General features: G+C 39.7%; 5 protein-coding genes and 1 long non-coding RNA gene across 10 annotated transcripts; 3 read left to right on the top strand and 3 right to left on the bottom strand.

Moving 5' to 3' along the window:
* The first annotated feature begins 2,745 nt into the window (after nucleotides 1-2,745).
* LOC115670812 (uncharacterized) lies at nucleotides 2,746-5,019 on the top strand. The gene is made up of 3 exons (XM_030592172.2): nucleotides 2,746-3,195; nucleotides 3,581-3,919; nucleotides 4,275-5,019. The coding sequence occupies exons 1-3, from the start codon at nucleotides 2,785-2,787 to the stop codon at nucleotides 4,779-4,781; spliced, it is 1,257 nt and encodes a 418-aa protein (XP_030448032.1). The 5' UTR covers nucleotides 2,746-2,784; the 3' UTR covers nucleotides 4,782-5,019.
* Nucleotides 5,020-5,166: 147 nt separating this feature from the next.
* Nucleotides 5,167-16,066, bottom strand: LOC115670588 (protein ESSENTIAL FOR POTEXVIRUS ACCUMULATION 1). Of its 2 annotated transcripts, none has more exons than XM_030591882.2 (10): nucleotides 15,889-16,066; nucleotides 14,208-14,296; nucleotides 13,123-14,013; nucleotides 12,923-13,043; nucleotides 12,653-12,835; nucleotides 11,426-12,187; nucleotides 7,368-10,092; nucleotides 6,262-6,455; nucleotides 6,120-6,179; nucleotides 5,167-5,833 (listed from the first exon to the last, which is right to left on the bottom strand). In XM_030591882.2, exons 1-10 carry the CDS (start codon nucleotides 15,956-15,958, stop codon nucleotides 5,457-5,459), a joined length of 5,472 nt encoding a protein of 1,823 aa, XP_030447742.1. In that variant the 5' UTR covers nucleotides 15,959-16,066; the 3' UTR covers nucleotides 5,167-5,456. The 2 variants fall into 2 exon arrangements, with proteins under 2 accessions (XP_030447742.1, XP_030447743.1); XM_030591883.2 differs by having other exon boundaries at nucleotides 12,653-12,832.
* A 28,647-nt stretch (nucleotides 16,067-44,713) lies between these two features.
* On the top strand, nucleotides 44,714-49,839 carry LOC115670679 (uncharacterized). 4 transcript variants are annotated; one of them, XR_004004530.2, is made up of 6 exons: nucleotides 44,714-45,116; nucleotides 45,209-46,556; nucleotides 46,689-48,127; nucleotides 48,235-48,816; nucleotides 48,870-49,170; nucleotides 49,527-49,839. It is a non-coding gene; the product is annotated as an uncharacterized LOC115670679 (long non-coding RNA). The 4 variants fall into 4 exon arrangements; XR_008816524.1 differs by lacking the exon at nucleotides 49,527-49,839 and having other exon boundaries at nucleotides 48,235-48,613; nucleotides 48,874-49,214; XR_008816523.1 differs by lacking the exon at nucleotides 49,527-49,839 and having other exon boundaries at nucleotides 48,235-48,613; nucleotides 48,870-49,214.
* A 3,283-nt stretch (nucleotides 49,840-53,122) lies between these two features.
* Nucleotides 53,123-54,391, top strand: LOC115670901 (uncharacterized). Its single transcript, XM_056312023.1, has one exon. It carries the CDS (start codon nucleotides 53,651-53,653, stop codon nucleotides 54,017-54,019), a length of 369 nt encoding a protein of 122 aa, XP_056167998.1. The 5' UTR covers nucleotides 53,123-53,650; the 3' UTR covers nucleotides 54,020-54,391.
* Nucleotides 54,392-59,549: 5,158 nt separating this feature from the next.
* LOC115670795 (S-adenosyl-L-methionine-dependent tRNA 4-demethylwyosine synthase) lies at nucleotides 59,550-63,871 on the bottom strand. The gene is made up of 8 exons (XM_030592157.2): nucleotides 62,850-63,871; nucleotides 62,405-62,520; nucleotides 61,514-61,689; nucleotides 61,181-61,371; nucleotides 61,004-61,090; nucleotides 60,315-60,472; nucleotides 60,026-60,236; nucleotides 59,550-59,935 (listed from the first exon to the last, which is right to left on the bottom strand). Exons 1-8 carry the CDS (start codon nucleotides 63,732-63,734, stop codon nucleotides 59,795-59,797), a joined length of 1,965 nt encoding a protein of 654 aa, XP_030448017.1. The 5' UTR covers nucleotides 63,735-63,871; the 3' UTR covers nucleotides 59,550-59,794.
* Nucleotides 63,872-65,258: 1,387 nt separating this feature from the next.
* LOC115670753 (DUF21 domain-containing protein At1g47330) lies at nucleotides 65,259-70,168 on the bottom strand. Its single transcript, XM_030592109.2, has 12 exons — nucleotides 69,895-70,168; nucleotides 69,359-69,435; nucleotides 69,143-69,226; nucleotides 68,944-69,057; nucleotides 68,702-68,788; nucleotides 68,358-68,497; nucleotides 68,190-68,277; nucleotides 67,072-67,145; nucleotides 66,712-66,902; nucleotides 66,147-66,412; nucleotides 65,927-65,973; nucleotides 65,259-65,702 (listed from the first exon to the last, which is right to left on the bottom strand). Exons 1-12 carry the CDS (start codon nucleotides 70,067-70,069, stop codon nucleotides 65,513-65,515), a joined length of 1,533 nt encoding a protein of 510 aa, XP_030447969.1. The 5' UTR covers nucleotides 70,070-70,168; the 3' UTR covers nucleotides 65,259-65,512.
* Nucleotides 70,169-70,777: the final 609 nt, after the last annotated feature.

Here is a 70,777-nt window from a genome sequence, read left to right as displayed (position 1 = left end):
GGCTGTCGGCCGTGCGGGGGTTCCCTGGGTTATCAAAAAAAAAAAAAAAAAAAACAGTTTTGCACCGGATGTTCCAGAGCTCATTCATTTAGAAGTTCTGGATCACATGATTGAGTGGCCGAGATTAAGTGGTTATGAACACCGCATGCGGACAACACTAACTTGGTAACTAACGTTTGTGCAGTCCGAGTTTGTGACTCGATTCTTGAATGACACCGTCAGATCACGCCGCAGCACATCTTCTGCTGGTCCCGCACCATTGTGGCCATTCAGTTGGCCTAATCTTCATCATCGCTGCCTTGCCAGAGATACTCGTGCCACCTTTCAAGCAGCGTGTAGGTCACAAACGACCCGTTCCTTTTCTGTTCACCATTGAACCAATTCGGGATCCAGGAATTTTGCGTCTTCCTTCTAGGCTTTATAACCTTTCTAGATGACAGGAGTGCTGTTGTCACGGAAGCCTGTAGGAATGTCCTTCCTTGTGAACCTAGCACTAGGAATGAACGCGAAGTTAATCTTGGGAGTTGATGAGAGTTGGCACAAGCGTGACGTAGATGAGTTACTTAGACAATAGAGTCCTCAAGGCAGGAATCTGAGGCGTTTAGAATTCAATGGACATAGGGGTAGGAGAGGAGCACGAGCAGTCGGTCAGGGAGAGACCAAGGTACGAGCCAGATCTTGATGGGAATATCACGAAAATGGTTAAGATTGAAGTAGGCAGTTTTGACAGTAGAGCCGAACCTCAATACATTCCTGACTGGATAAGCTGATCTAGATGATTTCTTTGAGCGGTATGATATGTCTAACAGTCGAGCTCTTCGTTTTGCAAAGTTGAAACTTGTTGGCTTCGCTAAGCATTATTGGCAGTCTATTCGAATAAACCTTAAGTGTATAGGTGAGGAACCCATAACTTTTCGGGCTGCAATCAAACAAAAGTTGAATGAGAGGTACATTCCTCCCTATTAGAAGAGACAGTAAATGGATCGAGCTCGGAATCTTAAACAGTTTTCTCTTGGTGTTGCTGATTGCATGAGCAGGTTCAATGGATTGATGATGCATTGTAATTTGCAAGAGGAACCTATAGCTACTTTGACTAGGTTTATTAATGGATTCAACGCTGACATTAAGCGTGAAGCTAAGCTGCATTCACCCAAGGCTTTGAAGGAAGCTTGCTTAAGAGATGGCCTTAGAGTATGAGTACAGGACTGCATCCAATAGGCATCAAACTTCCCTAAGCAGCAATTCACGACAGTCCAGGTCTGTTTCCTTCAACAGACCACAGGGAATACTCAATCTAGTGCTCCTAAGGATAGTCACTGGGTGTCCTCTAATGTTCATCCTAATGGTTCTAATTCAAATGCTTCGACTGTCACAGTAAAGGGCGTATTGCATTTAGATGTCCTCATAAGACTTTGCACATGGAAAATAGGCAAGAGGACATGGAAGGCAAAGAGGAAGAACACGAGGCAACTTCTGCTGATGCAGAAGTTGAAGATACGGATGCCATGAAGGTCTTGATTATGCCGAGGGAGGAGAGAATCAATGTAGTATGGTTAGGTGTATTTTGCCTGGGGCGCAACTAGACCATACCATGTGACTCATGGGATTGGTACTGATGCTTATGAGCTTGAATTGCCAAGAGATACCTAGTCCTGTTCTCAAAGTGGTTGAGGATTCTATTTATTTATATCCTATCTTTGTTAGAGACCTCTCTTATCTCTGATTTATTTAGAAATCTGTTACTTATTAGAATTAGTGTTTCTTTGCTGGTAACTCGATAAATACGAACCCAGCCACTGTTTCTATTTGGTTGTTGATATTTGAATACATTGATGTTGAGTCTTAATCTCATTGAGTTCTTTGCATCTCTCTGCATTCTTCTGTCTAAACTTCCTTCCTTTTCTTGTTCTCTGCTCCCTTTTTACGGTTCTGGATACCACTCTCTGTCTTGTATCACTTTTAGTGGCAAGGTTGCGGTCAGTTGGGCGGCGAGGGTCGGCAGCTCTTCCCAACCAATCGTGAGGCCACCCTCTTTCTCTCTCTCTCCCCGTGTGAGCAGGATCACCCATCCCCTCCCTCCCTCCTTTTCCAGTTTTGTCTTCGGACTTTGTTTCAGTCACAACCTGTCAAATTATTTTCTACTAATCGACATGCGACATTAGTTTCGACTAGTCATTGAAGAATTTGATTGACCAATCGGGAGACATACCAGACAGGCTAATAGCTGTGTACGACGTATAGAGGGTGGATGCTGCATATGTCCCTATCTCGTTCTATGCATATGACCAACCAAGATGTTCATCTGCTCTTCGTTGCTCGTCTTACCAAGAGTATAATAATAGGGTCAGCTGCATTGATCTGGCCCCAATCATTAGGAGATAATCTGGTACAGAAATTGAAATGGAATTTGAAATCCACGCTGTTTGTCTTCTTTAATGACCAGGGCTTAAATCGGTTGAGTTGTAGATAAACTCTTGACCACGACCAACTCGTTGACTACCCAAAAATAAAACTGACCAAACTTAGCCCTGAATTCGTGCCTGCACGTCAACTTCAAAGAATGCAATGCAATGCAACTCTCTCTCTCTCTCTTTCTCTCTTGCTCTCCCTCCTCCCTTACCAAACCAAAACCAAAACCAAAACAATCCCAAAAAAACTTGCACATTTCATTTCAGAGAGGGGAAAGAAACTTTCCTCTCTTCTTCTTCTTCTTCTTCTCTCTCATTGGAGGGTAAAAAAGAAGAAATCCTTCGAGTGAAAAGTATATATATAAACAGATAGTAAATGTACGCGACGACGACGTCGTCTTGGTCATCGCTGTCGATGAGGAAGCTGTGCCCCAACTTCGACCGGGAGGACGGGCTCGACACCGTCCTGGAGGTGCCTATCCCAGAGGAGATGTTCACCAGCATGGGTAGCAACGCCGTGCTGAGGTGGCAGAACCTCCGCTCTCTGATGAAGGCCCAGTCCTCGTCCTCCTCCGCCGTCAATTATTACAACAAGTCCTCCTCCTCCTCCTCCTCTGGTTCGTACGCTTCGTCTTCTTCGTCGTCAGAATCACCACCGCAGCAGCATCTGTCGTCCGGGTCGAGGAACGAGTTCATGGCCCTGCTCAAGCTCGTCGGGTCACCTCTCATTCCTTTCCAGGTCCAGTCGGATCAGGCTCTGACCCGACCCCTCAAGGGTTGCTCCATTGTAAGCCTGCTCCTAACCTCCTATCATAACTAACTTTCCCGCCAAAAACAAGAAGAAGAAAGAATTCTTAGTTCTCTCTCAGACGATAAATTCGTTGCTGTGTTTGGAAAGCAATATTTTGCTCTTCGTTCGACTTCGGTCGCTGCAAAACTTTATGCGCCAAAAGAAGATCTTGTGTCGACTGGTTTAAGGAAATCATGTTCGATTTGTTTGCAAATTGTCATGTTCTTTTCTTTCGTTTTTGCACCTTGAGAAAAAGTTTTTTCATGATAAAAGAGTATTCGTGGCTTACAAATGTAATTGTTTGATGTTTTCTCTTCTGTATTTTCCCACTGTTTTGAGATTGAAATTAAAGTTAGTCTCTCTGTCACATGATGATAAACAGGAAGCCTCGACTGCGCAGTACATAGTTCAGCAATACGTGGCGGCCACAGGAGGGCAAGGGGCGCTGAATGCTGTGCACAGCATGTACGCGGTGGGGCAGGTGAAGATGGCAGCGTCTGAGATGCGGCAGGGCGATGGCAGCGTACACGCCACTGGGAGCAGCGAGGTTGGCGGGTTCGTGCTTTGGCAGAAGAACCCCGATCTCTGGTACCTCGAGCTGGTGGTCTCGGGACTCAAGGTGAGCGCGGGGAGCGATGGCAAAGTCGCTTGGAACCAGTCTTCCTCTCAGCCTTGCCATGCCAATCGTGGTCCTCCGAGACCCCTTCGCCGCTTCTTTCAGGTATCCTTTGTTGGAATTCGATCGCTCTGATTACTCTCAGGTTTTCGGCTTTAGAAATCAGTATGCTCGGTGAATGTGTCTGGCTTGGGTAGTTTCACGGTTCGAAATCTTGGTAAGAATAACTAGATTTGTGAGATATGAGCGTTCTCATGGAAATAAAGCAGGAAGAAGTCATTTTCGAAACCAGGAATGATTGAAGATCCTTTCTGCAGGACCAGAAAGGATCAGATTTTCCAGGGAAAGAACTTCAAATCAAATGTCAGAAAATCGAAATACTCAAACAATTGTCATCGTCAATGATGAATTTATTGGGGTTGGGGGATCATATTAACTAAATTTCATTATGTATGATTAGGGCTTGGACCCAAGATCGACGGCCAACCTATTCCTGGATGCGTTATGCATCGGAGAGAAGACAATCAATGGCCAAGACTGCTTTGTGCTAAAGATTGAGGCAAACCAAAATATTCTCAGAGCGCAGAGCTCACCAAACACCGAGCTTTCCCACCACAAGGTGTGGGGCTACTTCAGCCAGAGGACAGGACTCTTGGTCCACTTCGAGGACACGAAGTTAGTGAGGATGAAGTCGATAAGAGGGAACGACAGTGTTTTTTGGGAGACCACCATGGAGTCGACGATCGAGGATTACAGATACATCGATGGGATCAACATTGCTCATGGCGGGAAGACTTCGGTGACCATGTTTAGGTACGGAGCTGCGCAGAATCACAAGCGGAAGATCGAGGAGACTTGGAGGATCGAGGAGGTGGACTTCAACATATGTGGGTTGTCCATGGATTGCTTTCTGCCACCTGCAGATTTGAAGAGGGAACAAGAAGGTGGAGATCACGGAATGTCATGAGTCAGCTACTACTTATTGAATAGCAAATACGTCGACAAAGAACAAAAGAAAGGCAGTGTAAATACAGGAAAGAGAATATGAATCAACAGAATCAGCGAAGCTTTGTTTTTTCCGGTGCATGTCGAATATCCATGAAACAAGTCGAGGCTAGTCGCTGTGCTAATGTGATAGTCTGCAGCTGGACATTAGGGTTTACTGTAGTTATTGACAAATCGGAAACTTCAAGAAAATTCTTGCGTACGAAGCAACTTTTTACTGGTCGTGGAATTTCGCAAAAATTAACTTTGCCATCTCCACGCTGCTTGTCCTCGTTCGCCCTCTGAAAACTGCACGTCATTTTGAATGCCGTGTTGTTAATTTTACATGAAGAAACACGAGATTCTGATTGACATGGGCAGAGCATGTCTGCGGATATATCACACCGAAAGAGCTTCAAAACATTCCAAGAACAGAAAGGAAACGAGTTCCCTTGAAATAAAGTTACAAGTTTGACACAGCTAAAATGACTAAACTACACAGTGCACAAAATCGCTGGAGCAGGTTTAAATTAGTGCCGCAGCTGTTGCTCTAAAAGGAAGAACAAAAAGGGTCGGCCATTGAAATCTGACAAGAAGGCCGTGTACTCTTCGACCATTCAATCAAAACATATATTTACATCCAACTCATCAAACCCAACTACTCTTCGGCCGTTTGGATCTCGCCCATCATGATCCGGTTGCTGACGACATTAAATCCTAAAACTGAAGGGCTGACCTTCTTCCCTTTCTTCCCCTTCTTCTTGCTGCCTCCTTTTGGAGGCCCATCGGGACCTCTTAAGGAATCGAGCTGCCCTACATCATCGGAATTCACATCGCCGGCACCAATGGGAGGGGCCTTCCGATCGTTCCGACTTTGAAAGGCAATTTCAAGTACGTCTGCAGGTAATAATTCCTTGTAGTTCAGGAACTTGTCGATGAACTCATGATCGGGATCAAAGGATCCAAGATTCTCAATCAAAAGCATCTCAGCCTCCGATCGTGACTGCTTCAAGCAATATTCCAGGAAACTTGTATCTACAGAAAAATAAAGATGACAGCAACAAACTCAAATGGATGTAGATCTCTGCAAATATGAAGTGAACGATATTTTCGTACAATAACAAGATCGAATGCACCGAGGTCCTTTTATTATGAAGTTTCATGCTCTTTAATAAGCCATTACTGGTAAAGAAAACGTTGCATAGGCTGGAAATTGAACAGTCATTGCAAAGGTTCATTCACTCTCTTGCTGAGAATCTTTTGTTTCATTTACCACCAAATTAAACTTTAAGGGAATACTGTAAAAAGTGCGGGGAAGTACCTTTAGTCCCAAGAAGCCTCGCACACTCACTTTCACACCAATCTTTGAAGTCCATGGCCTCTGCAAGAGGTATTCAAAACTTGAATATCAGTTGAGTCAATTTACTGACAGATAATAAAGAGCCTCTCAAAAAATTTCTTGCCTGAATGTTTATTCATGGCTTCTCTTTTTCCCTTTAAAGATGTCTGCCCAGAAGCAGGTGAGGACGAAAGAGTATGTTCAACAGGTCGGACATTAACAGATTTTTGCCGACTAAATGACCCACTTGGAGTTCCTTTGATAGGAGTGTTCTTTGTTCCCCAGCTTGTCTGACTTGCAAGTTTAGGGAATTCGGCTCTGCCCAGATTGACCATGAAATAAGCATCAGTATCAGCAAGGCAAAAAATGGCAATAATATCTTCCTATAAGAAACCAATACAACAAAACGTACAGGGTAATCAACACAAGAGGAAAGGACAAGTAAACTACATTGTCAAGATATAAAAGTAGAAGATAAAAACCAAACTGTTTTTCATTTCTGTCTCCATGTTCGACACAGGTCCCCAAAACAAATATGGCATCCAAACATTATATACAATTGTGAATTCCTTTGAGAAACTAATCGACAAATCTGCGTCAGCATCCAGATTTACCATGTCTTATTCCCAGAAATACTAATTTATTCCATAACGAGGTTCTTCCTTAACCAATCAATATGAGAAGTTTATAAGGTACTCAAGAGCATGTCTCTTGCTCTGAAGACAACTACCTATATATATATAGACCTGAACAAAGAAAAGTACATTGTTCACAGTGAACTCGACTCTTCTCTTCCGAATGGATTTTTCCCCAAGCAATTGCTGGTTACGAGAGCTTGTCCCACAAGGTTTGTTCAATCAATGTAACTCTCACATCTCTAGTATATAAATTAACAAGAGGTTCAAATCAAATCTGGATACAGTTTTGATTCACTCAGAAAAGAGAGAGAGAGAGAGAGAGAGTGGCGCATTGATAATGACTCCTATTTGTCAGCAAATGAATGCAGAACACACTACTATATCATATTACACATCCTCCAGAATACATAGAACTGAAAATAATAAAACCAATTATACTGGAGCTAAACATTACCCTGATTGCTCTAGTTATATGTGTGTGCGGAGGCGCAGCAAAGGATTGCAAGTATCACAAAAGATGGCATTAAATAGAAAGCAGAAGACGAGCACATATTAAGTCAAGAACTGATAAACACACGAGAAAGTGACATACTGCTTGGTATCTTGCTTTGATTGGTCAATCGGGCCCCAAAATAGATCATCATCTTCTTTATACTTAGGCTTAGAGGAAGCACTGGAGTTAATCTGGAGAGGAGATGCTGCCTGAGATGGAGAAGATGCAGAAAGTGACCGTGAAGAAGTATGGGTAGATGGAACTGGTTGAGATTTCTGAGGAATCGGGATTTGGTTTTGGCGCTGGCCAGCAGCAACCTTAGTTTCCTGCTCCTTCAGGATGTCCCTTAAAGATGTTGGTTTAATAAGCTTCCCAGAGTCGGTAGACCATGCTGGTGCAGGCTGAGAATTAGTCGCTTCCTTCCAGGGAACAAAATCTCCCAAAGACGGCCCTGATGGGATCATCGGCAATACTTCCTTCTCCTGCTGCACCATCCTAGAGCTTTTACCTTTCTCAACAGGACTAGAACCAACAGAGACATCAGCAGAAGTAACAGGAGCTGGGTTCTTAGATCCAGCAGCCTTAGATTTTGCCGACTTCTTACGATTCTTTTTAGATTCTCTTGCATCAATAAAGTTCTCATCATCCAGAGTCTCCACTTGACTGGCTGCAACTTGCTGAGACAATGAACCATGTTTCTGATCAGATATCTCCATCTCTCGTTGACTAGACTTTCCAGATGTTTCTTCAGCCAACAAGTCATGTAACTGACTCTTTTTATTCTTGGGGTCAATGGAACTTTGACTTTTAGCCACAATAAACTCAGAGTTGTCTGCATCTTCTAATCCCTCTCTGGAGATCTTAGATTCTGAACTGGCAACAATCCCAGCCCATGGAGTTGAAAAATTTACAGAGTTGATACCTGCAGAAATCTCAGAAACTGCCACCTCAGTCTGTGCCCTCCGTTGCTCTTCCTCCTGAATTTCCAACAGTGACTTCACCTTGAAACCAGGGGCAGCTTTCCAAGCACGTTGTCCTGAAGGTAGTTGTGTGTTTTGAGCCAAAACAGGAGCAACTTGGTTAGGCTCAGAAGCACTCTTAATATCAGCTTCGACATTATCTAATTGCTTGCTTGTTGTGTTGATTTGCTGAGACCCCATGGTTTCCATTACACTAGTGACCCTATCAATCGTTCTCTGGGGAGATGTTCCATAAACTTCTTCTCCAGTCTCTCTACACATCTCAACTAGTGCATCGGCACCAAGTAGCCGATCAGTTTCAGACTGCTTAGTCCGCTGCATACTAGCTGTTTCAGACCCCTTGGCCTGATCAGGAGCAGAGGTTGACTTTGATGATTTTTGTTTTCTGGACTTCTTCTCAGAAGTCTTTTTCGCTTCACGAGCTTCAATACTTTTTGCCTCCAACACTCTGGAAGATTCATTGGAGAACTCTTCCTCAGTCAGCTTCTTGTAAAGAGAACTGCCGGGCTCGACCTTAAAATCAGCAGAATAATCAGCCACTGACATTTCATTCTCCAGACTCCTTGCTAATGGAACGGCATCAGCAAATTCAGCAAACTCAGAAGGCAGAGAATCAATATTTCTTGGCTCCGAGGTTGCAACCATCGTAGTGTCATCAGTCCTTGAAGATTTATCTAAGGATTTCTCAGGAATTACTGGAGTAAGGACTTCAGAGGCAGCAAAAGTTTGCAGTGGGTGAGAAGGCTCCTGTGAAGGCCTATCAAAAACTTCTGATGGAGAGCTCTCACCAACTGTTGAAGCTGGCAATGGCTCCTTCTGATAGCTATCATGGATTTGATTAGGAGCTGAAGCAGACCAATTGTTGCGATGGTTCACATTACCAAGTATCTGATGTGGCAGAAGTGAAGCTAAAGAAGCTTCAGAGAGAGAACTTTGACTAACATCCCTTGTGACTTTTGAAGGTAGATTAACATTGTTAGCAATTCGTTCATCCTGCATAGTGGGCACTGGTATAGTTGACCTAGCCTGAAACACCTCTTGAGATGGCTGAAGGCGAGGATCACCAGACGCATTCCCTGTTGGTATTGCACCTGCCTGTAAATTAGCACAAGCCGGTTCACGCAAAAACTGGGAAGCCTGCTGCTCTGCTAAAGCTTGAGAGAGTAATTGTTGCTGCCGCAGCAGCTGCTGCTGCTGCTGCTGCTCTTCTTGCCGCTTAAGCAACAACAGTTTATCTAACAGGGACAATTGTTGTGCTGGAATATGCGACTGAGAAAGCTGCAGCAAATGTTGCTGTTGCAGCAAACCTAGCAGCTGTGCGTCGTGAGCCAAGCCAGATGAGAGTAACTTTTCGGGCGTTAAGTTAGTAGATGAATTATCTACAGCATGAGCAAGCAAATTAGTTAAGGGAGGTTGAAGTCTCTGTTGCTGAATCCCAAAGGGAGTTTGCGGAGGGAGGTTCTGAGCAAGATGCAAGTCAACTTTATCCTGCAAGCTTCCCTGGGCAGGGAAATTTAACCAACCAGCTATTCCGTTATTCATACTAGTGGAAGACCTGTCATATAAGCCTTGAAGGACCGGCATGAGATCAGCACTTTGAGAATGAGGCAAACGAATACTTTCGGCAGCTGCTGGTTGAAGATTTGGTTGCAGAGCTAATGGGTCTTGGGCAATCTCTGACATAGGAGGCATTGAAGCACCATCTCTTCCCAGCCAATAAGGATTGTCGGACATAGACCTCTGCCTTTCAAGAGCCATTCTCTTGGCTAAAAGATAGTTGTTCGCACCATCCGCTCCAGACAGGCCTGTGCCACTAGGATTATTTCCAACATATGAATGCAAACCTACAATGCAAACACAAACAACATAAATCAATTCAAACTTTTTTATGCTCAGATTCTGGGTAGTAGTACAGGTACTTCGTGATTGTGTTGCTATATCAGCTAAAGGATTCTAACTTCAGGTTGCAAAAGAACTAACAACTAAAATGCAGCCTTGTATAACAAGAAATTTTTTGTATGGGTACATGAGATAAGCATGCATTAAATTGGTCCTTCCAATATAATACCAGCAGTACCAAATAAGAAATATGAACTCTTGTGAGTTTCTCAATTAGCAAGAACTCCATCGTTATTCTTTTCTTTTCCTTTTCTTTCTTTTTGCTGGCAACACAGATATGTCAAGGCAGACATCACATCAAGCAAAGCCTGCCCCTGGAGTCTAACACAGGAACAAATATCCATGAGGCAATGGGACATGTCGTGATCCAATCCTACGTCTTGGCTGAGCCAATCCCTTTGCCTACGCAGTAGGAAGTACTCACCATCCTAGTGCAATTATTTCAGCCAAAAAGAACAAGATCTTTTCCGCCAAGATTCCACCAAGGAATGGAGAGCGAGAAGAAGAACGACTTTCAACTTTTTACTCGCTATAAACAAGTTAAAAGCAGCAATATTATGCCACTATCAACAGGAGACAATCAAGCAAACAGAACAGGATGGAAAAAGAACTCCAAATTCAAAAGGAAAAATCCAAGTCTTGTACAATAAGGATGAGAATCATGAGATAATGACACTGTTGATGAGAAGGAGGGGGGGAGCTCACTGAACCTTAGCAAGCTGCCCGAGCAATTTCAGTTAAGTATAAGCTGGTTATTCAATGGATTTGATGAATTTCAGACTTACATCGTGAAAGCATGGAAACATGGCTGGAAATGTAGAAGATCAAAATTGAGTAGTTTTTGCACTTTTTCCAGTTTTCGGGGCATAAGGCTTTGCTCTTGCAAATGCTATTACTTCTACGCCTTAAGAGTTTAATGCCAACCATACTTAAACTTCTATCCATCGAAATTATACAGAATCGGAACAAATCCAACTTATTTGAAACAAATGAATACTAAAGATGTAGCACTCAATAAATAAGATTGCATTTGGGAAACTATACAAGTATCTGACTCCAGAAAAAAAGAACTAGGGTCTGGATCTTAAGGATCCCGCGAACGAACGTCTGATCTTAAACAAAAGCAGTCGCATAGTTAATTGTTTCATCCAATTCAACTATGTATGATCTCAATGATGATACTACAACAGCTATGGCATCCGTAATTTCCCAGTTCACAACCATGAACATACAAAAGCTCTTGAACAAAAGCTCATAACATTATCATTGCATACCAACCTTCAGAAAGGGGGAACTTCTCCACGGGCATACTGTTAGGAGTACTCATCAATGACTCCAAGAATCGATTTTCAGCCTCTGTTGCTGAACCCTGTTTGTGCCTCTGCTCACTCCTAAGATCAATTTCAGCATTAACCTTTCCAAAAGTACCAAAATTTGGCCTGATAATTGCATCTGCAAAATCATTCTGCTTTGGTGCATTAAATCCAGGTGGTGGCCTCGCTTTCGCCCTTAGGTGGGGCATAACATCACCTAGTAAAGAAAATGGCACATCATTTGGTGCATTTGCTAGGCGAACTAGCAAATCTATGCCAAAGTATCCAGCCTCAAACCATCCAATGATATCACCACCAGAAAAGGGACCCTGAATTTCACCCTGAGGGTCCTTATAGTAAAGAAGTAACTCTTCTGGAGGAGTTTGCACATGTCGCCTTGCTTCTTGTTCCCTTCCCATGCCAGCAGAAGAGAGCCTATCCTCATTTAGCAATTTCTCATCATCCTTTAAGTAAGACAAATGTCCCAGATGACTTCCCCAATCATTACTCATACCCTTTTGTTGCTGTGACCAAGATATTCCAGGGGCTCCGGACCGTAAATTGTTTGGTGTATCACTCAAATCGTTTGAAGATGAGTGATTGCGATCTCCCAAAACAGATGCACGCCATGCAGAGACAGGATTTGCAGAATTGTTTCCCTGAGAGATTGACTCCCTACTGATTATCCCATCATTAGCCTTTCTGGAGTCACCATCTTCTCCAAAAGCTGCAATTATGAAGCATTTAGTTACTGAAAAATGCTAAAACCAAGAATAAGTAGAGTGAAAAGAGAACTCCTCACTTCCATGTCATGCAGCCATCTTGAAAGAACAAGAACCATATTCATGATATCCACCATACATATACAAAGTGACAAGGATTCAACAATAAAAGCTACAGCAATATCCTAGATCAATCAACAATATTACCAACGTAACATCTATAAATTCCAACTAAACTTCCATGCCACCCTACAAACGATAATTGCCAGTGAATTTTCATTGCCAACTCTACTTCAAGAAGATTACACAGAATCGTGACATGTTAAATGACTGAAAATTAATTTTTCTTCTACATCTCAAAACCAACTTTTTGTATAGATCATCATGATTCTCTAAATTTGCCAAAATTCCCTAATAAACACAGTAAGACAATTATGTGTCTGTCTTTTGTCTTGGTCATAAATACATACCTTCTGTTTTGAACTTAGCATCGGGATAAGGCCTGGGATCCCGAAAGTTTTCCATTCTCGAGCTGGACCCCTTTAAGTGCTGCTTTTCATGGGACAAAACCTCAGGGAATTTCACACTACTACCTTGGGAAACTTCAATTTTGACATCATCAGAATCAGTAGGAACATCTTCCCTGCTGTCTGCTAAGAAAATACAATTTAAACATCAGCTCTGCCTGCACGGACACACATCTCAGCACCAAGCATTATCATGAAGAACAGATGGATTACCAATTTTGGCCTGTCTGGAGTGCGAAAAGCCAATTGTGTTGCGTCCAACAGATCCGTCTTTTGAGATCTGGGCTGCACCGCTTGTTATAATCTCCCCCTTATCAATTCCTTTCAAAACAACCTATTCAAAATGCGAAAAGTAAAATCAACAGCAGAAAATATAAATAAACTTCATTCACTATCTTTCTCGCAGAAGTTACCATTTCCTCGGGATTTGGTAAACATAAAGCCAAAGGCTCCGACACTTCTTCCTGTGTAAGTGAAGGCACTTGTGTGAACCCATGTCCTATGTTTTGAAGTGAACTCACATCAGTCATTCGGTAAATATCAAGCAGTTTTGTTCTGTTATATCTTAAAGCAGAAGACTCCCCATGGACAGAATCACCCTTCTCTGAAACTGTCACAGCAGTTGGCATCGTTCTGTCAAATGAGCTTCCACCCGAGCTACTTTTAGCTTGTCCAAGCGAAAAGGTTGCCTGATCATTTTCCCCAGAACCACGACCATATGAAAATGCAGGAACGTGTCTGTTGGTTGGAGTTTGGTGGTGAGGAGGTTCTCCCCTGGATCGACCTTGCAATGAACTAGGTCTCCATGGCTTGATATGATCCTCATCCTTCCTGTTATTACCTAATGGAACCAAACCTTTGTTTGGAACATCACCATTTTTCCCAGAGTCCATCCACTTCTCATGCGAACCATCTGCGCCTTTGTCGTCAGGACCCCAATGAGTGCTCCATTTGCTATCGCGGCGTTGCTCATGACTATTGTTATCCCTACTACCTGAATCAGTCCATCGCCCGGATGGGGCTCGACGCAACTCCCCAAAGGATCTTGCAGAGTTCTCCCAACGTTCCATCTTACGGGTGTCTCCAAGCTCTCTATCAAAATCCCTCCAACGATCTTTACGGATAGAGGAATTGGTGTCTCTTTCTTCATCACGCCAGCGGTCGCGACGACCAGTTTCCATGTCAAGCAAGGATGGCCTGAAAACATCCTTCTTCTTCTGGGTATCGGCCATCTCATCACAGTTTTCAGGCAACTTGGTCATCTCTGAGCGGCCATGCATTGAGCTTGGGTTGAAATTGTTTTCCTGATTGATATATAATATTTATCACAAATCTCATGAAATATGATAAACCAATCAAGTCAATTTAAGAAAAGTGCAAAACTAAACAAGAAGAAAAATCCCAAACCCAAAAATCTAAACTGAATAGCAGAGGTGCAGCATGAGAAGGTCGGGAAGTTAAAATGCAGAAACTAAATTTCTGAAAAAAAATGACTTACCCCAGGTCCCATAGCCAGTTTAGTGTCTCCTGGCTTTGGCAGAAGCCACTGTGGCGACAATGGGATTGGATTTTCTGATCCTTGAACATCTGCAGAAGTCAGATAATCAATAAGTAAATGGGGATGTTATGCATTCAAACCAACTACGAAGTAAGGATCTATATACTTAGCTAGCGCTTCACAATTATGCCATATAAACACTTTAATCACTCCCAGGACTTCAGACCAGTACACTTTCTTCTGGTTTTACATTATTTAAGAGCAAAATTTACTGAAAAGCATATTTGCTACTCAGTTTTAACTGGATATTGAGACATCTCTATAAGGCGACAAACAAAATAATAACAGAAGTTTGCATCACTTACGGTTATTGATATGAGCAATCTAGCCAATTAACATGATTGCCCAACCGAAGAATACTTGACAAATCCAAACATGCTTATCGGTGAGAACTCATCTCAAGGCCAGATATAGGGAGCGCGTGGAATCAATTATTATGCACCCGATAAGACAAATACAACAAGTGCTAAAACATATGTACATAAAACTGACCATCAAGCTACGTGTACAAGACAACCCCTTTGTTCCACAGACAACCCTCGCTATTTGAAAACTTCATTCTACATGTTACATGATCAAATCTACTGAATAGCCTGGGGTACAAGGAGGGCATAGATTAAATACAAGACAGAGAGGCTGAGGCCAAGGGAGCTTCAAAGCCAAGGCAATGAAGGTCAGTTTTTGTTAGGATTAGTGTGTCAACATCCAAGGACACCCACCATTGACTAAATACTCCATAGCAGAGAACAAAACTGCACACGCAGACTAGCTACCTAAGAATGTTATACCTCTCGTCTGCTGCCTACAGAACTGTTTTCAGGAAGAAAATTAACAAAACACGCAGACTAGCTGCCTAAGAATGTTATACCTCTCGTCTGCTGCCTACAGAACTGTTTTCAGGAAGAAAATTAACAAAACAGCTTCAAACTCATATCAACATTACCAACGACTTCTCATCAACTATAAAAACGACGATCCTGTCATCCAGCGGATAGAAAGATCATTAACACCTGCCGATGGTGATCATCTATTTCGATTGGAAGATACAATTTCGTAGGGTAAAAAGACATCCTTCAACAGCAGGAACAAAAGGCTCATTTCATGGTGCAGCCTACTAGCAACATATCCCACAATAATGAAGTAAATCTACAATAAACACAATCAAATATCACCAATCAGCATAAAAAAAAGAAAAAAAAAAGCTGAAAAGACCGAAAAAACAAAAGCAATTTCCAAAGCATCTCGCAGAAACAGAGAGAAAATATTCCAAAACTATCAAAGTTGAAAAATTTGGAGTGATACAATTCAAAAGCATCAAACTTGTGAATTTGGGTGCAATAAAACTCACTTCCCTTCTTCAAATAATCTCGAAAACAGAAACATGCCCACGACCCCGAATCCAAAACCCAGCACATACAACAAAGAAGAAAAAAAAATCACACAACCCACTGCGTCCGCGAGAAGTTCGGAAATGCTTGAGCCGCGAAGCTAAAGCCGCTCGAGCCAAATGCAAACAAAACCTAATTTCCCCCGCGAGCTACCGTCACTCGCCATATCGAGGACAACGAAGGCCCAGCTAGGGTTTCGAGAGGGAGTGAGGGCGGAAGGAGGGAGGAGGGACCTTTGGAGATCTGGCGCGGAGGCGTGAGGGAGAGGCTGGGGCGGGAATCGAAGCCGGTGGTGTGAGCCATTGAGGAGGATCGCCGGAAGGGTGCGGGCGGAGGACGACGATCAGGGATTGCTTCAAGGGTTTTCACAGAGCTTTTTCGGTTGCTGCAGCAGTGAGAGAGAGCAGAAGGAAGAAGGTGGGGGGTGGAAAATATAAGGGCGATGGCAACAGAGGTAATTACTCGACGGGCCGAGGGGTTAAATTGGGAAAGCCACGTCAAAACGCGAGCGCCGTGTCGTATTTATCCGCCCGAAAGAAGTGGGAAAAAAACCCTAAATGCTTGACTGGTGACTTTTTATATATTCCTACGAGCGAAATGTAAATTCATTTGATAGAAAATGACACGAAGAGTCTCGGAACTTTAGCCAAATATTTAATATGGTTCCAAAACTTTTTTGTTCAATATGGTTCTTAAACTTTAACCCAATATGCAATGTGGTCCTTGAATTTTTTATTTGTTCAATGTCATCCTTAGATTTTTAGTACATGTTCAATTTAGTCATTGAACTATATGAAAATGGTAAATATAGTCTTTCCATTAATTCAAGTTTAGGGACCACAATGAATATTTTCATATAGTTCGGGGATTATATTGAACACGTACTAAAAGTTTAGGGACCACCTTGCACAAATAAAAATTCAAGGACTACATTGAATATTAAAGTAAAGTTCAAGGACCATATTGCATATTGGGTCAAAGTTAAGAAACTATTTATGTCATTATCTCTTCACCTAATTTGATTGCTCACGTTCACGTATATTAACCAAAATAAATTTTCATTTTATACTCACCACTAGTCGTGAACTTATACCGTGCGCGCATAACAATATCAAAATAAGTTATCTATCGTATAAAAAAAATTATTATATGTGTTTAGATATGGACATTATAAAGTGTAACTTGTAATTTTGTTTTTAAAATAGTTGTGTTATTTTTTTTCCCTTAAATTGCATTAAGTATTAATTCAACACCATTCTTAAGTAATGGGGGTCGCTTAGGGCCTATTTGGCAACTGACAAAATAGTAAAAATTTCTGTCTTTTGTTTCCAGAATCAGTTTTGGAACAGAAATCCGTTTGTTAAATTTTTTAATTCTTGCAAATTTGTGCCCAGAATCAGTTTTGGAGCAGAATCAAGAATAAAAAAAAAGTAGTTTCTTGATTCTGGGAACAAAAATGAGAATCAATTTTTTTTTCTTCTTTTTCTTGGTTTTTAATGTAGCTTCTAATGTCCGGTGCGAGGGCCACCCTCGTCGTATCTAGCAAGATTAAAATATTTTAATAAAAAATGTTATTAATAAAAAAATATTATTAATAAAAAAAATATTTTACCGGCCATCAACAAAAAAAATTATTTTGCCAGCCATGGCCAGCGACTAGGCCATGAAAAAAAAATATTTTATCGGCCATGGCCGGCGACCAGGCCATGGCAAAAAAAAAGGAAAAAAATATTTTCAATAAAAATATTTTTTATTAAAATATTTTAATAAAAAAAATATTTTACCGGCCATGACCGGCGACCAGGCCATGGCAAAAAAAATAAAAAAAAACATTTTCAATAAAAAATTTTAATAAAAAAATATTTATAAAAAAAATATTTTACCGGCCATGGCCAAAAAAATAAAAAAATATTATTAATAAAAAAAATTTACCGACCATGGCCAAAAATAATAAAAAAATTATTTTTTAATAAAAGTATTATTAATAACGAAATTTTTTACCGGCCATGGCCAAGAAGGAGGAGAAGAAAAAAAGAAAAGAAAGAAATATTAAAATATTTAAAATATTATTAATGAAAAGAAATTTTATGTCGTTACCAAATGTATTTCTGTTCTTTTACTATTTCAGGAATAGAAATTTTGAGCGGTTACCAAACTACTTCAAATGCTCAGAATCAGTTCCCGGGCACAGAATAAAAAAGAATCATTTCTGACCAGAATCTATTCCCAGGCACAGAATGGTTGTCATGCGCAGCCTTGATGCCATTAAAGAACAACTTTCCTTCTCCATTGCATTCTTTGAGGAACCTATGGCTATTATTAATGTTAAGAAGACCATTTGGGCTTGAATAAATTGAAAAAAAAAACAGAGAAATATTTCCGATATTTGTCATTTTTTGGTGATTTTTCCTAATAAAAGATTAAGGATTTACATATTTAAGACAAGGAGAGACCAGAGTTTTCAAAAAACTTATTTAATGTTATTTCAATTTTTACATATCATGTAGGTTTTGTGGAACTCTTTAAATATATTTTGTAAAGTTTATTACGTAAAATAATTTGTATGCTTGGCTTCGCTTAGTATTTAACCAAAAAATTACTTACCACAAGAAAAGCATCTATAAATATTGGAATATCAGAAAGATTTTGAAGTGACTTTAGATATGAATAATTACTTATCTTTTTACAAACAGAAGTGTTTGATACGAAAAAAATAATACATGCATATGATTAATGCTCACTTGAAATATTAAATAACAAATTAATTTAGAATTTAACCAATAAAACGATTTTTATATTGAAAAAATGTCGTAAGAATTCTAAATCTTCTTCACCCGTAATAAACCCTCTGAGTTTAATCTCTAGGTTTGCATGCATATATACAAATAACTTTCATTTCAATTTAAGTGGTCTGGTGACTTTTTTCTCAATACAAAGGACTATGTTACCAATCAACTTAATTATTGACCATGTTTTCTTATGTATTTCTCCACTACTCTTCCTTTTATTTGTATCTGTTTTCTTAAACATAATAAATTGGTATTATCAAATTGTGCTACGACCATATGCTGGATATTATTTTTTGGTCGAATATGCTGGATATTATACAAACTAACAAACTTTTGGCTATCATGACAGAGGTGTGCTTGAATTTATGCTAAGGTTTATGTATTTTTGCCAATCGATTCACTCTAAAGTTAAAAATTGATACACAAATGTGATAAAGAATGTTAAATAGAATGTTGTTTTGGCGTTGTTATATTGATAAAATTCAAATTTATAATTTGAGATATTGACTCTCAAGGAAACTTTCGTATGATATTAGTGTTTTGAACACCCCAACATATCATCATATCATCTTGACATCTACAATAGAGTAACTAAACAATAGTATAATTTTTCAAACCATTATCTCCTGTTAGATTTCTTAAGACAGAATTTTGTATATGAAATTACCTTAACCATACTTTCAAAGAATTGACTAATCAACCTTCATCGGTTTATTCTTGAGTCGACCCTCGCAACTTGACGACAAAAATAAAATTGTGAAATTTTCTCTTTCCATCAATAGATGTAGCTCTAAAAAAATAGATGAAATGAGGGTTTATAGGTGATATGGTAGATAAATTTGTGAGAGTATGGTAGTTGTGCAAATGGACTTTTGACTTTCTCTTACCTACTTCCGGTTTCTATTTTTTTTTCATTTCTCTTAATTGAATATTCTTATAGTAGTAGGTGTCTAATTTTAATTTTTTTCCATCTCATCACTTTGATTTTTATTTTCCTTTTTTACGTTGATTTTTAGTTACTTACATATTTAGAACGTATGCATACATGATTCTGCATAAATCCCACCAATATTTACTTTATATAATTTAATCAACATATTCTATAATTTTTCCATGCAGATTTACTTTCTTTGACAGTTTCAGTATCTTTTTTGTTTTTTCTTGTATATTTGTAGTGTGGAAGGACTTAAAAAAGAACACACACTAAAAGTAAAAACGATGCTTATTTGTATAGATGAGTAGGACAAAATAATTTCAATGACCTAAGACTTAATCTAACTAGAAGAATTAATCTTTACTAGACTACAAATTTGGCAATCGAAGAATCAAAATTTAAGCCCTATTTGCATAATATTATTTCTCTCTTTTTACTTATCACTTTCGATGTGTTATCGACATTAGCATAATCACTATTATATAGAGAAGGATATGAGAAAAATGTCATTAGTGAATAAGAGGATGTCTTAATGTATCTCTTCCTTTCATTCATCTATATATATATATATATATATATATATATATATATATATATATTTCTAATTCGAAACCTTTATAAAATGACTTGCTCTATTATACTTTTAATCTAAATTACATATTTTTACATGAGTAAAAAATAGGGTTAATACCACAAAAAACCCCAAACTGGTATACTTGTGACAAATTTACTTTTCGTTAGTTTCCGTTAAATTTTACTATCAAATTGCTTTGTTAAATGACATGTGGTTGTTGACGGATATATTAGTTTGGGGTTTTACCCTTCGTTTGTCTTAGGTGTACTAATTTGTGAATTTTTTTTTGTATTAATCCAATTTAACGAAGGGTAAATTTGTCACAAATGTACCGGTTTAGGGTTTTTTATGGTATACCAATTTGGGGTTTTTTATAGTCAAAAAATTAGTTTGTGGTAAATTTGTTACATGTATACCAATTTGAAGTTTTTTGTGGTATTAACCCTAAAAAAAAAGCATAATGAACATTATTTATAGAAAATTATAAAGTATACGGTGTCATCACTATATTTATGTTATGGCTTAAAAATAAGTATCAATGAACTTTGCTAATAGAAATTCTTGTACGCAACGAATCTTGGGTGTGTTGCTAATTGATTTGAAACTCAGGTCCACTACTAAGACGTTCATATGATAAATATTATAGTCATCTGCGGAGACTCTTTTTTTTTAAGTAATCTGAATTACACATTAAACGTTTAATGTATTATACTCGAGTAAAAAAACTTCAACTTTTAATGAATTATATTTCTATTCATTAGTCAATTAATAATATGAAGTGTCAATTATGTTTTATATACCAAAGCAACTTTTATATGATGAGTATAAGATTCATCTGATTTCCAACTAGGTAGGACGAAGTAGTAACAAAATTCTATTAGATATGTAACTTTCTAAAATTTGTCTTTTAAACTGTCTTGTATTTATTTGTGAGTTTTTTTATTTATTTATAATACAATTGATGTAAACTCAAGACAACATCATTTTTGGATCATATCTCCTGCATATTAAGCCAAAACTGCCACTTGCATCACGTTCAACCATTATCCTTGCATCAAACTATACAAACTGAGCTACTCACGGATTATGATTTATGTCCCAAAGCTATCACTGTATCATCACATGCTTATATAGATATATTCTTCCGATATCCAATTAGGTAGTACATAGTAGTAGCAAAATTAGTTTATTAGATACTTAATTTTCGTGAAACTTGTCACTTTAATGGTTTTATATTCATTTGCAAGTTTCTTATAGTTTCTTATTTATAATACAATTGAAATACACTAATAGGAACATCCTTTTTATATTATATCTTGTATATATTAAGCCAACCCCAATTGTATCATGTTCCACCGTTATCCTTGCATCGACCTACACAAAAATGAACTACCAACTTCTTTATCTTTGTGAAGTAACCACTCAATTTACACATTTTTTAATACTATCCATTCCATCCACTCAATTAAATAATCACCGAAATTTATTTTAAAACATGCCACATTTCTCTTGATACATACTTAACCTATAATCAAAATTACTTTGAATTTTTGTCACGTATTTTCAAGAACAATAATGATATATACCCATTCATAACCTGCACCGTATAATTTATGTCTCGTATATCATTAACAAAGAAGGATAACATTAATAGATTAATTTTATTAAATCATCAATCCATTTCTCTTTTATCTTATTATACGACAATAACAACATCAGATCACTTACTTTCTCAAGTTAAGCTTTACATTGGAAGAACTTATGATGTTGCTTATCGTTTGCTAATTTAATTGTGAAGCTGCATTTTCATACTTACATATTTTTTATCATAATGTAATAATTTCTTATGAATCCTTCGTCTAGATGTGGGTAGTTTACCCTCAACCTAACCCAAGAGGTTGATTTAGGTAGGTGCGAGAAAATCTGTTGAGGCTAACATAACAACCTAAAGGAGAGTGACTATGTTGTTTGAAAATTTTTTGCAGATACTTGCAAATAAACTTTAGTAGGTGCAAAAACAGTTTATCGTGAGTGGATGTTTACATCAAACAATTTATACAACGTAGGATTAATACCACGAAAAACCCTAAATTGGTACACTTGTGATAAATTTACCCTAAACTAATTTTTTGATCACAAAAAACTTCAACTAGTATAGCTGTGACAAATTTACCTCAAATTAATTTTTTGACCCCCAAAAACCCTAAATTGATACATTTGTGACAAATTTACCTTTCAGTAGTTTCCGTTAAATTAAATTAATACCATAAAAAATCACAAACCGGTACATCTGTGACAAACGGAGGGTAAAACCCCAAACTGGTACACCTATCAACTGTCACTTGTCATTCAACTCAGCAATTTGATGGTAAAATTTAACGGAAACTAACGGAGGGTAAATTTGTCACAAGTGTATCAGTTTGGAGTTTTTGGTGGTCAAAAAATTAGTTGGGGTGATTTTGTCACAGGTGTATCGATTTGTGGTTTTTTATGGTATTAACCCTATAACGTATTATGTAATAGTCTTATGTTTTTTGGATTTTTCTGTGAAACATTATCTTAAGATATTCTCATTTGTGCTACAATAAATTCACCTCATGGAGGACAAACAACTTTTCAAAGAGCAAAATTAAACCATTGAACATTCATCATCGATGTATCCTACATACATTATATATATCCATACTAAATCAAATCTATTATACATGGAGTCACATATGTGAGATATGTTATACGAAATGTACATCTTTACATAGAAATCGTCTGAAAGAAGAAAAATGACAGGAGTTTTGAGGTGTTTGTGTTTAGGATAGTCTTCCACCGATCTCAATAAGAAGCCTACCTTCGGTGGAACTTCCAGCAAGGCTACACCCTTTTGTAATGCTAAAGGCTCTTCCATTGAATTTAAAAGGGACTGTAAACAGTATTTTCGAAGCCAAAAGAAATAGTACTCTGACAATACCTGCAAGGTGAAATGACTCAATGTAATCACCTCCGGTGGGTAGGAAGATGGTCAGGAAATTTAAGCACAAGAGCTTGAGAAGAGGAAGAAATTGGGGAGAGCATGGAGATATCCCTGCAGGCACTTGAAGGAAATTATGAGAACAAGCACTCCTAGCTTTATGGGTGCCCAAACAGGTTTGAGTTCAAGCCGTGCAATTATATTTACCTCGCCCCACAAAGTGATAGTTGCAAATGAGCAACATGGTTTGAGTTCACCTTAGAAGTTGATCCAAATTTGAAACAGGTCTTCTTAGCTTCCATTCTTAGCGAACTTTCCCAACAGATTGAGAGATCTTTTCTTAATAAGCAAAGAAGAATTGTTGATATCCCCTTTGGAGAACTGCAACAAGAAATTCATCTTTGTCTTGATGAACTTTGTCTCCGAAGACAAATGATGAAAAATTACATCAAAGATAATCGTGAACTCGATGGTGCTTGCTCCAAATAATATTTGAAGATCAAATGTTCAAAGAAAGATTGTGACGGTTCCTATGGAGAATATTCAAATAAAAACAAGCACTTCAAGAAGTATCAAGTGAAAAGATTTAAGCACTTCAGAAGAAAGAAAAAATGGTGATTCCTGCGAAAATGAAGAAACTTCACAGGCCGCAAGAAACCAAATCGTTGCTTCATTTGCAACAAGAAGGGCCACTTTGCCAAAAATTGTCCTCAGGCAAAAAAAGGTCAGAATCATCCCATTCATAATATCGAACTAGAGACAGGAATCTTTCTTGACAATGATGATATCGAATCCCTGTTCTCTATAGATGAAAATCCCACTGACCAAACACTTTGCATCATTCCTTATTATTTCACCCCCAGTGAAACAGGCTTTGATTCAGAACCTGAAGAACTTTTCCATCTATCTTCACAACTTGAAAATCTGTACCCCAGTATACATTACAGTCAACTTCATTATCCTCACTTCCCAATCAAAATCTATCTCTTAAAGTATGCTAAACCAATTTCAATCATTGCCCTCATAGATACTGGTGCTAGTGCTTCAATTTTAGACACTAAAGTTCTTCCTAAAGAATACTGGACTTCTTGTGTTTGGTATCCCAACTTTGCTTCAGGAGACACTTTTTCTATAAATGTTCGCACCGCACCTGTGTCTATTCAGTTTTCCCCTCAGTGCTCCATTACCACTAGAATTCTTAGATCTAATCTTCCCAATAAAGACTTGATTATTGGGTGGGATATCATGACTCAACTTCCTGACTTGAGAATTGTTCCTGGAAAAGGACTTAGGTATAAAGACCAATTCTCTGAATTTGTCAATATCCAAAGACTCTTTTCCATTCAAATGAGTCTGTTAGATCCAATCATGTAGAAACTGTTGGAATCATGCTCAGAAAATCATTTCGAATTCTCCTAGAAATGTTCTCATCTTTTGTGGAAAAACCTAGAATTCTATGTTCGGCTCCCCTTCAAGAAAAATGAGGATATAAATCCTACTAAGGCAAGTCACTCGGGAATGAATCCAGAGCATTTGGTTCTTGCTAAAAAAGAATGCTCAGAATTGTTACAACAAGGCCTTATTGAAACTTCAAATTCTCAATGGGCTTGTGAAGCTTTCTATGTCAATAAACTTGCTGAGCAAAATAGAGGTAAGATAAGATTGGTTATCAACTACCAGCATCTTAATCTTTTCCTTCAAGATGACAAATTCCCTTTTCCTTCTCGAAATTCCCTTTTTGCGGGAATCACTAAAGCCCAAATTTATTCAAAGTTTAATCTTAAAGCCGGATTTTGGCAATTGGGCATTCATCCTGATGACAGACCAAAAACGGGATTCTGTATCCCAAACCAACACTTCCAATGGAGAGTTCTTCCATTTGGTCTCAAGGTTGCTCCTTCCTTATTCCAAAAGGCTATGTGTCCAATATTCCAGCCGATCTTGTCCAGTGCTACTATCTATATTGATGACATCTTACTCTATAGCCCAGATGAAGAATCTCACTGCCGACTTCTTGAGCAGTTTGCAGAAATTGTGAAGAAATATGGCATCGTGCTTTCTCAGAAAAAGATGACCATTGCCCAAATAGAAGTTGAATTCCTCGGCATGAACCTTAACAAAGGTACATATTATTCAGGGCCGCATATCACCAAGGAATTACTAAAATTTCCTGAAAAGGATTTTACAACCCAGCAAGTTCAACAATTTCTTGGGATAATCAAATTATCTTAGAGATTTTGTCCCAAATATTGCAAGGTTGTTAATTCCTTTGGAACTGATGTTAAAAAAGCATCCGGTGCCATGGGAAAAAGCCCAAACCAAAGCAGTTGCGGAACTCAAAGAAATTATACAAGATCTTCCCCCTCTGCAAATCCCATCCACAGGGAAGAGAATTTTGCAAACTGATGCCAGTGATGAATATTGGGCGGCCATATTGTTCGAAGAACTTTATGGTAAGCAACATCTTTGCGCTTACAAAAGTGGCAAGTTTTCTCAAGCAGAAATGCACTATCACATTACCTTCAAGGAAATTTCGGCAGTAAAGAATGGAATAAAAAAGTTCGAATTCCATCTTATTGGCCATCATTTTCTGGTAGAACTGGATATAGCTTCTTTTCCCCAGATAACCAAATTCAAACAGAAGCAAATTCCTCACCCTCAGCTACTTAGATGGGCTGAATGGTTTTCGAAATACTCCTTCGAAACTAAACATGTTGCAGGAAAGAAGAATGTACTTGCAGACTTTCTCTTAGACCAAAAGCATTAGCAAAAATCAACATGTATATTCTCAGGCATTCCTTCCCGTTTCGGCCAATCAAGTACAAAATTGAACAATTCCGAGATTGGCCAAGCCTGGAATATCCTCAAGAAATAGTTGAGCAAATTCAAAAAGATAAGCTCATTGAAAATTTTGACAACCTCGTGTGGCAATGCCACACAGACCTTTTTCGCCTACATAGAGGTTCTATTCTTGACTCTTGTGGATTACACTCGAGGTACCCTTTCATTCACCCATTACTTTGGAAAGAAAATGATTTTCCTGACAAACTTAAATGGCTATTGTGGTACCTAACCAATAAGTACTTAATAGCTATTGAGTTTCCCACCAGAAATTTCCTTCGCCAATTAACCGGATTGCTTATGGCTGATCACATTGAGCTAAATGAACACGAGAAAAACCTTTTAACTATGCTCAAATGGTTTTACCCTCCTGTTTACTGGAAACGGCTCTTTCTCGAAGAATTGAAAAAAGTCCGAGATGATCCAGAAAAACACACTGTTGTACTCCTCCATCGTCCTTGGACTTTTGCGAACAATAATAGCACCATCTCCAATACTCCTATAGCAGTAGGTACTACTACCTATAAACCCTAGTTACAACTCCAAGTTGCACGTGTCTATAATTCGTTCCCTAGTTGCATTGGTTCTGTTAAATATAATTACAGGGAACTCCAGCGGATCCTATGCCAAGAAAATCGTATTATTCCAGAAGAAGCATGGGATTACACCACACCTGTTTCATGGGATCATGAAGGATCTTCATCTGCAACAAGACAAGCACTCAGAGAATACGATCAGGCACAAGTACAGCTCGGATCATCGCAAGATCAAGAAATGACAGACACAGGAGATCCAGCACAGTTATCTCAGGATCCATGGGGTGGATCACTCTCTCAAGACCCCTATGACTATGGACCATTGTCTTTATCCGTTAGACTTGACGCCAGCTCTGTCTCTCACTACTCACAGCTAGGAAATTGGCCTCAGCCAGTCTTGCCTCAGCCAGTCTTACCCGAAGAAAATCCACAGCCAAACCTTGGCATTAGAATGTGGAATGAACTCATGTTACCACAAAACACTTCGAATACAGCTCTTCCAAACCTTTCTATACATGCATTCTCTTCCTCGAACCAAACGCTAGTCATTACTGAAGATAATTTCGAACAAATTCTGACATAGAGACAGACCGCAGAATATGAATGTGCAAACAGCTCAGATAGCTCGGATTATGACTATAACTCTGGATGGAGATGAGCTGGTACTGTTTCACCCAATCGGCATTGTCTATTGTAGCATATAATAGTAGGGTATTGTTCGGGTACTGTTTCACCTAATCCTATTAATAGGTTTTAAGTGTCCTATGAGTGTGTTTTAGGTGTGTTTTGTTTTATATGGATAGAAGTCCAATAATGTACTCAATTTTAGGTGAGTTTTGTTTTATCTGGACCTTTGTCCAGCAATGTATTCCCCAACGCCTATATAAGGCCATGTAATCCTTCAGTTTGGAATAAGAGGGAAAGTTGTGAAATTTCAGAGTTCTCACTTTCCATGCCTCTCTAAAAATCCTTTTCTTCAAAGCTTGGCATGATCCTCTAAGAAATGCAGCTCGGCCAGTTAAGCATAACATCATCCTAGTAACTCTGAGCGTTTCTATGCTCTGAGCTAAATCTCCGGGTAGTTTTGCAGCTAAAAGGCAGTGCCTGAAGGGCTTGAATAAAAGGTTTGCCCGTGCGGGATAACATACCTGCTATAAGCTGACCTTGTTTTCCCTGGCTCTCAACAGAGATCCCCTCATTGCTGCTTCCCGATAGAGGGAGAAAATATTCAGTAGTTTATAACCACCACAATTAGTGTGGCTACGTGGCGTATATAAGCTCACATGAATCCATTAATAAAGGGACATGTGGCGTTCGACGTGGAATAAGGAAAAGCCATATTATGACTCTCTCACTTCTGGCGCACCTGCTTCCTCTAAGAGGATTGAACAAACAACCTCGCATTTAATATAAGCATTTATTGCTCCGTTCTCTCTCTCCCTCTCCCTCTTTCTCCTCTTTCACATTCGAATGGCTTTTCTTTTCACTTTGGACTCTCTTCTCCTGCCCCAAAAAGCTTCCCTCATCCTTCTTTGCTTTCGTTCTCGTTGGTTTCAAAACACCGCCGGTGAGCTTTGGGGTTTCGGCGAAAAGCAGAAAGCCAGTCACAACGGCTAGGTCCTAAGCCCCCTCCGCCTCAAACAAATGGCCTCCACCTTCGCCTCGAGGCCTCCGCCTCCGGCTCCATAGCCCTATTGGCTCCAAAGTTTTCAAAATATTTTTTGGGTTCTTGGTGATTAAGTTGGGAGCTAAAATTTGCAACTTTAGTGAAATTGGCCATTTGGGTGACCATGAGTTAGGAACTGATGTGTTGTTTGTGCTATTTTTATGGAACTAATTGTTAATTATTAATTGAGAGGGCTCTCATATGAGCATAAGCATCTTCAATTTCTTCACACCATCTGATTTTCAACAATTGATGTTATAGTAGAGTGCCCAAAAACTCTATTTGATGTGAAGTCTTTCTATAATTCATGACTGAATTTCTCTATGTGGATCAAAAGCAATTCTCGATTTTCTTTTTTGTTCCTCTGGTCTGTAGGTTACTAGGGGTGAAGTTTAGAGCACATGTTTATCTATGTAAAGGGCTTTATTATGTAGGAATGGGTTACACGATACAAAACTTAATTTGATTATTGAACTTGGTTTCCGTTTGTTTTTTCTCATTCCCGAAGCTACCTCTGCTCCCACTCCTTTTGTTCCTTTTTTACTCTATTTGGCTTTTTTCTGCGGCCGTCGACGACGTTTGGTTTGGTGATGGTCCAGTGAGTGACTATGTGTTGTTCGGTGGAGAAAGAGATTGGTTGACTTCGGTCTTGCGACGCCGATGACTGGCGTGGCTAGAGACGGAGTCCGGCCAGAGCCAGTTGCTAACTAAACTACTTATCTTAATAAAATAATAATATAAGCACGTTGGACAATAAGTTTCTTTTTGTTGTAGCTTGCAAATTTTTAGTTGTGACCTACTGATAAAGTTTTTTCTTTCAATATCTTGCAGATAAGTGGTTTTGTTAAATAAACTAAAAAGGTTATTGCAGGTTTTGTTATGAAGCTTTTTGCTTATCTATTACATTTATTTGTTATTCCAAAACCGTTGCTTAGAGTACTTTTGTTCATTAAATCTAATATAATTTTGATTATATAATATTATTATTTTAGTATGACATCTCGAGGATCTTCGAATTGATCGGTTGATCTATGTTCATGTCCTCAAGGGAAATTATGCACGGTAAAAAAAGTAAAAAAGAATCCTATTAATCAAGGAAGATCATATTATGCTTCGACTTGTAATAGAAGTGTATCAATTTACCATATTGTGCATATAGTGATATTTGTAATACTTGATACTTCTTTGCACTAATTTTTCTTTCAGACAGATAATTGTCGGGTGCTTGTGCAATGGGTTGAAGATTATACTAAGGAATGCAAGATCTATTCTCCTAAAAATGTGGATGTAGTCAATTCTGGAGAGGCATCAAGCGAAAATGAAGAATTGGCAATAATAAAAGGAGACTTGAAGTTAATTAGAAGAAAAATAGGCTTTATTATGTCAATAATGGTATTATATGGAGTCATCATTTCTTTCCTTCTTGGAATTATGATTTCTATGTTACTCTATAGGTAATTATAGGAGTCAATCTCGATAGTTATGTAGAACTTGCTTTACTATGATTTTCTAAGTGAAACTTAGAGGGTATAATGAATTTTTGTCTTTCTTGAGATGAATATGTAGAGATGATTTATGATTATCCGGCATTGACTCGTCTGATTTTGATTCACTAAATTAGTCTAATCAAACTCGAGTTTGAAATTGGTACAATATCGGGTCGACTCACTTTGATTACCCTATTACTACTATGCACAACAAGAAGAAGACATGAAACACGATGGAGCTGAGCAAAGTAATGTTGATCGGAGAGATCTCAGCAGGGCGTTCCTCATTGCTACCGTTGCTACTACTTCTGCTTCTTCTTCTTCTCGAGGAGTCCGTCTCTACTTGGTGTCTGTTTGTCCGTCAATATTTGGTTAGGTTGGAGGGAGAACAAGAATATGTAATTTCTCTTTTTCTTTGTCTTAAAATGAAATGATTATTATCTCAAAATGAAGAAAAATTAAAATGGCTGCCCTTTTTAGTAAATGCATATTAAAGTAGACGAGGAGAACAATCATCGTGTAAGCTTTTTGGCTTTTACGTTTATCTTGTAAGCTTTTAAGCATATTAAAGTAAATGATTATCCTATTACTACTAAGTACAACAAGAAGAGGACTTGAAACAAAAGAGAGCCGAGCAAAGAAATGGCAGAGGGAAGTTCGCTAGCAATTAAAAGATGGAAACCAATTTTGATAATCAAATTAAGTCAATCTACCTTTAGCGAAATAACCCCACCCTAACAATGAACATATTAATCTTTTAAGTAAGGGTACCGACTTCGTAACATTGACGGATTTGACCAAAGAATTACTAAAGCCGGTAACATTACTACAGGCTATTTCCACAAAAATTGAACTCTTGCAAGTGACAACCGTCAGTCAAGATCTCTAACATCTAAGTTGATTCAAGAGCTTTAAAGCCATAATAACTTGGCCATGAACAACGTCCACCTAACCCATTCAATATGCTAATATTTTTTATCTGGAATAATGAAATGAAAATGAAGGACAATGAAATATAGAGAGCTTAAAATGGAGTCGAAATAGTAGACTCTTCCAAAAAGAAAGCAATATGTAAGCTCAGTATTCACAAAAATTGACATTGTAAAGGCGCTAGCAATTCTAACAAAAAAAATTGCTAGCAATTATCAGGCTATTATAATGCCAAATAGGGAATTGTGCTACTGAAGCTTTCTTAAGCATAAATATATGGGTTAATACCATGAAAAACCCCAAATTGGTACACCTGTGATAAAATTATCCAAAACTAATATTTTGACTACTAAAATCCCAAAATTGGTACACCTATAATAAATTTATCCTTTGTTAGTTTTTGTCAAATTTTACCGTCAAATTGCCGAGTTGGATAACACGTGACAGTTGATGGGTGTACCAGTTTAGGGTTTTACCCCTCCGATTGTCATAGGTTTACCAATATGTGATTTTTCGTGGTATTAATTTAATTTAACGGAGGGTAAATTTGTCATAAATGTACCGGTTTAGGGTTTTTTGTGGTCAAAAAATTAATTTGAGGTAAATTTGTCACATGTGTACTGGTTTGGAATTTTTGATGATCAAAAAATTAGTTTTGGGTAAATTTGTCATAAGTGTACCATTTTGAGATTTTTTGTGGTATTAACCCTAAAGATATAGAGTTGTGACAAATCCTCTGATGCATCAATTACTTCCGCATTGCTTGATGAAGGTCAATCTTGCACAAAAGTAAGAGTATTCTAATAACTTCATGCCTTTGATTGATTAAATACTTTGTATTAAAATAACTTCATGCCTTTCATTAATGAAATCATTCTATCAAATTAAACAAGCATCATACCTCGTGTGAGGTGACTCCTACACAAGAAGATGCTTTTCTCTTTCGCTTTTCACTAGCGCCCTTCAATCAAGTGTTTGGTACACCTTTTGGTCTTCTCCGAAGGGGATCAAGTATTTGAATTTCACAGTTTTCTACTTCTTCAGCTTGATCACTTTCCACCAAGAAATTAATATGATCATTACCTGTCAAAGATTGCATTTTGTTTGTAATATGGGAGCGAAGATGCAACAAGGTTATGGTTGTAAGCTCATCCGTAACATCTTGGTTTGCACTAACATTCATAATAGCCAATTGCATCAATCTCTTCAAGCGCAATGTTTTTGACTTTATCGTAGCATGAGAGCTTTGTCCAACATGACAATAAGTCCCTTGTTTTGCAGCTTTTTGTCCTCCTCTTTAGAATGTATTGCGAAGGAATGCTTGTAACATTTACAACATGTGTCAAGATGCATAAAGTATGCCTACACAACCATCCTTGCATTTCAAATAACTTGAAGCTACATGTAATGGTTAAATCACTTGGACTAAAACAAACAACATGACTCCTTTCACTACTTTCGGTTGCCACGATATAAGTGTGCACTGGCCCATCAGTTTCCGATCTACAAACAAACACAGACAAAGCATGCAAGAACTCATCCGAGAATTTCCTATAAATGACATAAGTGTATACATTTGCACCATGTTTCAAAATTCCACTATTTTCAACCATAGTATGGAGTTTTCCTCGAGCAAACTCAAAATCATCAACACATTCAGAGTTGGGCATTTTTTCTGCTTACTTCTCATAATGATTGACAAATTCAAACAAAGTTATGGTCTTAAATGCCATATCTTAAAAGACATTATTTGTGCTCTCACTTCTTTGTGCGGATTTAATTCCTGCAGAAAAAATATCTCGGCCAAATGCAGGACACCATTTATGACGCAGGCAATACATGTTATCCAACCACTTGTGATCCCTAAGCTCCATTCTTGACAAATAGCTTTCCAAACATTCTCCGTTTCCAATTTGGATTCACAATGATATAAAAAGTTTACGTTAATAGTTATCGCAAAAACCCAATTTTCTAAGAAGATGCCCGATATGATGCATAGCAGTTTTTGCAATGTGCAATACACATAAACAATGATTATTATTCGGAAAAAGAGCCTTGATGGATTCCACCATGGCATGATCTTGATATGTGAAGGCTCTTTATTAACCATTGCCTTTAAAAAGGATTGAAATGCCCAAATAAAAGAAGCAATAGTTTCATCCGATAAAAATGCACAACCAAAGAGAACATTCTTCGAATCATGATTCAGGCCAATAAAAGGTGCATATATATATATATATATATATTGTACTTATTTGTACGGTAAGTTGTATCAAATACCACATCTCCAAAACTTTCATAGTCCAGCTTAAATACATCATCAGACCAAAAAAAAGTTGGTCAAACTTTGTTTCTCAGTTGAAATGTATATGAAAAATTATTTCCATCTAATTGTAAGCAATTAAAATGGTTAATGAGAATATGACAATCGCCCACACTAATCAAGTCCCTTCTCTTCGATTGTAAGAAATTTTGACAATCATATAAAGTAAAACCAATATTCTCCCGTCCTTCTACTTCACCACTCAGGTAAGAATACGCTTTTGCAAAGCTAAGCTCCAGCCAAAAAAGTCAAAATACTTTTATTAGTATCTATCATGTGCCAATATGATCATATCAAGTGTTTATGATTATCGTCAAGAAAGAATGATTATGAACATCCTTAAACTTGTCGACTATCCAAACTCCATTTTCAATTTTCAATTTTATGCAAGCTTGACATCCAGTTCTCTTCATTGTCCTATAAACATCTCTTTATTCATAAGGTGAAATTGGTGAAGAGTGTCCTTCACAATTACAAAGAGATATGTATGTTCACAATATTCATTTACTATTATTTGCCTTTTGTCATCTTCTCACTCCAAATCCCTTGGAAATGGCATGATATTTGCTTCATTCTCGTTAGCAAATATTATGCCAATTCTAAATTCAAATTCTTTATCAATATTATGCACGATGATATCATCCTCTGTAGCCTCTACAAATTTTTAAAAGAAAAATCTAATTATTTAAAAAAGGTAGATAAAGTGAAAACAAACTTTAATTCTAAAAAGATGAGCCATACCCATTTGTCTCGAGAACAAATCGAACTATCAATGAAGCACTCAGAATAATTTGTCGAGTACAAATGTAAGTTAGTGACTGTAAAAGATGGTGAAGTGTGCATATTTAAATCATAATAGAAAACGCCATACCCACTTCTCTACAGGCCAATCCTTGTTTTGTCATCGCTCTTGGTTTTGTAGTCAACATGAACTTTTACTTCCTCCAATTGCAAGCTCTACATACCACCATAAACAAGTTTGTCATTATAGAATATTCAAATCGGATTCACGGCACAATGGGGAGGAGCTGCCCATTGTCCATACGATCATGGATAATTTTATTATTGAGATAAAAGTTTTAAGAAATTGCGGTGGCATCTTGACCAGCGAAGAAGGCCAGAATGCCACGGCACAATGGTAGGGACACGGAGATCTTTGAGGCATCGACATTACGCAAGACCTGGCTTGTTGAATAGATGAGGAACATAAGAAGACGTGCACTGATCATGTGATGTGTGTTCGGAGGTGAAGATGCAAATAAGACGTAGACATTACGAGTCAATATGATTTATTATAATTTTAGAGATCAAGCCTCAGAGTGCAAAGAAGACTGAATGGGTAGTGACTTTGAGTAATGTACTTATACCATGGGTTTGAAAAACTTTAATATATACTCAAATTCCGTTACTTGTGGTGGATTAAAAGTTTATAGCACCTAATCAATCGACTTTGGAGACGGAGGCCACGAGGCAGAGATGGAGGCGACGAGGCAGAAGTGGAGGTCACGTGTTGGAGGTAAAGGTGGAGGTGGAGGGGGCTAGGGACCTAGCCGCCGCGACCGGCCTTCTACTTTTCGCCATAACCTCAAAGCTCACTGGTGGTTTCTGGAGCTGACGAGGACGAAAACGAAGAACAAAAGCAAGGAAGGATGAGGGAAGCTTTATGGGGAAGCAGAAGAGAGTCCAAAGTGAAAGGAAAAGTTATTCAAACGTGAAAGAGGAGAGAGAGGGAGAGGGTGAATGGGGCTTGATGAATCTGATAACCAAGATTGGCTTTTTGAGACGAAATGGGCAGAAGTTTTCTCACAGACATCTGTTGAACTAATTAAAGCATTGGTTGCACCACCTCAAACAGGTTTCGCCGCGACGTTAGAATCCTCACAGAGGACGTTGTAGTCTCACGAGAAGAGGGGAAGATGGTGATGAAGAAGCTGTACATTTTTTGTATTACCGACAACCCGGACCTCGATCAATATGAGGCGACGCAAAGATAATGCCGCTAGTCACCTAAAATTCCCCCGCCTACCCTCTCCATCGTAGTATGAGATTTACCGATTTGTGTCGCCGCTGCACAGCGATGTTGGTGACGGTCGTGACCACTGTGGAGGCGGTGGCCACAATTCCTAGATATTGGGTTTTTTCTTGACTTGTAATTAATTGAATTTTCTAAATTTTAACTTTATAATTTAATTGAATATTATATATATTTTTAATCTTATCCTGAAGTCAACCAAACACTTGATAAGATTTGATATGTCTACCATTATTATTCGAAGGATTTGAAATCCCACTTTATCCTATTCTATCCCAATCAATATCCCGACGTTGCATGGGTCCGCCTCTATGGGGGCATCTAACATTAAAATAAAAAAAAGTAAAAAGGTCAAAAGCAAAAAGAAGAAAAGAAAGATGGGTTGCCGTTCATGGCTAGAGAGCGAAGAAAAGGAGAGAGAGAGTGAGTGTTCATTGAGAGGGTGTGTGGAGAAGAGGGCAAAAAGAGGGCAAAGGCTTGTGGCAAAAATTCGACACCCAAACTTTGTTGAAATTGACTCAGATTTCATTATGTTGTTAGTGAGATCGAGGGTTACGAGTTGATTGATTTTGTTCGTTGAGAATCTTCTCCAAATGCTCTAATCGCGGTTAGGGTTTCTTCTTCTATTTATGTTAGCCTCCAATTTGTGATTAGAGAATAATACTTTGTGTATTCTATTATTCTTCATGATTAGTAAAAGTTTTTGGGCCGTCCATGGTTTTTTCTGCTTTGGATTTTTTACGTAAAATCTTGGTGTTTTGTCTCTTTATCATTTCGGCTATAAATTTTCATACTGCGAGGTTGTATTGCCGGAAGTTGTTGTTGGGGTTAAGTCAATTTTGTTTGGGTCAGTTTGGGGAATATATTAATTTTGGATTGGTTGGTTCTTAGTGAATTGTTGCCTGGTTCTCCCCAACAACAGGTTTAATTTTTCTTTCTCAGAAAAATGAACTTAAAAAGCAAAGTCAATCGGTATGCTTTCCACTTTGGTAATACAAAGAAGTATAGTTCACTGGATGGTATGTGAAAGTTTTGTGTTGATTATAGGCTGTCACGCCCCGCACTCCTCGGTGCGCCACATCCCTCGCGAAGGTCGATTCGTGTGCGACGTCCCAGGACGCGTCGCCGACCCAACACCCAACACAGAGATTTAAAGCACATGCGGAAGTAATTAAAACCACCCGTACATTAAAATACACCTGACCAAGGATAGCCATACAACAACCAGCACGGATAAATATACACTTGTTTTGACATTGGGAAACATATACAATATTCATATACAGCCCACCCTCAAAAGTCAAAAGCGGGTACGTGGCTCAGCGATCAAACACTATATCTAGCCGGGGCTCCTCCCAAAACATTTCAATACGCCTGGCATCCTCAAGGCTGGGGGTCTGAAAAATTGGGTTTCAACAACAGTGAGAATAAATCTCAGCGAGTAATTCCCTAAACCTAAATTAGGCCAAAGTGCACCTCCTGACGAGTACTAAATCAACACCCCAAGCAAATAATAATTGACTTAGGCCCTCGGACCCAAATCCAACACTCACCTTGCCCTGCAGGTTAGGCACTTACAGTTCAAGCATAAAACATAGGACCCAATCGCAGCACACGTACACATCATTTGATCACAACGCATGTCATGCTTATGCTTGTGCTCATACGCGTGCTCACGCCTCATCAATGCATTTTCGCACGCTTGCACTCTAGCATACTTGCCATTTATCAATTTCTCCTCCGACCCGCGTTAAACGCATCAGGTCCGACCCGCGTAAAACGCATCAGGTCCATCACTATCCAACACTTCCTGGCCCGCGTAAATGCATCAGGCCCAATGTCTCTAGCCCGCGTAAACGCATCAGGCGCAACACCGATCTCCATATACGGACCGAACCCGCGTAAACGCATCAGGTTGGCCGTCTTCCGGCAATCCGGGCATCGTCCCGCGTTAAACGCCTCAAGACGGGTTCACTACCCCGCGTAAAACGCATCAGGGTTTATTGTGATCACACATTCACAAGCACCAATTTTCATCTGAACCCCGCGTTAAACGCATCAGGGCATTTTAGGTGATCACAATGCACATGTCACTCGAGCATACTTATAAATGCACATGCCGTGCCAATGCTCGTGATGCAAACTCATGGCTATAACGTTCACATATGGGCATTCACTTGCACCGCACCACTTACTCAAATCACGATGCAATCATGCGCACTTGCACCACGCATATTCAATTTCATAAATCAACATGCCCAATCCGACAATCAATTCAAATCAGCCATGACATCAACTTGACACACAATCCATGCACAATCCACACAACCGGGATAACAAGAACCCTCGCATTCGAGGCCCGCCAAGCTATTCCATTCTTAGTCCCGCTAAACAAGCAACATGGCATCCTAAAATCAATCACAACAAGGCTCATTTAGCCGTCAATTGATCAATGCGATCATTCCCGTAATTGCACAATTAAACTTCAAATTGATCACGCCTCGCCTAAATCAAATCCTGTCGTGACCAGCCACTATACCGCAATGTCTAGGCCAATAAATATCTTCAAAATGTCCCATTAAACTCCCCAAACCATCATTCTAATCAGCCACCACAAAGATCAAATGAGGCGCGCACTAAAATCCATATTTAAAGTCCGAACTTACTCCAAACTTGGACCGCTCCGTACCAATCTGTCCAGCCCTCTCACGGCACCTCGCGGGTCACTAAATCTCAACTAAATTGTCGCACTAAGCCCGTAAAATAGCCACCAAGACAGCCACCATTCGGTCTCCCGATTTCACCCGCTAAATCCACAATTCCGTCCAAATCACGGCACCTATGCCTCGCCACATCACAGCACACTATAGTCCACTAAACCTCAATTAAATCATCATTCTCGGTCACCAAACGGGCCACAAAAATCAGCCCCTAGCGGCCTCTACTCGGTCCTCAATTTGCACCCGCCAAATTCACATTTTCGCCCAAATTAAGGCGCCTATGCCCAGCCGACTCACAAAGACAATACGGACCTCTAAATCTCAATTAAATCATCACGATTCACCACCAAAACAGCCACGATAACAGCCCCTAACAGCCTCCATCATTTAACCCCTAAAACACCCTAATTAACCCCTAAAACCCATTTAGAAATGCAAATTATCCTAATTAGGGTTTAGGGTCAAACTCACCGGGTGTCCTAAGCTTCAAACCGAGCCGAACACGCGGCAATGGCGGCCGGACAAATGGCGACGCCTCGCTGGAACAAGAACGGCGGCGGTTCCGGCGAATCGGCGCGAGTCTAGGCGGAGGGTGGCTGGTCGCGGCGGTCGGGAGAGAGAGAGAGACGGACCGGTGAGGCCGGTGAGGCGTGGGATGGTGGTCCCCGGCGACGGCTCCGGCGGCGGCGGCGGCGGCTCCTCCGGTGAGGTGCTCCCACGCGCCAAACAAGAGAAAGAGAGGGAGTGATGGCGTGGGTGGAAGGGCTGCCTACGAGGAGAGGGGAACGGCGGCCCACGGTCGGCGCGGCCTTCACGTCGAGCCGGGCGGCGGCGGCGACACGCACGCTGAGCCGAGGCGGAGGGCGCGCGGCGACTTGCTTGCCACGCGCGTGAGGGAGAGAAAGGGAACGGTCGGGGCGGCGGGGTGGTCAACGCGACGGTGGTCGGAGCTTCTTGGCAGCGGCGCGCGGTGTGCGGCGGTCAAGGCGGCTCGGGCGGCGTCGAGGTGGGCGAGCGAGAAGCAAAGGCGAAGCAGAACCCGGGCGCCCGGCGGAGAACGAAGAGAAAGAAGAAGAAGAGAAGAAAAAGGAGAGAGAAGAAGAAGAAAAGAGAAAGAAGGAGAGAGGAGAGAGAGAGAGAGTGTCAGGGGTTGGTCTGCATGGGCATGGGTTGAGGGGACGTGGGCAGGGGGGAGATGTGCGCGGCTCGGGAAAGCAGAGGGAGAAGGAAAGAGAGAGAGAAAAGGGGGAGAGAGAGAGAGAGAGAGAGAAAAAGGACAAACGTGCGGGCAATGGGGTCTTCGGCGCGACAGAAGGAAGGGAGAGAGAGAGAGAAAGAGAGAGAGAGGGGGGAGAGAGAAGAACAAAAATAAATAAATTTCATTCAAATATTAAATGCGATCTGATGGCCCAAATTAAAAACCGAAAATGGTCTACCGATCCAAAATAAGCCTCGCACGTAAAAAGGGACAAATGCCAAATTAATTAGACCAAATTATAACGAGAGAGGCCTACTAGTCCAAATTCGCACGTGGTCAAAAACTCCTATTTTTCCATCATTCCTGACAATCTCAACGTTGGCTACCATAATATTGACACCGTCCAATTTATTTTGTCCCGAAACTCCCGGAAATCGACTGCCAAGTTCGGGGTCCAAATAACGGCCAAATTTGATCGAGTGCGATTCTAGCGAAATCTCTAATTTAAAATGATAACCGGGAGTGATCAGTTCCCGGGCGAGATTTTACTATAAGCACACTGACAAATTACACGTTTTATAAATCCCAAAAATGGGCCGAAATTCGGGATGTCACATAGGCACTTGAATGCCTCGACTATCAAGGATAAGTTATCGGTTCCTATTATTAATGATTTGTTGGGTGAGTTGAATGGGAGTAAGTGGAGAAAAGACATCATTATTGCCATAATTTTCGTATGGCTCTTACTTTGGTGTCGTATAAATTTTCAATTGATTACTAGAGTGATTCCGACAATATATCTCTAACGACGAATCCTACGTGGATTTACTCTTAATATAATATATCCAAACATGGCCATTTTTTAAAGGAGATGGAAGTCCAAAGCTCTCTCTCTCTTTGCAACTCCTCCATTGAAGAACAGGAAGAGAGGAAACAAACAACAAAAATTTATACATAAAGGGAGAAAAACAGATCTTTAATCTTAAATGGGGAAGCTACTGTGTGATTCGACTGTGGTGGTAGAGACATTCTCATTCCCAATGTCGACATGCGTTGTGCCTTAGAGGGAAGTTTACGCGGAATCACTCGATTCGATCTCGACAATCGATCACCCGACCACCACCGAATCACAGCCTATTGGGACAAACATGACGGGTCATGTGGACAGTAGAGGCATTGCCTCCAGCGACTTTGTTCTAGGGGTGTCCTTTGGTGGCCTCAATAGGATAAGTTGTTGGTTGTCCTAATTTAGAGTTCGGGTTTTTGGTTTGATCTGATTTAGCCCCAATTTATCAATTTGAGAAAAGAATGGGGTGAAACATGTATTTCTACGTGCTTTTGATGATATCATTTCCCCGGTGAGTCACATTGGACAATTTCATATCGAATTAATATCTCGTTGGATTTTCCGATAAAGAGAATCATCGTCATCACTCAAAGTGAATATTTTTAAAAGTTATAGCACTTCGGTGATCAATTAAAAAGTATGCATCAAAATGAGTGTAATAGGAAAGTTATGACAAGTGTCCTTATTCCGACTAAAGTATTCTCTGAGTTAGATCTCAAGTCTAGGGTGCCTCATAGTACAATTAGTGATCGGGATAAAATCTCCACCAATTAGCTAAGTGATTTTCAAGTTATTGGGTACTCAACTACACTTATATATTGAATATAACCTTATTTAATGGTCAATTAGAGATGTTTAATTTAGATACGTGACTTTTAAGAATTTAAAAGAATGGTTGAAATAATTAATTCTTGCTGAGTCTTGATGTAACACCAATTATCACTCCTCCATTAATACAACTCAATACTGGGCATTACATGGGAAAAGTACAAAAAAAGTTATAAACTTATTGCATTGGTACTAATTGAGTCTATCCGGCCAATTTAAATCAGAATTGTTGACGTGGATGCCAACCATCTGCTTACGTGGCACGGTTAGCGTTGACATGGACATTTTATTTAAATTTAAATTATTATTATTTTCTTTCTTTCTTTTCTCCTTTTCTTTTTTTCTTCTCTTTTCCTTCTTTTCTTTTTTTTATTTCCTGTCTCCTTTTTCTTTTTTCCTTATTTCCTTCTGCCAATCGACAGCCTCTGTGATGGCCGGCGGAGGTTGCCACCCATTGACGAGGGCAAAGGGGAGGGCCAGGATGCTCTCGCCCACCACAAGTGAGGCCAGGACACTCTTGGCATCTCCGACATTGGCCGAGGGTCCCCTTGTTAGATCGGGCGAGAGGCGGCCTCCTCCAGCCCTCACTGTTGGCCGACGACCTTTGTCGGCCATCACGGAGGCTAGTGAATGGCGGAAGGAAATAAGGAAAAAAGAAAAGAGAGAAAGGAAAGAATAAAAGAAAAGAAGGAAAAAATGATGAAAAAAAGAAAAGAAAAAATTAAGAAAAAATCGAAAAAAAATATTTAAATTATGTGAACGTCAGTGCTAGACATGCCACATAAGATGACTTCAGCAACTCCCGATCTAAATCGGTTAGATTGACTCAATTGGTACATATGTAAAAATATTTATGACTAAATTGATCCAATTGAAATTTTTATTACTGAATTAGTTCAAATGTAATAGGTTTATGACTCTTTTGGTACTTTTCCTAGCATTATATTCTTATGCACCTACTATCTCTTTCACCATAAGAGTCAGTCACTCAACTATTGCAAAATAGACAAGCATCCTTAGAAGTTTTGAAAGAGCAACCGAAAAAGGCCTAGGTAGGTTAAATTTTACAGGTACAAATACAAAATTGAGAAGGAGTCTTAGGACCTGTTTGGTTCAGCATTTGAAATAAGCTTTGAGGCTCTAAAATCCCTTGAGCAAATGTAAAGATTGTTTGGCAAATTTTTTGGCAAACTTTGGGAAGATGCAATTGCATTTCCAAAGCTCTCCAAGGGCCTTTGGCTGAATGGAGGGATGGAGGAGCCTTCGGAAGTTGCATTTTCGGGATGTAATTTGCTGATTTAATGAAAAAGATTTGGTTTTCATTCATGGTAATCTTTGTTTTGTATCAAGAAAATGCCCACAATATGCACAAGGAGAGACCAAGATATGGGATATCGGTGGAGATGCATTTGACATGTTTGAAGATGTTGGAGTACTTGAAGATGTTGGAGTACTTAAAGTTGTGAGTCTTTCACTTGATGAGCCGAAAATGGAGTCCAATGTATTTTTAGAAGAAGTGAATGATATAGATGAATGACTTCTTGTTATATTTAATGATGAAGTGTGGATTTTTTTTTGACTTTTTGTTAAATGTTAAATTTAATGGTGGTCTGTGGATTGCTTGTTTTATTTTCTCCAAGTTTTATGGATTATTGGAATGGAATGTAGTTGAATTTGTTAAATTGAAACAAATGAATTATATTAACAAATGGTGGAATAATGTTTTTAGTGTAAATTCATTTTAGGCTCTTTTTTGTTATTATTTATTTATTTGTGGATTTGAAACAAATTAATTTATCATGTATATATAAAAATATACTTTTAATATACAACGTGTTGAAATTCTGTATTTTTTGAAAAATAACGTGTCGTGTGTCATGTCGTGTCGAGTCGCGTGTCGTGTGTCGGTGCTACTTAGGTAACAGGTTAGCACAAGAGCGTTTTCAATGCTCTGGGGAAATCATAAGTAGGAACTTTAGATTAGTTTTAGATAAAGTACGTAACATAGGAAAAGATTGGATCCAGCCATCCGATCACCAATATAAGGAAGTTCCAGAAAAAATCAAGAAAGATCGATGGTTTTATCCATATTTTAAGGTAAATTACGATTGTACAATAAAAATGAAAAACGAAATGTAAATCAAGTAATATTTGCGTTGTTTGTTTTAGGATTGCATTGATTTATGGATGGTACACATATCCCAGCGGTGATACCTATGTACGATCAAATTCGTTTTATTGGTCGAAAAGGAAAGATGACTCAAAATGTGTTGGCCATATGTAATTTTAACATGGAATTTTGTCTATGTTTGTGCCGGTTGGGAGGGACAAGCTCATGATATCCGTATCTTTTATGATGTCACTGGAAGACGTGATGCACAATTTCCTCATCCTCCTCCAGGTTCATTAATTAATTGTTATGTACATCCATATGTATCTATGTGGCATATATTAATTAAATTTACATTATATTTGTATAGGTAATTATTATTTAGTAGATGCTGGATATCCAAATCCCATGGGTTATTTGGGGCCATATAGAGAAGTTAGATATCATTTGCTAGAGTTTTGGCACGGTCATGCACCTACAGGATATCGAGAAGTATTCAATCGTGCCTATTCCTAACTACATTCAGAAATTGAGCGAGCATTTGGCGTATTAAAAATGAAGTGAAAGATTCTAACTACCATGCCAAGTTATCCATATGAAAAGCAAGTACAAATTGTTATAGCGACGATGGCTTTACACAATTACATACGAAGAAATGTCGTGATCGATACGGATTTTGAAAAAGCAAATCTAGATCCCGAGTATGGATATTCAGGTGATCATGATGCTATAAATGAGGGGGCGAGTACTTCAAATGATAATGCATCTTCTTACATGGCATGTTTACGTGATGAAATAGCCTTGAGTTTGAGTAATAGTTAAAGAGCTTTGTAATATTTATGGATAACTTATTTCTTTCATCGAGATATATGTGATCATGTTTATTATAATGAAAATTACTCTTTTTAATTGAGAAAGATTCACTGTCATGTGATTTTTTTATCTATAAATTTATTAATACATCTCTTTTACATTATTCTCAATGCGAAAATATAAAAGTTACGGTCATTATTTTTATTTAATTTTAAACTAATTAAAGTTTAAAAATTTAATTGGCATAGCTAACAACTTTCCAAATATATGTTTACCAAACGGCATTTCCCCGAAAGTTGCATTCCAAAGTACTTTTTAATTACAGTTTACCAAATAGTATTTGCATTTCACCAAACCTCTTTTCTCTAATGGCCTTTGCATTTTCCCAAAGGCTTTTCCTAAAAGTTGAACCAAATAGGCCCAATAGTATACATGAAACTTCAACACTATGGGTAGGGATCCTTGGTTGGGCAAAATCCATTCTAGATTTTGCTTGAACCAATTGCTTACAAGCTTAAGTTGCTCCTTGCAATTGCGATTCATCCGGTTTTCCATGTTTCCTTGCTTAAGAAGAAGGTAGGAACTCAACTAGTCCCTACCTGCCTTTGATTGATGCCCATGGAAGCTGAAAGTTTCTCCTATATAGATTCTCAAAAGGCAACCCGCTAAAATGGGGAAGCGAACGATCATTGATTTTTTGGTGCAATGAAGCAATTTGCCGGTTGAAGGAGTCCACTTGGGGGATTAAGAATTTATTGACTTTCAATTCCCTCGTTTTCTTCCTCAGGTACGAGGAAGCTCTCAAGAAAGGGTATAATGTAATAACCTCAACAAGTTTAAGTTCTGAAGGGAGGAAAGAGATGATGTTTAGGCTAAGGTGGGATTTGCTAATGAGTTGAGAAAGTCATTGCTTGACAAGGAAGTCGAAAAAAAACAAAAAGGTGATCAGCAAAAGTTAAAAAGAAATAAGACGGATAAAAAAAAAATTTTGCTCTGAGAAGTTAGAAACCGGGGCGGTCCAGATTAATAGAGACAAAAGATAAAAAAAAAATGAAAAAGGGATGTTTTGATCGTGGCCGTCCAAATTGAATGTGCACACGTGTCGGCATCTGAGCGGGTAACATTCAAAACGGTAAAGTTAACGCGTGGTACTTGGAAAATCTCGTCGGTCGTGAGGGCACGTTTGTTCGCCTCTCCAAACAAGGTCCAATCCCTTGACATTTTCTTCGCCCGCCTGCCCACGACGCCAAACTCACGCAACCGTGATGCGGATAACTTCGTCACGCGGCGCGAATCCCTAGAACCTTCCTCGCGACGGCGACCGTCGATTCCGCTTTCCCAACCTCGCAATCTTAGCCGCAGATCTTGTCTTAACGCCCGGGGAACCTCCGACCGCCGTTGGATCACAAATTGGAGCGGGAGCTATAAAAGGCGCCCCCTTCTTCTTTCGTCATATTCCTCCGTCCTCTGCTTCCAGTTTGGGGGTCAACCTCCGCTGCTAGGGTTTCCGTCTCTACCTGCATCGGATTTCTCCATCGATCTGTTCTCCCGTTCGACATGTCCGATCGATTGAGCCGTGGATTCTCGTAGATCGGTCCGCGATCTGTCGATCGAGCATAGATATGGCGCGTGTCTGCGGTAGATTCGGTACGGATCCTCTTTTCGCTTCTCCTGTATGATTCGATGAAGACTCTCCGTGTCTGTGCGCTAGATCTGTCCCTCTTGCATCATCGATCTTTTACGATTTTCGGAGCAGATCGGTCGAGCATCGGGGTCTTGTGATCCGGGCGGTGTTTCGAGATATCCGCCTCGGGTTTTCTTGTGCCGCGGATTCATCGCCGCGCATGGAGGCCGAGAGTTCACGGCTGCGGGTAGCTGTTAGTTTTCCTGATTGTTATTGGTTGATTTCGCTTGGTTTTTAAGCGTATGTAACGACTTTTGGTGCAATCGTGCTGCTGTTCAGATGCGGCGGATCGCGTGTTCCTCGTTGAGGACGTGTTGCCGCGGACTGTCAGCTCGATTGAGGAGGCCTTTTGATGTTTTCTGTGTGGATGGCGATTGCTAGAGCCGGGGTCTGTGTATTCTTGTACAAGGAAGGACTCGCGCGATGATGGGAAGAGATGGCCTTGACGGTTTGATACATGATTGAATATCTGCTGGTCAGTTTTTGGTTGTTCGTTATTTATGAAAAGAGGTATAATTGGTTGTGTGTGGGGGGAAACAAGTGGCGAGTGAGGTTTTCTAAAAGGGGTCGTGAGAGGGAAAAGATGATGAGATGTTGGAATAAGAATGTGCGATTGTCGTCGACCTCTGCCATGACGGGTGCGCTTGCATGGCGGGTCAAAAACCCCAATAAAAGTTTGCTTTTTTGTTGTGTGGGGGGAAGATGGCACGGGGTTTTCTTTTGCCCGGCTCTCCCCCCCTTGGCGTGGTGTCGTCTCCCTCTCTCCCTCTCTCTCTCTCTTTCTCTCTCTCTCTCTCTCTCTCTCTCTCAGACAGCTGCACGTGGTTTATAGCTGATATCTCGCAAGAAACCAATTGTTTCATTAATCGGAAGGCAAACAAGTTCTGACGGGATGACCTCAAAATATCACACTCGGCTTATACTGGAGGAAGTCCTCGATGATACTCTATCCGAAGGTACAACTACACTGCTTTATCCATTCTACCATAGCTTCGCCTTCTGAATTTATACGATATTTACTTTCCATTCACCGGTGTCGAGTGCCGCCAGTGAATTTCAGTGGACCAAACTGTTACTACCCGTATATATTTTAGTTTATCAAGACATTAATAACAGCAGCGGGTCTGACGCTATTCACAGATATGGTCAATTTCGGCCATTTAATAGTGGATTTCTTGCAAACTGGTGCTGTGTCAGTATATATTTTAGTGCATCAACGTGGGTAACAGTCAGAAGGTTTGACGCTATTCACAGATATTTGCAATTGCAAGTCTTGGAATCTGCTTTTTCATTGTTGTTCTCGAGCAATTTCATCGCAATTAATGGCTAATGCTTACCACAGCCGATGATCACTGTCCGCCATCATACTTAAATTTGTTACGCAATATTTTTGCATTCTAATCCTGTGGCTCACATAAATGGACATGCTCTTAAGGGACTCTATTGATGATGGGCTTCTTTGTATAGTCCCAGTAAAGTAAGTTCATGTAGATGGGACTTTACTTTCAGTTTCTTCATCAGACGTAAGAGAGTAATCTGGATCGTCTTTGAGAGATCTACTTGCCCTTATTTCGTGGCAAAGTGCGTGTTCGCACAAGATCTGCAAGAAGAGAATTTGGAATAATAGGTATTCTTCTTTTTTGTTCCTCCTAATCCTTTATGTAAATGTACACATTGAGCGTGTCTTTACTTGTTTCGACTGGTTAAGTGCTGGTCCCTTGATTGACCTTGTATCATTAGAATTCTGGTTTGGCAGGAGGGTCCCCTTTGTTCAATTTGGATCGAAGAATCGTGGATGGTCATTGCTAAAGTGTTTTTAGAGGGAAGAGGAACATGTAGATGCAATTCGAAACCGGCGTGGTGCTGCTGGAAAGATAGAAAGAGGTTATTCTAAAATTTGCCTAGCAGCTGGGGTTATGATCTGCTGGTTAGTTTCATATTCTCCATTATCTGTGAAAGAGGTAAGCATGGTAAGCATATGTGAGAAGAAATTTGTATGGCTGTAAAAGACGGATGTGAGAGGAAGTAATCGTGGGATGTCAAAAAAAGTCATTGTTGACGACCTTTGCCATGACAGGTGCGCTTGCATGGCAGGTCAAAGGAACCCTTAATAAGATGGTCTTTTTTGGTTGTTGGGGGGGGGAGATCGTACGGGCTTTATTTTTTTGGCCCTGGTCTCCCTCCTCTCTCTCTCCCCTCCTTCTCCCTCTCCCCTTCCTCTCCCTCTCGCTCTCCTTCTCTCTAAGAGAAAATGGTTCAACATGGCTGGTTAAGCATGACAAAACACAAAAAAAAGAGCAGAAAGATCACTTCCCCTTGTTATTCAGTGGAAATGGTGTCTATTATACATATTGGAGGTACCCAATTACATCTCAACTACTAGGTATATATCACTGTCAGTTTTATGTTCTGCGCCTTTACCGAATCAATCATCAGCATGCCATAGCTGCATTTGATATCATCACAAGTTTTATGTATCCCTTTGCAACTTATTGCTGATGGCGAACAGCTAATTCTGTTTAAAGGGCACATGAAAATGAATCATTACAAAGATTGGCATGCTACATACTTTTATGGATTTGCTATTGTGAGTTAGAGAAGTTCCCTAACCTCTATAACTATGAAGAGTAAATAGTGTTAATTGATATTTCATGTACCGTTACTTATGCAAATTTTTTGAGAATACCCATCGGTCTCTTAATTAATCTCTTTCGAGTAAAGGTAGTAATGCAAAGTAAAATTGGCCAGATTAATGCACTTTATAAGACAAATCAATTGCAAGATGCTTCCTGTAAAGCTGATTATTACAGTTCTCAAGTTAAACCAATGCGTATCTCTGAGAGAAATGATCCATGGTACATGAGAACGTCCTCTGTTTTGTCTCCCTTCATTTTGCTGTATTTCTATATATGAAGCAACGGCAATGAAAATTCTGGGCAAGATAGTTGATTGAAGTAGGATGTGCATTTACTTGTTTTTGCTATGTATGTAGTAGTGAAATTATTTGTAGCGCGAAGCTGATGTGCTTTCAGAGCAGTTAGAATGTATGTGTGTTCTATTAGTGTAATGACCATTTCATGTACTCTCATGTACTAAGAGTTGTGTGCATTAAGTCTGTTTTTAATTGAAAATCGAGCTATCTTGCTGGAGTTCGGTCAACGCTCGTGAGAAGATGTCATCATCCCTTTGTGCATGCAGGTGAGATATTTGACTGAGCAAGCTTTTGCTTTACTGTTTATGTTGTACATGTCTCTTTTTATTTTGGTCGAAACTTGTCTTAACCTGCAAGTTTTTGGTTGTTCTAGCATCTGGATGGAGGAGCACTTCTCTCGTGAAGCTGTTAGAGCGACGGTATAATGCCAAATTTACGAGACCATGACAAGCCTGAACCGTCGAGCCTTTTGAAATGAACTATTAAGGGTCGGGCTGGACCGGATTTATGACTTCGAAAGACTCGGCTAGTGAATGGCCCAGGCATGTCCTACCCATGGGCAGCAGCACCAGATTTAGATGGAGATATAGTCAACTCAGTCTCTATATTCGAGCTTCAGTGTGGTCTTTTCTCCTGACTTCTGTACTTCATCAGTTGAACCTGACTCCTTTGTTGCTGAAGGATGAATGGATTCTAGAAGAGCCCAAGCAGCTTTGTGGAAGCTTGTGCCAATTTGAATTTAGAATCAATTGGTAATTTGGTCTGGCATGTCGGTTTTCTTTCTGTTGGTTTCCCTTTTTGTGCCATTAATTACGAGTCACTTGGGTGGAAATTCAGTCTTTCAGTTGCATCCAGTGCTTTTAAGTTCAACACATGTTTTAATGTTTTTGAGTGGTATAACCTTGTTCATCCTAGGTTTTTCTGGTTTATATGGTTCATTTTATCAAATGTTCAGGTAACTGGGATCTTATATTTTGATGGATGTGTCTAATAAAATTGTGTGACTAGGTAGAGAGCTAAGCTTGGTGCCATTCAAAGTGTTGTCGTGTAGCTGTGGATCCCTGCTGCTGGCTTGTCTTAATAACTCCAAGCCCTCATTTGGCTCTTATTGGTGAACTCCTGAGGGAATCTACCATTATCAAAGACAAACACAAATGTACACATTCTGACTCATTGGTAGAGAACAGACGAATTAGTTTCATTCCTATTCATAAACACATGGAAGTATTTGCTTTTGAGTGCCGATGGTGAGTTTGTCATGGAACTGAGTTGCTGAACCTGCCTTCATCGTCGTCTGATTCTTGGAAAGGTATATATGTTTCTTAAGGATTTAGGACATTTATTCCTTGGTTATAGTCCTTATTACCTATGTTGTCAATTTGTGCTTTTCAACAGTGACGCATGGATGTAGTAGATATGGTATTATCAGATTCTGGTTGATTGTTTTACGATATCAAGGCGCCCAATTTCTTTCAAGGTCTGGCGAAGCCATTTCAGTTGGAGAGCTTGTGAAGCAAAGATCTGTTGTCTTCCAACGTAGTTTGGAAAATTTCTGAGTTTTGAGTTTTCTGAGAGATGTTGGGAAGTACCGGACGTCTGGATTTTCGCAAGTGTCATATCCTCTTGTGCCTTGTCAGTTATTGGAAATATTCGTGTATGAACTAGGTGAACACGATCCTACTCCATCCCAGCAACTAAGATGGGAGTTTCATTTTTGGTTGGAAAGCAGCTGGAGATGGAGTTGGCTCACCTATATCGAGTGCTGGTGCATGAATACAGTCGATCGGTGAGCTTTAAAATCCCAATTGTCTTTCGAGGGCGCACCGTGATGCCGGACTGATTCTTATGCATATTTTACATTTTCATTTTGATGAAATTTGGCAACGTTAAAAAAAGAAGGTCACGGGCATATAGTTTGGCTCTTTTCTTTTTATGGAAATTTGGATATTTTTATAAAAACATTGAATATCTTTGGAAAGTCGAGAAAGTTCGATACATTTCTATGGGCGAGTTTCAACTGTTTTAAGTTTATTTGCGCAAGAATTACGAGTATGCCAACTTTGTAAATCGATTTTCTTATTTTAATTAACATTAGACGATAGTTGTTTCTTTATTTCCTTTTCCAGAGGGCCTCAGAGATTGGGTATCTGCTGGGGTTGCTGTTTTGAGCGTGTTTTGTATCAATTCATGAATAATTTTATTTTCTAGGAATTTTTCGTTTGATTTCAGTATTTACGCTCAAGTTAAAAAAAAAATCCGAAACGATATATACGCTAACTCGAGATGAAAGTGAAGCCAATGAAATTTTGAGGGTCCTTACTATTTTTCTTTCTCAGTTTGAATGAGTTGTTTTTATTTCTCTATGGCCTGTCCTCCGGGGGCGTGGTATGTTGGTATCCTGAATCCCTGTTCTTAGTTCTCTTTCTGACGTTTTAAATTAATAGGGAAATAGAGATTGTGTGTAGGTAAACTATTGCGAAGTAAGAATTAGGTCATGCGAATATTCTTTTACCCAGACAAGGTGAAGAAGTTGAAGTCTACGTTTCTTTTCCCTGCACGTTTGTTCATTTCTTCTGTTGTTTTGATTGGATCCTTTTGTGACTTTTTGGTTTGAGTTTTGCCTTGTGGTGGGTCCATAAGCTCAAATATGGTAAGAGCGCTCAAGCCCACTGGGCTTGGGAGGATGGTGGTTCGAGTCCACTTGGATCCCTTAATATCAGTCGGTCCGTAGTCGTCAGCTTCATAAAGTATTTGCGAACTGAGCTGGCTTTTCTCCATCGTTAAAATTAACAGGTAGTCGCTTTTTCTCATCATATTCACTGCTCGAGTAAGAAGGCCAGTTGCCACTTCAATTCATGTTCAATTTTCTTTCTCAATTCCGGTTGTGATCATCTGTTTGTATGCCATATGACGACGCTCTGCGATCGTGTGTGCTAGTCTTTTTTATGGGAGTGCACAAAAGAAGTCATGCAGTGAATGTTTTCGCACGGTACCATTAATTTAAAAAAAAAAAACACCAAAAAAAACACCAAGTGATAATTATGTCTTGAATTTTTTTTGTCTCATTAAAAATCACAAACTTTCTTTTGAATTTCAAATCTAGCTTGAACAATTTGACAATTTTTCATAATAGGGGCTATATTTGAGACTTGAGTAAAAAGTTGGTGCTTTTTTTTTAGACAAAAAAAAGCTCGGGCCAAAATCATTACTTATTAGTGCTTTTTTTTGGAATTAGACCTTACTTCTTATAAATAGTTCATGTTGGTCTTAAGATGATCTAATGCCCCCTTGATTGTCCCTTCTTTTCTAGCGTGCATCTCTCAAACTGCGAACGACTCGCTGGATACTGTTACTCCTTTTAGTTGAGGCGTTATGATGGGTGAACTTTCTGTTTTCATTTTCAGACTTCTTTTTTGTCGAATAAAGATTTGCTTCGGAGCTTTGCAATTCTAAAAGACAGGTAGGAGGATAAGCGACCCAATTGGAAGGCAAAGTTTTGTTGCGGTGGGTTTTGATGACCAAAGATTTGCATTCTCGGACTTTTTTCTTTTGGTTGAAGATTTGCATTCTCATTAAATATGAGTAGAGAAGATATATTCTTCATAGCATAGCAATTTTAAAAGATAGGTAAGGGGATAAGCGACCCAATTGAAAGACAGAGTTTTATTGCGATGGGCTTTATCGACCAAAGATTTGCATTCTCGAACTTTTTTCTTTTGGTAGAATAAAGATTTGCATCTCATTAAGTAAAAGTCTGAATAGACAAGACATATGCTTCAGAGCATAGTAATTCTAAAAGACAGGTAGGGGGATAAGCGACCCAATTTAAAGGCAAAATTTTGTTATGGTGGGCATTAACGCCCAAAGATTTGCATTCTTAGTTTGCATTCTCATTAAATAAAAGTCTGAGTAGACAAGATATATGCTTCGGAGTATATCAATTCTAAAGGATAGGTAGGGGGAAAAGCGACCCAATTGGAAGGCAAAGTTTTGTTGCGGTTGGCTTGACGACCAAAGATTTGCAATCTCAGACTTTGTTTTTGGTCGAATAAAGATTTGCATTCTCATTAAGTAAAAGTCTGAGTAGACAAGATATATGCTTCAGAGTATATAAATTCTCAAGGACAGGTAGGGGGAAGCGACCCAATTTGAAGGCAAAGTTTTGTTGCGGTTGGCTTTGATGACCAAAGATTTGCGTTTTCGGACTCTTTTTTTGGTCGAATAAAGATTTGCATTCTCATTAAGTAAAAGTCTGAGTAGACAAGATATATGCTTCAGAGCATAAAAATTCTAAAGACTGGTAGGGGGATAAGTGACTCAATTAGAAGGCAAAGTTTTGTTGCGAAAATTTAGCTCACTTCCATCAAATATTAGAGGGATCGTGTGGTGACAATGTTAAGGTTGTTCGGCATCGATTGGGTCCAACTCGATCTTTGTCGACATCCCGAGGCTGATGTAGAAATTGAAGTCGTAACCGTTCGTTCCACGGTAAGGCATTACACTTCTCCTTATTTGGTGATGCATGTTGCTGATACATAGACCTAATCTATTTTCCTGTCAAGTGCTTTGCTGGCTGGGGTAGTCAACCGAAAGGCAAAGGCCATAAAGGAGGGGTCGGTGTCCTTCGTGCGCTTCATCCTCGTCCGAAAGCGACATGACTGCATGTATCTCGAAACATCTTATTCGTTCAATTGGACGATGAGTCTTATCATGTTCGATTACACAACCCAACTCTAAAGCCAAGTCCAGTATGCAGTCATATATGATCAGAATATGCTTGGACGAATTAGAAAGGAAATTATTACCACCGTTAAAAACGAGGATGTTGGGACAATTAGAAAAGAAAGAAATGACAGATAGAAAGGTGGAGTTGAATATCGCGTGACCGTGTTATAAACCGAGAATTGGAATGAAGATCTTCTTAACAAAAGTTTCCAAAGCACTCGTTACACAATTAGGAAGGTTTGTCGTTTTCAATGAATTATTATTTTTTATCAAGTTATGCATAATCAACATATCAGAAATGAAAACATTTCTTTAATAGATATAATTAGTAAGGTGTCTTGAGTAACATCCCGCTAAATGTTTATTTGTAGGCACCGACCCCCTATATGATTCCTGGCTTTAACAAGCTTTCCATAACATGATGTATCAAAGTCATATTAAAAAAAATTCATATAAAATAATATTAATAATTTCATATGTGAGACCTTTGGTGGGGTAACGTTAATAAACCCTAGTCAGTCGCCTCGCCTTCGCCGTTTATTTTCAGGCTCTCGTTTCTCTGCTGACTCCCCTTTCGACCTCATTTCTTCCTCCTTTTGTCTCCGTTCACATATCTCTTTTCGTCCGCTAGAGAGAGAGAGAGAGAGAGAGAGAGAGAGGTAGAGAGACGCAGGATATGCAGAAAACAATACACAGAGAGAAGCTGATGGGTCGGGTCTCACACTCCTTTGACCAAGAAAAGGCAAAGATGATTTGGTGATCTTTTTATTTATTCTATTCATTCAGTGAGTAAAAGAAGTGGTTGCTACATACCCAAAAAAAAAGAAGAAGAAGTGGTTGCTGTGCAGTTATTAGCTTCTTCTCGATGAGAGAGAGAGAGAGTTTATATTGAGAAAAGTAAGATCATCTAAACCAATTTTGATTTGGTGATAGAGTAAACATCTGGCTCTGGTTTTGGTGGGTTCTACAGGTTTCATCGAAGGTTTTTGGGTATTACCGGTTCACCCAAGATTTGAGTAGAAGCTGGAATTCTTATTCTATTTGTTTTCTTGATTTGGGGGAAGATGGGAAAGAGGAAGGCACAGAAAACGAAGGAACTATCGGTGGCAATAGCAGAAGCGTCATCATCAGCACCAGCAGCAGGAGACGAAACCAAGTCTCCAGTAGTGACACCCAGAAAGAGAGGCCGACCTCGCAAGATCGTCGAAGCAAAGGCTGAACCAAAGCAAGAAGAGGAACAACAGAATCCAATACAACAAGCTGAAGTAGTGGAAGAAGAAGAAGAAGAAGCTAAAGTAGCGGACCAAACGAAGAAAGCCAGAGCTGGTGAAGTGGAAGAGCAGAAGCAAGAGACGTTGCAGGAGTCATCAACAAAAAGGACTAGCAGCAGAAGCAGAGTGAGAAGAAAGAGCAAGCCTCGTAAGAGCAGCTGACAAAGAAGACGGACCCATTTACTATCTTACTCTTTTCTCTGCGCAACTCATTCTGTCTTTTGGTTTTGTAGCTCTGGTCTTGATCAGGCAATTAGATGATCGAAGATCATTCCTGCCTTTTTAACACTTCACATGTGGCTCACATGTATTCTTCATACCTATGTGTTGACACGACGACGACGGAATACTGCTGCAAATTAGGTTTACTGGTATGGGTTTGTTTTCCACTTTCTATGCCCCCACGCTTCATTGAAGTTACCCACTGATTGAAGTCATCGGTCTCTTCTTTTGTTGTTTTTTAGCTTGTGGTTTATCTGTGTGCTCAAACCAATCAATGAATCAGAATCACAGATGAACATGGTTTTTTCTTTCTCCCTTTCTTTATCCTTTTTTAGTATTTTCAAGTTTCTTGCTTATATTCTGGTTGTGGGTGCTTTAGTTTTGTTTTGTCATAAACATAAATGGATGAGACTTAACTTTGAATATGTTGGGTAGGTCCACTCCACACACCCCACACATCCAATCAAGATTGAATCCTATCTTTGAAGTCCACAGTTGAATTGGATAAACCCATCTGCTCAACCAAATGAATGATAAACATTCAAGTGTAATTTCCATCAAACCTTTTCTGCTGCTTTTTTGGGGGAGGGGGAGGGGGAGGGAAGAAAAACGATAAGTAGAGAGATGAGGATGAGGAGAATGCAATCTTTGAGGGATGGGGGAAAAATAATGAGGCAGGAATTGGCAAGTTGCAGACCTGTGTCTGCCCTCCACTGCGCGGCTCACTGACTGACTCGTGCCCGTTCGAAGAGACGCCAAAATAAACCAGGGAAAGGAAGGAGGAGTAAAAGAATCGTAGGAAATCCAGAATTCGGGAAAAAGAAGAGAGAGAGAGACAAAGCGCACGAATCGCTGTCTGCTGCACGTGACGCCCACTTCCCTTGTGAGGCCGTACTTGGTAGAGAGGCCAAGTGGTGGACCATGCTAACACTGAATTGAATTTGGGATGGAGTCCAGAGATTTTATCCACAAGCATTATATAGCTGTCTAGCATTAGTTTCGTAGCAGCTACTACATTTAACCTGATGCTAGGTAGATTATACCGTATGTTTGTGACTAATCGATATCTCTCCGGCAGCAGTTAGATTTTGAATCGCATTTTGGTCACGAGTGGCCCGACGTTATTGTATGTCGTGTAGGGAAAGTTTTGATTTCCGATGGCAGCAACAAGAACGGTTAAAGCATTGAGAATGTAATGCATACTGAGATAGTCACTAAACAAGATGCGGCACTTGTTAACTCGTCCCTTTTAAACTATATGTTGGATAGATTTACGAATGTGATTGCAAAAGTATGATAAGGTAGTAATAAGTCATCCTTATTAACTCGCCAAACATGTCGTTAACAAACATATCTCTCTCTCGGGACGCTTGCAATTTTAACTAATGGTGCGTTTGTTTTGATGAAATTGTTTTCCGGGAAAATGTTTTCCGGACTTTTATCCGTTTAGTTGTCCGAAAACAATTTGGTCAACCAAAAACGCTTTTCGGTCAAGGAAACCATTCATGTATAAATTTAGAAAAGTAAATTCCCTACTTTAAGAATGTGAAAACACTCTATGGAATTGATTATCTTAAATTTGTTAACATTTTATTTTTCTTTTGTTTTTTCTTGTTTTCCTTTTCTTTTCTTTTTTTATTTTTCCTTCTTTCTCCCTTTGCCAGTCGCCGGCCACAAGCGCCGGCCTCAGCCGAGGCCGAGCTAGCCAGATCTCGGCGAGCTAGAGTCTCGCCAACCTCAGTGCAGCGAGCTTGAGTTTCGCCAGGATTTGGCGAGCTCGGGCTCGCCGGCGTCGTACAAGGCCCGACCTCGCCTGGACCTTGCCGCCTCCACCTCACCTCGACCTCGCCCGGCGAGCTCGAGGCTCAGTAGATCTAGACAAGCTAGGGCTCAGCCGAGGTCGGCGAGCTCGTGGCTCGCCAGATCCAGGCGAGCCCAAGCTCAATCAATCCAGGGAGCTCGCGGCTCGCCAAATCCAGGCCAGCCGGGCTTGACCGAGGCTGGCGGGCTCACTGCTTGCCCGAGGCCAGCAAGCTCGAGTTCGCTTGGGGCCGTCGCCGGGGTGTCACCGGTTGGTCGCGGTGGAGGAAGGTGGAGAAAGAAAAGGAAAGAAAAGAAAAAAGAAAACGAAAGAGAAGAAAAAAAAGGAAAAAATAAAAAAGAAATTAAAATTAATTAAAAAATCCAATTTAAAAAAAAATTTTAAAAAATAAAAATTTCGATTTTTTCTTTTTGCCTGAAATTAAGTCATGAGATTGAAATCATTTTCCAATGAAATCCAAACATCATAAAACAATTTCCATTGTGTATCACAAAATAAAGGAAAACTAAGTGTATTCTTGAAAAATGATTTATCCGAAAAACATTTTCCTTTATCATTAAGTTTTCCGCGAAACAAACGCACTCTAAGATTGTCGATATAAATCCAATTTATAAAGGCAAAAAATGATTTCTTGTATTGAATAATGCAAAATTCATCTCGATAAGAAATTGTATACACAATACAATAGGATGTGCGCGTCACAAACACGGGGGCTATAGCTCCGCCAACTAGAGCACCTCGCTCACATCATGCTGTGTAGCTCTACTTCGAATTTTTCAACCAATTCCACTTGCTGTTAAAGCAAGTCAAACCGAAGCATTAGGTTGGGGGTAGGTCCCCAGTGGAGAAGTCAAGATATACACCTTCGTTATCTGGAGCACTTCACTGATCATTATATTCATGCCATGATTCTAAACTTCATGTTACTCCTTTTAGTGAATATATCGATCTGGCGCATCCTAATTCAATTGGTTCGATGACAATTTCTCGTTCACAACCACAGATCAAACCTTACGCATATGAAACAATATTATATTCGGTAAGCATCTCAAACAAGATTATATTCGATAATTATGACATGAAATTTTCGTGGATAACATGATATGCGATAACCAGTTACCGCATCATATGTGTGATAATTATGTGCTCTATCTTCCACTATAATTGAATTGCTTGTGCTTTGATTTAATCATCTAAAGATGATTTTCGATCAATTAGATCAGTCCACACAAGATAGTTGTAAGCTAAGCTCTCTTGCAATCTGTCTGTAAGAGGTAACTCAATAGTTAGCAGCTCAAAGAAGGTCAAAAGGCAAGCAAACACTGCTCGTAATCAAATGAAAGGATTAACCGATTATTTCTTGGGAAAAAAAGGTGTGGAGAGGGGCGATCGGTATCAGCGATTTCTTGGTGCTATCATAGAAATTCGATACCCAATACGAAAATCTTTAGTTTTAACTATAACTATTGCTCATTTGAACTGAGCTCATCACCATTACCCCCACCACAATGTTAGTGGAAGTAAACCTGAGGTATTCTACGCCATGGTACAATCGAACCAACACCGTGGCTGAACCAAAAGCTTTCTGAGACTAAAGACCAACCGAAGGATTTGAACACATAACCAGGGTGCGTCAAATCATCTGGGAGTAAGCCCTACATCGATGATTGCCTTAACCAAACTTAAGATCTCATAAAATTTGATATATATATATATATATATATATATATTCATGAGTTCGAGAATCGAATTGCGAGGGCTGAAGTATGTTGCTTCAGCCTGTCCAATGTGGAGCCGTTTAGGAGACTGATTACGAGTTAAATTTCATAATCTAAATCTACCCAAAGATCCAAAATCCGAATATTGAATTATCAACTTCTCTCAAATCATCATTCGCCTAAAATACTAGTCTAGGCTAACTAGCAAATACGGTCATTGGCCGGCCCCGATACCAAGCCATAAGGTAGGGCTCGAATATTGTCCGAGCCTGAATATTCGAGCCGGATCGAACTCTAGTCAAATCACAATTGTGAGCATACCAGCCTTTCTCATTAAACGTTCGCGTCCAAAATTAGTTCAAAAATAATTTCGGGTCCTCGCGGATCGGGGCTCGGCGGGGTCCATGATCTAAGTTTTATTTTGCTAGCTAGCCGGTGGTGGTGGCTGTGGCGGTAGGAGTTGATAAAGTTGGGGGCAAAGCGGGGGGGCGGCACCCGCGGGTTGACGAAGCGCGTGAGAGCCGGGGGGGTGGGGGGACCCACCGGGTGCCGACTGAGAATCCATCAGAGGACCCACCCCGCTCACGGTGGGCGGGCGCGTCCACACCAAAAACCACATCAGTGGCCAAGTCAACAACGATGAAAAACCAAAATAACCAAAAAAAATAAAAAAAAATTATTTAAGAAAAAGAAAAACAGGAGAGAGAGAGAGAGAGAGAGAGAGAGAGAGAGAGAGAGATGTGTACCCATCAAGAAGCTGGGCTGTGACTCGGAGGATGGCGTCGTGCACGAAGGAGAAAAGAAGGAGGGCGAGCACGGTGGGGCCCACTCTAACTCTAGTACCCTACGTCCTTGGCTTTTTTTGCGACCTTGAGGTCCTGGATTTATAGTTTTTTTTAATTTCGGTGGCAGCTTCCCTCTATTTAGACTCGAAAAATCACTCCAGAAATTCCCAACTCCCTCCCCCCCCAAAAAAAAAACACGAAAAATCCTAAATTAATATGTTCGTGACAAATTTACTCCAAAGTAATTTTTTGACTATAAAAAATCCAAAATTGATATATTTATGACAAATTTACTCTCCGTTGAATTAAATTAATATCATGAAAAATCACAAGTCCGTATACTTATGACAAATGGAGGGTACAACCACAAACTGGTACACCCGTCAGCTATCAAGTGTCAGAAATTTGACAATAAAATTTAATGAAAATTAACGCAGGGTAAAATTATTACAAGTGTACCGGTTTGGGATTTTTGATAATAAAAAAAAATAATTTTGAGTAAATTTATCACAAGTGTACTGATTTGAGATTTTTTGTAGTATTAACCCAAAAAAAAAAAGGAATGTTCCGCCTTTTTTTTCCAACTAATTTTTTTTTGGTGATTTCAATCTCAAAAAATGCGAATCCAATCCACGATATAAATGAATGATTTTTCTTTTTCATTTCTTGGTAATGGAATTTTTTTCCACCTATTTTCTTTTGTACAAAATTGACATGAGATTTGGAGGCCGAGGCCTTTTATATAGTTGAGGCATAGGGATGTTATGTAAGATACAAAAGGATCGTCCCGAAATTTGTAAGGATGAAATTGTTATACAGTTATGTACTCGTACATGGAGACGTTCATTAAACTCTACATCAAAGACGCATGGCGTGTAGCACTCACATTGTGTTCTAAGGAAAACATTTGTCCAGAACTGGATTTACATGAAGCATGTTCATCACATTCGCATCCATTGACCATACGAGAGGCTAATGTGAACCGCACATACGAGACGCATGGTCGACGGATTGAGTATGATCCATATATTTTCCAAACAGTTGTGCCTTCTTTGTCAAAGCCTAATTAAAATGAGAGACCACAGTCGCTAACTTTAGAGCAAATTGCCTCTACAGTATTCACTAACTTCGTTTAAGATGAGAGAGATGAAAAAGAACTACCCATTAGTAGATTCAGCTTTACTGGTACAAAATTTTGCCCTGAAGAGGCTCGGAGATCTACAACACTTTGCATAAAATGGTATATAAGCTTGCTCTTATATCCTCCTCGCAAAAAGTTGTACAAAGAATTGTTGCCTATCGCCTAAGGCAAAACACAGAAGCACCTGAAGTTTAAGAGCAAAGGTACTAAACCTGCAAAAGGTACACATGTGCATGCGCACCTGCATGATCACCGGTTCGATTTGTGATGCCTTTCTTTTCTATACCGCAACTGATCCGGATCAAATCCTCCTTCATCGGCTCCATACGCAGCCCATGATGGTGTGGCTGCCATGTAATCCCTGCTGTCAAATGGTTTACCAGAAGCTATCTGCAACTCGAGAGGTTGATAATAAATACTTAACCACCATGTCCCACTCAAACTAATCAAGAGATGCACAAATTTATTGATTTCACCCACCAATTCTTGAAACTTTTCGTAGTCTATCCATGTGAACCATTGGCCATCAACTTTGAATTTGTCCGTCTTCGCCAGAAGGACGCAGCACGAGTGTACATGCTCGCAAGCAACTTCATACTCACCCTTGCTCCTCAAAGCTAAGGCCTCAGAGAAAGCTTTCACATCAGCATGCCAAGGCACATTCTCCATAGTCAACTTTGATGTAGCGGACCTACGACATGTCAGAATGGTCAAGAACTCCAAACGCAAAGTCATTAATTAAAAAAATTACGAGAGGTTGAAAACATACGATCCACAATAAGTGACGCCTTTGATTTCAACAAAATCTGGCTTTCCAATGCTAAAGAGGTTAGAATAAGCATCAATGTCCTCAGTATTCCACCCTTTCACAAGTGTCAATCTGTAAACAGTTCGCTGCTGCTTGTCCTTAAGTTCGCGCAAGGAGTCCTAGCAAATAACTTAAATGTCAGCGATGACTGATTTCCAAATAAGAACTTAGATTTATCAGCACCACTGCACGAGCAAGTTTCGCATATCAATAAAAAATGGCTAAACCAGAATTTCGAGAGAGAGAGAGAGAGAGAGAGAGAGAGAGAGAGAGAGAGAGAGAGAGAGAGAGAGAGAGAGTGGTGGGGATGAAAATGCATTTAAATTTTCCTAAGCTAGTTGTTATATCAATCAAATACTAATGGAAGCAACAGGAATTGCAATTCACAATTGAGCTGCCTCATAGAGAGATGCTTCCGGGAACAGCACAGTAAACCAAAGAAGGGTAGAGTGTCAGGCAAGATGGTGCTTTTACATTGGAGATTTTACCAAAAATTATTACGTCTAAATCAATTATTCCAAATATTATTCACTTCATTTTTTCTTTTTGTCCAAGTATCAGATTTCATCAAGAACTGTGCTCAAGTCTTCTCTGCCAATCACTGGAATATTCAATTACTTAAGATGAAAATGTCAGCATAAAGCACATACTATGAACCTTTCCCAGAAGTCCCCAAATAAGGGTCTATCAATTGCCTTCAAACTTTCCTTTGTTGCCGCATCTACACTCACATATAACTGCATATGTCCAAAAATATAAATCAAGGTCAAGTCCTTTGATGACAGTAATATTTTAAACCCCATAAATAAGAAAGAAGAGGGGAATACCTGTGTGACAGGCTTCAACATTTTAATCTTCTCAGGGAACTGTGCATTTGTTACTAGAAAAGTAGAAATATGCCTCCTGTGTAGCTCATCCACCAGAGCATTTATCTCTGGATACATTATAGGTTCACCAACAAGAGATAAAGCACAATGCCTAGGGGAGAGACCTTCAGATAAGCGTTCCTGTGTAACGCCTGTAACAATGTCACGACGAGTAAAGAGGCTCATTCATAAGTACATCTATGTAGGCAACATATGCTAGACCAGCAAAAGACCAACTTCCAACAAAAGAAATCGCACCGAAAAAATTTAAGAATCTGAAGCAATAAACCTCACCAGGAACCCCTTTCATTTGCTTGATCATTTTTGTGTGAAGCTCTATGGCAGTATCAACAATCACCAGAGGATCATCCATCTTCCATTGCCAGCTCTTTCCCACAGGGTTTGTATGATGCCTCCAGCAGAAGACACATTTGTTTGCACATGCCAAAGAAGGGGTTGCCTCCATGCACCTGTTTCGCTTCCGCTTTAGAAACATAAATGGCAAATTCTGATAATAAAAGAAACCAATGACAGAAAGATCATGGATTATGAGAATAGAAGCATAGGTAGCACTGCAAGGTCAACCTATCAACCCATCTTCTCGGTATAAACACAAAGAGGATGGCCAGTAATACGAAAGAATATAAAAATGAAAAGAAAGCAGTCATTATGTTACTAGTGACCATAAAAAAAAATGAGGATTTTCCATCTACTTAAAAAAGACTTAGTCCCAAACGCTCTGTCATAAGGAGTAAGAGTTTCAGGGTTTAACGCAGTCCAAGTCTCAGTTGCCATTATTCTTTCATCCTTATTCCTTATCCCATTAGTTCTGCAAATGTAGTTGGTTTAAAATTCCAGAAAGCCCACTGTAGTTTTCCTTCCATGAAGTACAGGGAAGGGTGGCGACCAAAAGTGATATCAACTTCTCTACAAAATGCAGCTATGCAGTAACCAGAGCTACTTTCTCACTGAGCAGACCCAACTAATTACAAATAATTAGTCCAGTCCAGGTTACATAGCCTTTTGAGTTTTGAATGTAAAAGTTAAAATACCCAGACTTAAAAACAAACTACTAGCAGCAGCACAAACTTTGCTCCATCATTTTCTCTCGATAAAAATTGCATCGCCTGATAAAAACATCAAATTGTTCCTATAAACTTAAGAAAAATATAAAGTAATAATCACCTATGACTCTCAATGCCATAAAAAGAATGCTTGTAGCAACCTCCTCGACCTCTGAGTTGTGATTTGGTCCATCTACAAATTTTCACCCCACTGTGTGAACCAATAATCTTATAGCCCTGCAGGTTGATGGCATCAAGTTAGCAAAAGAAACTAACCGAAGACACAGATGAACGGCAGGTAAAGCCCACTTGACCAGTAACATAAAGAGGGGCAAACAGAAAATGGGAACTAATAAAGACACCTACTACAGAGTTCTACAATGAATTTACCAATAAAAGCTGCTTCAATGTGAAATCATAGAGGTTGTGATGAAGCACCTATATCCATATATATATTACAGAAATACGACTTGCTGAAATTTTAACCAGCCAAGAGAACGTTATCTTATGCATTCAATTGCCCAATTCAAGAAAAGTTCAAATAGCCTCAATTGCCAATTACGCACCTGCTTCTCCAAGCTAGTTCTTATAAGAGGAGTCACCATCTCTCTCGTCCCATTAGCTTTCCCATTGATTTGGGCAACTGGCCCTGACTTCCTCGACGGCCCCTTACCTGCAATATCTTCAAGATCAACCACCATCGACTCGTCACCACTCTCTCCATCTTCATCACTCTCAAAACCACCATCACTCTCACTCTCACTCTCCCCTCCGATGCCAACGCCATTCTCCAATATCACGCCACCGTCCTCACCACCCTTCACTACCGCAATCAACTTCTGACTCCAGATATCGAAAACGCCATCGACATCACCCTTATCGACATCCCCCAGAGACACAGGCAAAATTTCCGCCGCACCCAAGGCCCTCATCTTAGCCGACAAGTCCTTCGCCACGGCATTGAAACGGGCTCCGTATGCACCGCTCCCGACGCCAAACACGGCGAACTTACACCGCGAGAGAAGCAGTGATCCCACCCTGAAGTCGGCGGCGCTCTCGGCGAGCCAGTCGGCGAGGAACCGGCCGTTCTCGGGGGGCTTCCCGTCCTCCCAAGTGGAGGCGACCATCAACACGAGGGACTCCTTCGAGAGATCCTCGGGCTCATAGCTCCGCGGGTCGACGAGGTCGAACGGGAGGCCGTTGGAGGCGAGGAGGGAGAGGAGGCGACGGGCCAGGGCTGCGGAAGTGCCGGTCTGGGAGATGAAGAGGAGCTTGCCTCGGCGGCAAGGGAGAGCGCCGCCGCCGCCGCCATCGCCGTCAGGGTCGGTGGAGGCGAGGGGGAGGTCGTGGCGGCGGCGGCGGCGGCGGCGAGATTTGTAGAGGAAGTAGAGGGTGGAGGCGGAGAGGAGAGCGAGGAGGGTTACGCGAGCGGAGAGTGACGGAGGGTACATGACGACGGTGGCGATCGGAGAGCGAGCATTTAGGGTTTTAGCGAAGAATTTGGAGCGACTGCGTGAATCGTAGAAATGAAGCAAAGCATCCTGGGCACTTCCTCTCGCAGCGACGAAGAAGAAGAAGAGAAACGAGGGTATTAAACTATTTGGGCCTGAATTTCTGAATTTGCAAAACTAGAAAAAAAAAAAAAGAGGATAATGATACTAAGGGTCCTTAAAATTTAGCCTAATGTGTAATGTAGTTCTTAATTCATGAACTTTATCTTAATGTTTAATGTGGTCCATGAACTTTTAGTACATATTCAATGTAGGCCCTAAACTATATTAAAATGTTCAATGTAGTCCGTGAACTTGAATTAATGGAATGATTACATCGAACATTTTTTACTACGCTGAACATTTTTATATAGTTCAGGAACTAAATTGAATGTGTACCAAAAATTCATAGATCATATTGCGCATTGAGTCAAAATTCAGAAACTGATTATGTGATTATCTCAAAAAGAAATTAACAAATGACGATGATATTGTACTCTGTTATCATTAAAGCCGAAGCTGAGAGAGTGCTCGCTTTTGTGTTTATCACGTCCGCATTCAACCGATAAGCTCTTAGGTTATTGATATGTCATATGCCGGTTTCTATCTTTTGTTGGAATTTAATGCGAGAAAATCGATAAAGAAAAAGTATATTTAGGTTTTATCTTTTATTGAGTTTAAACTTGACAAACAAATACGTTAGAGAATATATTATCAATTATGTTCTACCATCTCCCATTTTCTATAGTTTATTTATATTGAGTATTAATCTTAGAAAATGGATAAAAGAAAATATATCAGGATTTTATATATAATTGAGTTTATACTTGAAAATGTATAAATTATAGAATGTATTTAAAATTATACTCTTAACTAACACGATTTGTTGTGAATATAGTTTCTTAAATCTAGCTTTGTTTGTGTTCGCGAAAAATGAACAATTTGGAAAATATTTTCCTAAAAATGATAACTTGTATCACTTAATATAATTAGTCAACGGAAAATATTTACAATCTCAACAATAATTTATGTGCAAACATCTTTCCCAAAATTGAAATACTATTTTTCGTTTATTTATTTTTATTAGTGATATAAGAGATCATCTCTAAATTATTTTTTGATTTATTCACTTTTCACGAAACAAGTAAAAAATTTCGAGGTAATTATGAAGTAGGTACTCGGCCCTAGGTTTCTTGAAGTCCTCCTTCCCTCTTTTGCCTCTATGTGGCCTTCTCTTTCCCTAAGGCTACTTAACTCCTATTTCCTATCAATACCATCCCTTGTCTTAACGCTATTGGATTGATCTCCACTCTCCCAACCGATTTCAGAGGAGCGATCGTGAGCAAACACTCCATATGCATCCACGAGGTCATCTTCCATCTTGCTTCACATATTTCAATCTGTGCTGTTGACTCAATGCGAATATTTTCTTTGCATATTTGGTATTGGGAAGTTGCAGCGAACAAAAAAGGAGAGAAGAGCAAATGGGAAAAAGAAATTTCACGACTTTTAGCATGCCGATAGCTATAATCAAACCAAACCTTCCGTACATGGATGGTAACGCCCAGAGGAGTAGCTAGGACTAATACAGGAATGTTACCGCATCGGTGACCATTCTCATACTGTCACCGACAATACTCATTTAGATTACATCATTAACAATTTCCAACCGTCTCACTTCTCACTACTGTTGTACCCACATCTACGTTTAACTACAGTTTTACGAGACTGGCTTAATATTAGCTTGTCGTTGGGGAACCGGTTAAGGAATTACTGTTTGATACCGAGAGTGTTGTCGTAGATCCTGCAACTGCCAAGCGAGGAGAGATCGCAGAAGGCGTGCTCGTCGTTGAGGACTCCAAAGAAGAAGCATTTAATGAACTTGAATTCGGAGCCTTTTCTGGAATAGCATGCATATTTACTTTAATCCTGCAACACCCATTAGTTATATATCAGTTTCTTGACAGACCATTGGGTATCGACAAAATAATAAAGCCCAAGATATTGAAAAGTTCTCATTTTGTAGCAAAGAACTGGCTGTTTGCCCTGGTTGAGCAAGATGAAGAGCAATCTTTGTGAAATGTCAAGCAGGGAATACACCAGAAATAACCAGAATTTAGTAGTCTGATATGCAGATAAGAGATTGAACTTACTTATTGTGGATATTGACATATTCATCAGTCTCATCCAGTATCTCCTCCTGAAATAAGTAAAGACACGAATGGTCATCAATTGCATAAAAGTCGAGAAACCAAACAATAATTCTGACATAACTGAAGCTGCATATTATAAACCATTTCACTATACTCCGCGATATAGCTTTCTCCAGTAGTGCCATACATTTTTTTAATGCCTAAGCGAATTAGACCGTACCTGAAGAAGCTCTTCGATGACATCTTCCATAGTAATAACACCAACAACCTCTTCATTTGGGGGGAACTCCGGAATAGGGCCATTCTCAATGTCCAAAATACAGAAAGAACAACCTCTATGCCTTTTCTTAAAAGCAGGAGTGGCAGGTGGACTCTTTTTCGTTGCCCAACTTTCCTCGGTCTTTGTAGCTGCTCTTCCAGTATCATCAAACCCAAGCTTAACCCCCGGATTATTTGCAGTGCCAGTAGGAGCGACTTCGTTCTTATCTAGTTATCACCAAGCAGAGAAATTAAATTATGTTCCTGAAATCCTATGGAATATATTCCTCCACAGGATGTCAAACTAGACAAGCAGCAGTCTATCCCATCAAAAGAATTCAGGAAACAGAAACTTCAATGTATGAATATAGATGATTGTGAGAAATTAACAATCAGGTGTAAGCTTCATGACAGGGGCTCTATGTTACAACACAGCCACACAGTATGCAAAAGTCAAGGTTGAGCTCCAGAAAAGGGAACTGAAACATTCGCATGATGAAATTTCCAGAAGCTTGGTACATCCTCACCTTTTATTGATGATGCCTCAGGTTTTTTATTTTTCTTCTTAAACCTAGCCCTGAGCTCAAGATTTTCACCCTCCTTACTTTCCTGTGCCAGCTCCTTTTTACTGGTTACATCCTTATACACAACAGCAATGTGGCTATGACCCTTCTGAAATGTATTCAGAATATCATATAGCGGCATGTCCTCTGAAACCCTGTATGTATGACAGAAAACAAAACAGCTGCTGATGTCCAGTAAATTCAAATACAAGCATGGTTATCGCAGACCCATATTTTTAAAGCCGTCACCACCATTTGTTCAAATATTAATAGGTCTTATTCATGGTCAAACAGAAAATAAACAAAGGAAATGCATTTTCATACCGAGGAATTTTCCTAATCATCATTTTCCTAAGAGGAACCGAGTGATCAGGATCCACAGCTAAGAGATTTTTAACCTGCAAAGTTTCCATGTTGGAATCCCATGGGGAAAAGGATCAAAGTCAACATGGAAAGGAGGAAAGGTATGCTATAGTTCTTCCAGGAGAAAACCATTCCTTAACAATGAAAATCAGATTGATAAAAGCAGTACACACAGCTTTGATGCATGAAAAGCTATTTCACAGAATTAAAGAGCAACTCAGATATGATGCACCAAGTTCGAAAACATATCAGCAATTGCGAACATGATATTCTTTGTCCACAATGGTCGGGATGTCATTTCTTATGGTATAGCAGCAAGATTTGACCAAATTCAAGCTCGATCTAATAACCTGAGTTTCTTTCCGAATTCAGACTAACAATTAAATGACGAAGAAATGCCATAATGTTCCTGTTGAATAACGCAGCCATAGTATCACTATCATATCATCTACAAACACACAACAAGGATGCAACAAAGAAGTCTTTCAATTCTAATACGAAGTAAACTAGCTCAACTTGAATCACCTTCACAAACAATAAACTAAGAGCATAAACACAAGACACATACATTGCATTTATATTTGACAAGAGACATGTCGGTAAATTAACCCAGGAATCCTATGTCAGTGCAAAGTGATCTTGCATTTGCAGAAGGCTCATATCACTTTCAGAAGACAATACATAACTGCAATGTATAAACAAAACTATAAAATGATGCCCCTCCAGCAATGTCCATAACACTGACAGAACAGTAAAAGCACATGCTTGCAAGCCAGCAACCATCTAGCTCTTCTGACAGAGTTATGTGAGAATCTTATAAAACACTAACAAAGCGTTTAAATAACACGAACACCAAGATGTCACTGTAAAAAGAATAAAAACTACTTATCACTCTTCTCGATTACAGAGAATTCTATGTTACACACAACAAGATACAAACATCTAAATATAGTTCCCTGCTCTTCACGTCCTCAATATCCTTTCAACTTCTCACATCAATACAACACAAACAAAATGTAACTGTACTCAATGGCAGCGAAAAAAAACACCAGAACATACTTCCTGTGAAGAAATTTTACCAAAATAAGGCCAATTATATTTGCTGGATCACCGGAATAAACTGGCACTCTACTGTGCCCCATGGTTATGATTTCATTCAACGCGTCCCTGCATTGAATGAACAAAGGGTAATTAGAATATAAAAAATGCTTATTGAACAAGATTAAAAGAATAAACAAGAAACCCACAAAGTAAGAGTTGAATCCAGATCAAGAGAAAATGCCTTCGAAATAGGAGTCATTGCATCTTTTGCTGTCTTCTCCGTCATTTCTAGTGCTCCGGCGATGATTGTAGTCTCATCGTGGGTTAAGTCCCCACCCTTTCCAGCCTGAGCATGGACAAGAACATACATGTCTTGTGTAATCAGAAAACCATGAAACTGAACTAATCACAAGTCAGACAATCAGGTCTATCACAAAAAGATTAACTAGCAAAAGTTCCATGCACAATACATTTTTCAAACTGAATGAGTAGATGAATAGCTCTAGAAAAAGAGAAGTCAAGTCATTCAGAATATACTAGCATTTAGTACCTCATTGCCATGAAAATCAACAAAGGTCTTAAGCTCTGCTCTCCTCAAAAGGACAGCGTGGCCCTTGCCCAACATCCAATCTAAAACCTGTAACCCATTTATGATAAAGAAACAACTCAGAAGCAATGTTGAATGATAATTACATTAAATTATTATAATCTCAGTTGCCTAATTTGACAACTGAACTCGAAAGTGCACATTTACGACGCCTGCATTCAGTTCTTGCTCTGTCTCAATTATACCTTACTAATCGGATAAGTTATGGGGAAGAACAGCATAACAAGAACACGAACAAACGGTGCCATAAACGCACCAACTTTCAATCCATAGCGAGTACAGACCGCTTGCGGCAATATCTGCAGTTCAGAAACTGATTTAACTCAAATACGATAGAGGCCTCGCGACTCTTTAAGTCAAATCAAAGAACTCACAGTTGCATACCTCTCCAAACATGAGGATCAGCGTCACGGACATCAGAATAGCAGCCCAAGGGGGCACCAATTTATCCAAGAATATAGGAAGAGCCTACAACACAGAGAGAAAATATTTATCCCTGCAAGCTATAACCCCACAGAAACAACCCTCAAACTCAAACTTGTCTTTTTTCCCACTTCCTGCAAGAAGAAGAAGAAGAAGAAGAAGAACCACGTTCAGTACCTCCATAGCCATAGAATTGCCAACCAGAAGTGTACACAGCAGAAGATGTTGATTCTTCACCACCGGGAAAATCTTCGCTGATGACAGAGAAAAGCAAGAAAAATTCGTCAATATGGCAGCTAGATAAACAAGGAATTAAGCTAAAAAATTGAAATTCAGCGAGTTAAATCGATACAACCCCCCTAATTACATAGATATACAAAAGGGCAATCGTGTCGAATCACTTCTCCGCAATCCGCCGTATCATCTAATCAGCTTGCGATTCGGCACGGGGACACGGAGAGCATGGCTCGGTTTTGCATAATAAGGACGAAGTGGGAAGAGAGATCATCTCCCGAGCCGACGGATTATATCGAAACGAACACGAATTAGACACCGCAAGCTAACACGAATCCTAGCATATGCCGTGAGCGAATCGCTAATTCTCGAGCCAAAAAGCTCATCTAATGTAAGCAACAAAGAGGACGACCTGATCCAGCGATCGACACACAGAGAGAGAGAGAGAGAGAGAGAGAGAGAGAGAGAGAGAGGGTTACAGGCGTAGATACGTTCCCGAGGGCGACCGGACCTCATGAGGACTTCGAGGTCGACGAGGCCGAGGGACATGAGGCCGAGGGTGAGACCCGCCATGAGCCCCGCGAAGCTCACCAGCCCTATTATCACCAGCACGTACAGCAAGGTTTCAGAGATCGGCATGTGCGAGTCCGCCATCTCTCCCTCTCTCTCTGCGATCACTGCGCAGAAGCTGAAGATGGAGGAGGAGGAGGAGGAGGAGGAGGAGGAATTGCAATCGCACTGATGGAGCTATCTGTTTTCTATTTTTCTTCTCACTTTTTATTTTCTTTTTTAAATTTTCAACCAATTACCGAAAAAAAAGGGGGGGCTAATTCTAAAAAATAGTATCAACAATTCTGGCCGGAACTTTTTTTTGTCTCAATTAAAAGTATCAATGTTTACTCTAATCTCAAATCCGACCTTCGCATGTGAAATTTTCAAATTATTCTGACCATGGATGGTGGCGATTTTTTATAAGACAAAAAAGTCAGAATTGTTACTCAAATTAAAATTAATACTTCTTTTAATTAGGCCAAAAAAAACATGATGTGTCTTGTACCGACAATTGTCATTTAGGTGCGGCCATGTGGACCTATCGAAAGATGCGTCGTATTCGCAAGTAGCAACTGAGCTTATAACGTGACCGTAGGATTAGAACCCGGCCATTATCGACCGTGCGATCGAGTCCGTCAATTTTGACGAGGGTCCACGTCGTACTGCAATTTTTTCAATGTTGGTTGCGAGAATATATCTTTGTATATTTATTCTGAGCACGTGGTTCCCATCGCGTTCCATTTCATTTTCGTTTTATTATATCAACTTGAAGCCGTTTTTATTTAAAAAAATTTAAATTAAAAAATAAAA

Source organism: Syzygium oleosum, unplaced genomic scaffold (genome assembly GCF_021117445.2).
Source record: "Syzygium oleosum isolate NSW1041296 unplaced genomic scaffold, Sole_v2.1 Sole_v2.05, whole genome shotgun sequence".
Taxonomy (NCBI): Eukaryota; Viridiplantae; Streptophyta; class Magnoliopsida; order Myrtales; family Myrtaceae; genus Syzygium; species Syzygium oleosum.
This window is presented reverse-complemented; position numbering and strand designations above follow the sequence as displayed.

Bases quoted from the DNA above. Each gene is read 5' to 3' on its own strand.
- LOC115670812 (XM_030592172.2), top strand. From the start codon at position 2,785: ATGTACGCGACGACGACGTCGTCTTGGTCATCGCTGTCGATGAGGAAG. The intron at 3,196-3,580 runs GTAAGCCTGCTC...GATGATAAACAG, and splicing joins CCCTCAAGGGTTGCTCCATT to GAAGCCTCGACTGCGCAGTA. The intron at 3,920-4,274 runs GTATCCTTTGTT...ATGTATGATTAG, and splicing joins CCCTTCGCCGCTTCTTTCAG to GGCTTGGACCCAAGATCGAC.
- LOC115670588 (XM_030591882.2), bottom strand. From the start codon at position 15,958: ATGGCTCACACCACCGGCTTCGATTCCCGCCCCAGCCTCTCCCTCACG. The intron at 14,297-15,888 runs GTCCCTCCTCCC...TGACTTCTGCAG, and splicing joins TCCGCGCCAGATCTCCAAAG to ATGTTCAAGGATCAGAAAAT. The intron at 6,180-6,261 runs GCAAGAAATTTT...TACCTCTTGCAG, and splicing joins AGCCATGAATAAACATTCAG to AGGCCATGGACTTCAAAGAT.
- LOC115670901 (XM_056312023.1), top strand. From the start codon at position 53,651: ATGGGAAAGAGGAAGGCACAGAAAACGAAGGAACTATCGGTGGCAATA.
- LOC115670795 (XM_030592157.2), bottom strand. From the start codon at position 63,734: ATGTACCCTCCGTCACTCTCCGCTCGCGTAACCCTCCTCGCTCTCCTC. The intron at 61,091-61,180 runs GTATTCCCCTCT...GGACATATGCAG, and splicing joins TGTTGAAGCCTGTCACACAG to TTATATGTGAGTGTAGATGC. The intron at 59,936-60,025 runs GTGGGTGAAATC...CTCGAGTTGCAG, and splicing joins ACGAAAAGTTTCAAGAATTG to ATAGCTTCTGGTAAACCATT.
- LOC115670753 (XM_030592109.2), bottom strand. From the start codon at position 70,069: ATGGCGGACTCGCACATGCCGATCTCTGAAACCTTGCTGTACGTGCTG. The intron at 68,278-68,357 runs GTGGGTTTCTTG...CATTCAATGCAG, and splicing joins CTGGATTCAACTCTTACTTT to GGACGCGTTGAATGAAATCA. The intron at 66,903-67,071 runs GTATGAAAATGC...TCATACATACAG, and splicing joins ATGATTAGGAAAATTCCTCG to GGTTTCAGAGGACATGCCGC.